The sequence below is a fragment of the Fistularia commersonii genome, chromosome 20 (assembly GCF_037954325.1).
Source record: "Fistularia commersonii isolate RoL2024-O1a breed Wild chromosome 20, RoL_Fcom_v1.0, whole genome shotgun sequence".
Lineage (NCBI taxonomy): Eukaryota > Metazoa > Chordata > Actinopteri > Syngnathiformes > Fistulariidae > Fistularia > Fistularia commersonii.
The window spans coordinates 10,266,780-10,337,764 of record NC_141303.1 but is presented as its reverse complement, the minus strand read 5'-3'; the positions used below and the strand labels follow the sequence as shown (position 1 = coordinate 10,337,764).

The 70,985-nt window shown below is 41.1% G+C and overlaps 5 protein-coding genes across 10 annotated transcripts; 1 reads left to right on the top strand and 4 right to left on the bottom strand.

Moving 5' to 3' along the window:
- The first annotated feature begins 2,030 nt into the window (after positions 1-2,030).
- LOC147222886 (voltage-gated potassium channel regulatory subunit KCNF1-like) lies at positions 2,031-5,378 on the top strand. The gene has a single exon (XM_086167425.1). It carries the CDS (start codon positions 2,347-2,349, stop codon positions 3,835-3,837), a length of 1,491 nt encoding a protein of 496 aa, XP_086023551.1. The 5' UTR covers positions 2,031-2,346; the 3' UTR covers positions 3,838-5,378.
- A 12,528-nt stretch (positions 5,379-17,906) lies between these two features.
- Positions 17,907-19,496, bottom strand: LOC147222885 (uncharacterized). Its single transcript, XM_086167324.1, has one exon. It carries the CDS (start codon positions 19,340-19,342, stop codon positions 18,335-18,337), a length of 1,008 nt encoding a protein of 335 aa, XP_086023450.1. The 5' UTR covers positions 19,343-19,496; the 3' UTR covers positions 17,907-18,334.
- Positions 19,497-19,985: 489 nt separating this feature from the next.
- Positions 19,986-21,365, bottom strand: LOC147222884 (uncharacterized). Its single transcript, XM_086167325.1, has 2 exons — positions 21,227-21,365; positions 19,986-21,106 (listed from the first exon to the last, which is right to left on the bottom strand). Exon 2 carries the CDS (start codon positions 21,101-21,103, stop codon positions 20,114-20,116), a length of 990 nt encoding a protein of 329 aa, XP_086023451.1. The 5' UTR covers positions 21,104-21,106; positions 21,227-21,365; the 3' UTR covers positions 19,986-20,113.
- Positions 21,366-23,125: 1,760 nt separating this feature from the next.
- Positions 23,126-56,376, bottom strand: LOC147222883 (rho-associated protein kinase 2-like). Of its 5 annotated transcripts, none has more exons than XM_086167319.1 (34): positions 55,868-56,376; positions 51,616-51,697; positions 50,760-50,860; positions 49,969-50,106; positions 46,921-47,181; positions 46,033-46,177; positions 45,695-45,833; positions 43,406-43,497; positions 40,974-41,133; positions 39,756-39,849; positions 39,498-39,577; positions 38,687-38,735; positions 38,462-38,597; positions 38,132-38,223; positions 36,217-36,463; positions 35,152-35,258; positions 34,823-34,982; positions 33,919-34,079; positions 32,744-32,928; positions 32,492-32,561; positions 32,184-32,287; positions 31,814-32,000; positions 30,847-30,940; positions 30,533-30,627; positions 30,064-30,252; positions 28,791-28,959; positions 28,324-28,536; positions 27,638-27,705; positions 27,438-27,526; positions 26,570-26,648; positions 26,172-26,439; positions 25,408-25,684; positions 24,152-24,253; positions 23,126-23,817 (listed from the first exon to the last, which is right to left on the bottom strand). In XM_086167319.1, exons 1-33 carry the CDS (start codon positions 55,961-55,963, stop codon positions 24,178-24,180), a joined length of 4,503 nt encoding a protein of 1,500 aa, XP_086023445.1. In that variant the 5' UTR covers positions 55,964-56,376; the 3' UTR covers positions 23,126-23,817; positions 24,152-24,177. The 5 variants fall into 5 exon arrangements, with proteins under 5 accessions (XP_086023445.1, XP_086023448.1, XP_086023446.1 ...); XM_086167320.1 differs by lacking the exon at positions 24,152-24,253 and adding an exon at positions 24,423-24,505 and having other exon boundaries at positions 23,582-23,817; XM_086167322.1 differs by lacking the exon at positions 28,324-28,536.
- A 2,878-nt stretch (positions 56,377-59,254) lies between these two features.
- LOC147222882 (sine oculis-binding protein homolog) lies at positions 59,255-69,741 on the bottom strand. 2 transcript variants are annotated; one of them, XM_086167221.1, is made up of 7 exons: positions 69,445-69,741; positions 66,702-66,831; positions 66,215-66,409; positions 65,033-65,184; positions 63,847-63,942; positions 61,703-63,643; positions 59,255-59,507 (listed from the first exon to the last, which is right to left on the bottom strand). In XM_086167221.1, the coding sequence occupies exons 1-6, from the start codon at positions 69,535-69,537 to the stop codon at positions 61,712-61,714; spliced, it is 2,598 nt and encodes an 865-aa protein (XP_086023347.1). In that variant the 5' UTR covers positions 69,538-69,741; the 3' UTR covers positions 59,255-59,507; positions 61,703-61,711. The 2 variants fall into 2 exon arrangements, with proteins under 2 accessions (XP_086023347.1, XP_086023348.1); XM_086167222.1 differs by having other exon boundaries at positions 61,703-63,622.
- Positions 69,742-70,985: the final 1,244 nt, after the last annotated feature.

Here is a 70,985-nt window from a genome sequence, read left to right as displayed (position 1 = left end):
AAAATAACAAAGAAGCTGAGATTTAATATGGTTTCACAGTATGCACATTCAGCGTATGTTTCTAATTGGACAAAAAGATGAATCAGACAAGATCAATGTTCAGTTACTGTTATATCCTGTATAAACATAAGACCCCTATGGACATTGAGATCACCTAGTATAGCTTTACGCAAACCTCCATATTTTATGACTAGGAATGGTTTTGGATCTCATCCCTGTGAGCTTCCTCGGTCTGTGGGGTGGTCTTCTCTCAGAGACAGACTTTTTATTTATACTGCTCTGCTGCGCCAATTAGATTCTGATCTCACCTCTTGCTTAAAAGCAAATCCCATCTGTCATCGAAGGAGCTGACAGTTTCTTATATTCCTTCCTTCGTACTGAGGGGTGTATGAAGCAGATGGAATACATTAGCTTTCAGTTTCTTTTGCTTCATATCAGTGACATAAAGTATTATTGAGATGAGGCAAATAAGTGGAATTAGATAACATTAATGATGTAGTTGTTGTATGTCAGCCACCCATTTGTTAATTCATCCATGAATGTGCCGTGTTTTCAATGTCATTTTTAAACTCATTTTCTTCTAATTATCTTTTCTTGATGACATTTATCCATTTCATTATTTTCGGTGCTAGACGTCCCCCTCTATCATCCAGGCTATTGCTCATTTTTACTATTGTTGCTGTTTTCAAGGTTGGTCTCACAAATAAAATGTTCAATTTTTTGATCATGAGAGATTTCATCTCAGGCCATATGAAAGAGCTCACTGTCCAAGTCTCCCTATATTTAGTCTAATAACCTAGAAAGCAGATCCAAAGTAGATCAAACTTCTATTACTAAATTTGCACATGAAAGTGAGCACTTGACAGCTCTATATTTCAGGGTCCTTATGGTAAGTTGCATGTAATTCTCCATTAGTTTGTGCCTTCGATTTCATACAGAGAACCTTATTTATTAATGTATTGTTGTCGAGTCACCACTGGGTGGAGACAAACAGTCAAATAAGGCGTTGTGCAGCGTTATTCAAGCACATATTTATTTTTTTTACCCCGCAAAAACACCGTGTTATATCGTAATATTTAGAAGAAAAAATTAAAAACAAGACGTAAAAGAATGAAAAAAACAACAAGTACAAACAAAAATGAATGGCACTTACAACAATTATGTATTAATCAGTAAATTACACTTTTAACTTTGGAAAATATGCACCCTGGTCATGTTTTGTTGTTTTCAGCACAGCTGGATTTAACTTCATATTTCTAAAAAGTGAATTTTCCCGACATTTAATCCCAGACCTTGAAATGGATCATAAAACTAGTACTGGCTCTTATTAAGAAAACAATCATTTTGCACCCCTCGATTTTTCTATCGCTTGTCAGTCATAAACTTATCTAGTTTTTCCCCTTAAAACCGAGAGGAGATTGTGTCCAACATCAATGGTGGACAACTACTTAATGTTCAGAATACATTCGACGTCGCGTAGATTTATGATCTGCTGCGCCATTCTCTGCGCTGCGTCATGGCAACTGCACATGGACGGAGCGCTACCGGAAAAAGACGTGAAATCCTACAAAATAAAAGCCGTACGGTTCATCGTCAGGCTCTCCGCTGGGGAAGAGAGCGATATGGAATAAAGAAAAAAATAACGTCATTGAATTATTATAGGGGAGAAGGAAAGACTTAGTATATGTCTAACGATTACATCGACTCTAATGTGATTCCTATTATTACTCATAATCCTGACGTTTCAAGCCTCGCTGTGCACACAGTTGTAGACAGTAAAATAAGAGATACGCTTCTACTGAATTTAATGTTATCTCTTGCCTATCATTTAAAATCTAATCTCTAATTTCACATTATTGCCCTTGTTTTAATCAACCTAGGCTTGGATTTTAAAACGAATAAGCAGAGGGCCACATATCTATGCAGAAGAACTCCTCGGGCCATAATAGAGAATATCATTTCTATTTTTTTTTTCTTTATTAGGACATAGTTGGATTTCCGTGGTTTGCGCCAGACCTCAACCGGGTTTATTATTTTGAAAATTGCAACCGGAAATAGAATGGTTTGATAAATTCAACTTTACAACGCGCACTTCACCGCCAACTTTCTCGGAGCGCACAGGCGCACTATTCACTGTCAAACACGACAGTAATGGACTAAGGAGACTTCACGGCGCGGTTTTCTCCCGGGGAAACATTTATCCCTTTTACAGTCAGGCAGATATTCGATATTCACAGCTTTACGGTGCGTCTGAATCCTCTTCTTTTTTCTTTTTTTTTTAACTTTGGTTATTTGGCTGTATTATAACCTAGATCGGCGTTCCTTGGAAGACTTGTTGCCGGCACAATGTGGGGGATCCACAGGGGTCGGTACGCGGACTGCAACGGCTCAGAATCCGGCGAGGACACGGAGATCGTGGTCAACATCGGCGGCATGAAACAAGTGCTTTGCGCAGACGTGTTGAAACGCTACCCGGACACTCGCTTGGCCGAACTGGTCAGCTGTTCGGTCAAATCTTCGGAAGAATTATCTTTGCTGTGCGATGACTACGACCCCGACATGGGGGAATTTTATTTTGACAGGGACCCAGACGCGTTCAAGTGCATCATCGAGCTGTACTATTACGGGGAGATACACGTGAAACGCGGTATTTGCCCGATTTGTTTCATGAAGGAGATGGAGTTTTGGAGAATCGGATCCGATTCGCTGGACGAGTGCTGCAAGCGCAACCTCAGGGAGGTGGAAGACGAACTTGCAGAGATTGCCGAGAAAGTGAAAACTATCCTGGTGGACCGAGAGGGAGATCCGTCCGCAGGGGGCTGGCAGCGCTTCCAGATGTGTCTCTGGAGGCTTATGGAGAAGCCGGAGTCCTCGCTACCGGCGCACATCATCGCGATAGTTTCGTTCATTTTCATCCTCGTCTCCTCCGTGGTGATGTGCGTCGGGACCATCCCCGATTTGCAGGTGGAGGATTCGGACGGGAACCTGATGGAGCACCCGACACTGGAGGTCATTGAGACGGTGTGCATCGGGTGGTTCACCATCGAGTACCTCCTCCGCCTGCTCTCCTCTCCGGCTAAAATCAAATTCATCCTGGCTTTCATGAACATCGTAGACTTCATGGCCATCATGCCGTTCTTCGTGGTGCTGATTCTGACCTCGCTCGGCGCAGGCGTGATGGAGCTCGCCAACGTGCAGCAAGCGGTGCAGGCTTTACGCATAATGCGCATTGCGCGCATTTTCAAGCTGGCACGCCATTCCTCCGGACTGCAAACCCTGACATCTGCCCTGAAGAGCAGCCTAAAAGAGCTGGGGCTTCTCCTCATGTACATGGGCGTGGGAGTCTTCCTGTTTTCGGCGCTGGGCTACACCATGGAGCAGAACCACCCGGAGACGTTGTTCACCAGCATCCCACAGTCTTTCTGGTGGGCTGTGATCACCATGACCACGGTCGGGTACGGAGACGTTTACCCCAAGACTACTTTAGGCCGGTGTAACGCCGCCATCAGCTTTCTGTGCGGGGTGATCGCCATCGCGCTTCCCATTCACCCCATCATCAACAATTTTGTCATGTTTTACAACAAGCAACAGGTGCTGGAGACTGCGGCCAAGCATGAGATTGAATTGATGGCTCTGCGCTCCGGCGATGACGGGTTTAAGATCGCACCCAGCCCCCAGAAACATGTGTGCGGCGCCGGGGTTTGGGACACCGCCATGCACTCCTGCCACAGCGACGCACACATCCCCTTGTTGAAGAATCCCAAGGCAGGGGCGAGTGTACAAACTCCCAGCGTAGACACAAGCTTTGAAAGCACAGCCGAGGCGGCCGAGCACTAAAAGACCCTCCCCTCAACCCCCAACACCTCTTCAGAGAAAAGATCAGAAACGTCAGAAAACAACAACACAAACAACAACAACAAAAAAAAAACAGACATCATTATTTTTAACGTTACCCACATGGTTTGAGAGTTAAAACAATGATGACAAGTGATTGTAAATAGCCTGTGAGAAAATGCCGGGGTCACAATAATTGTCCCGGAGCATCCTGGGAAAACTGCTCCCATTAAAGGGGACAAATGTGTTACATGCAGTCTGGGTTCCCCCATGTAGGCTTTTCATATAACACCCATCCCCAAGCATCACACTCACACTGTAGATTGTACCGGAGCTCATTCCCCTGTATATAATGTCCATTTTTTTTCATTTTTTTTTATTGATCATCGAAGAAAATATAGATGTTGTCGTCTCATGATAGGTTATTCGGCACTACAACAATACTGAGTTCTGCAGTGCGATAGGGATACAGTGCCATAAATCCAAGTCATGACAGTCATTAATGTTCACTGGAGCACAGACGGGGTCTGATCGGAATTGGAGAATAACATGAGCGCTCTGCTGTGTGTCCGTGATCTCATTGGCATCGGTGTCATCGTTGGAACTGACGCTGTATATTTGTGAGGTATAAAATGTCAGATATAAACCCCATCGCTGTGCTGGAATGTCAGAGGCCGAGACCAGGAGCTCGCAATCATGAAACATGAACCAAGAAGCTCCTTTGGCTGCAGGACAGGCTCTTATAATGGCTTTACGTTTTACAGCAGCTGTCACCACCCTGCTCCTCCTTAACTTACCAGCAATTTGTCCTTGAGGGGTGGGTGAGGAGCAACAGGAGATCCAACAAAAATAGATTATTCATTAAACTTTAGATCTAGTTATTCTTAGCCTAGGTTCGATGACATCTGAACTTAAAATATATGTTTAAAACCCCTCTCCCTGTACATTTCCAAAAAAAAAAAAAAAAGCATGATCAGGTCAGTATTTCCGTGAAAGCATCTGCCTGTAAAACATGCTTGATCGAGACATAATGCATTCTCACACTGTGTTTTAAATGAGGTGACGTAATGGGTGCTATTTTTGGTGGTTACATTTTCACCGTTTTGAAAGGTCTCTGCTCTTACAATAATTAGTCTGAGCGACGTAAAATGTGCTGCACAACCACAGCCGATCTTTAAAACACACTGTTTGTGGCAAATCTTCTGCATTCAAATGCAAGAGACTTAACTGAAGGCTCCCGTCCGGGGCGCCTCGACTTTATTACAGCTGTCCTTCCAGCTAAGACGTGTTTTTCTTCACAGTATCCAAAGATTTGAAAACACTTAAAAGGGATGCTTCTTCCCTTGAAAAGATCTGAACGGGGAGGGGGTGGGAATCCCACCAAGCTTTCTTGCACAGCATCACAATATATTGATCCCGCTGACATTTCAGTCCACCTTGACATTCTTCAGAAGTGCAGCAGTGATCAATCAGCGTCTTGATTACAATGGAAGTGTATATTTTGTCACATAAATAAGCTGTAATAAAGAAGTCTATTCATCACATCATGTGTATTAGACTAGAAAATCCCCGTGCTTTTATGATGTTTCTGGCATGATGAACATGATACACTTTAAATCTTGAAGGGGTGCAAAAAGTAAAGATCATAAATGTCATATTTGAAGTAGTGTGATTACTGTATCACTTTCATATTTCGATTGCATGAAGAAGGGTGACAAAGTCCACCACGCTGACTGAGAATCAGCTCCATTCATTGGGAACAAAATATCACGATGTCTGATGCATAAGAGGTTTCCGATTTCATGTTACCTGTTCGGGAATGATTGATTTTTCCGCTGGGCACCCGTCGAAGTTCCACCATCTAAAGGAAAGATCATGAAGGAGGTCAGGCAGGACTCCGCAGGCTGTCCACCCACACATGTCCTACACTCTGCTATCTCTTCTGGCCAGCAGCAGATTCACACACATGTCACATGTCAAAGCCTGGGAGGAAGGCCTTTGTACACACTGACAGGTGGAGCTGGACTGTCAGTAGACCGGCATTGTCTAACGGAACAATGTTTCTGCAGCAGACGTGCATGCAAATACACATCAACTTCATGTTCAAATATAGAATTTACAAGCACGCGCTTGCTGGTGCATACAAATACAAACACCCCCCCACCTACATGTGCACACAAATCATTGTGCACATGTTCACCCCTTCACCCATATAGCCACAGCCATGCGTAAGCAACTCCACAGTGACCCACTGTGCTCTGCTGGCTAATCACCAATTTTTACACCCACATGTTAGTCGTCTGTGGTGTTCAGTGGGCGTTCAAGATAAGAAGAACATTTGAGCATTTTCACAAATTGCACACATTATTCCTCTAAAATGGTCACAATTACTGAGAAAAATATTTTTTATTCTCACGATAGAATATATTTGATAGCATTATTCTTTATCTCTTGAATTTCATGATTCATTTTTAACACCTCTGAATGTAAATAAACTGCCAGAGGTTTTTGCTGCCTTGCGCATCCGTGGCGCGGATTTCTTCAAATTCTAAGACCAAATGATACACTGACAGACCATATATCATTTTTGCTCTGCGTGGCGATTTATTGATCACTCTGACTTTCCTTGGGAAAGAACACACCAAAACACCGCCATGCAAATGTGTTGAATACGCAGATGTTTTTATGTTTTTGTTTGGATCGGATCAAAAGTATGATTAACAGCTGGGGTTTAATACTGAACAAAACAGTGTGAACAGTTGGACATGTGGATTGTCAGAGAGTAAAAAACAATAACACAGTCGTGTCATTTATCACGACCCTCTGGGAACTTTCTGAGTCTATCTTTCTGTGTGGGAAGTCAACAAGCGATGGCAAATTTAAAAAGACCAGTCCCGCCAGTGTTTGTCTTGTTTTTTACTGTTGCTGTTGCTGCGCCTCACATGTCAGATCACCTGAGTGGCAGATGGCATATTGGTATTGAGTTACAACAACAACTATTTTAGTGAGCGCGCAGAGCCACAAGCTCTTTGATTCCCACCCCCAAATCTCCATCCCTACACCGCCTGGTCAGCCCCCCGATCCCATCCCCTCGCTCCGATCAAACTTCTGTCATATTGGATATTTGAACTTGAACTCAGCGGGCAGTCTGCCGGAACTACTTCGATATTATTTTACGAATACTTTATAGCCAGGAAATGGCTATATTAAAAGGGTCAAATTAATTATCAAGATGCTATGTTGAATGGCTATGATTTCACATTCTAGGAGTACAAAGAAAATAACATTTCAAGAGTAAAGTTGAGACGAACAAATACTCAGACATAATGGGTCTTGATTTTAGTATCAACAATGCATTGACTACTTTTGATGGGTAACCTTACAAATAAATAACTCAGACAAAATAACTCAGATATTTCCAGAACCCGGTTAAGCATATTCATTTGAATAAAAATGTTTGTATATAATGCTTTGGTTTAACAGCCCACCCCAAGCGCTGTCTATGTTTGGGGGATATTTTAAGCTGCAGGGGAGTGAAAAGGTAATCTCCCCAATGTCGCATTCTGAGGGAAAGAAAATAACATGTTCCGAGGGCACAAATGGCGTGCTGAATGAGTTTCATTTTACGCAAGAAATGTAAAGATGCTCCCTGCAGCTCTTTGATTTGATTTGCGTCACAATAATTACATTGATCAAATATGACCTTCTAGAAAAGAACAGAACAAGAAGATGCACTCAACCTGCTCTCCACAGCTCTGTGATCACATCTATTTCCTTTTGGTCTTTCTTCTTTTGTCTTGAAAATTGGTCTTTGGCAAATCATCACTGTCCTTACTGGATTATGAGAACAAGAATCAGAAATAGTTGGAATAATTTAAATCTGCAGGATATATGCTCATTTGAAAAATCCAATATCTCTGAATGGTCAAGCATTCGAAAAACTCGTTCAACATCTCATTGTAAAATCAATACAGTTATACATCTGAAACTCAGCGAATGTGGCTGATGAAGTCCAGCTTTCAACTCTTAAAAGGTGCATTACCCGCAGACTCATAAAAATTGAAATTGAAATACATTCGCGAATGTACATAAAAAAAGAGGAGAATTGCCTGTAAAATTGTTCTCACAAGTGCTCTTATTTTTTTATTTCTTCTTTTTTTTATTTGTCTTCAGGGTTAAAATGGATATTATCCACCTGAGGAGAATGATGCAAGTTCCTGCATGAATGCAGCTGCAGTGAGTGCTAAATGAGGTGAGTGTCTAGCACTGTTTAATATGAATTACTTATGAGTTTTCCAATAGATTACAGAGGTTGTTTTCTCTAACTGGAAAAAAAAGGGTTATGCTTTCAGCCTTTTGGGTGAAATTAAATCTCTATCTTGACATTCTGCTGGAAAGTTATTACCTAATTTTTTGTTGCCGTTATCTGAGGTGGCTTAAAGGTGTTTTTTTTATGTGTGATAAAGGCTGGCGCACTCGGGGTTGTCAGACTCTATGGCTGATCTACAAGGAGAGGATCTGGCCTCAACACAGTAAAACATGCGTGGTTGTTTCCTTTTACACGCTTAATGACAAACCTGCCCCCAACCCGTCCTCTGCTGCTCTGAGATGTAAACTCAGACAGTGCAGCGTCCCCGGAGAAACACATTATACGCTCTCCTTTGAAAAATACCTGCCTGATTACCTTCATCTGCAAAGCAAAGACAGGAGGCGATGATTTACAGTAAAGGAGGTTCATATTGGTTTTTATTGAAGCATCAGTTATTTTAACAAAAAAACATCTTGCTACTGTTTTATCAGGACGGCGCTTGTAAATGTGCTCTTTTATTATTTCTAATTATGTCACTATGGATCTCTCCCCACATCATAATGCCTTAAGGGGTTTTTAGAAATATCATTCATGCTGTTATTATGCACCACCTCACAACATCTCACGCTGTTACTGATGATCAGAAAAAGGTCCTGCCACAATATTGGCTCACAAAAAGAAGTGAGATCATAGACCTATAGCTCTATTTGTTTGTGGAGATTGTCAGCCATCCAGGTCATGGTCGATCTTATAGTTCTATTTATACAGCTTTTAACAAATGCTGCTTGACACAACTAACAGGTGATCAGCATGTCACTAGTTGTGACTAATTCCATCCACAGTGATGTTTTGCTATATCTTATTAAAGAGAGTAAATATATGCAAATTGAAAATGCATGAGTGTTTCATACATATGACTTTACAAACTTTTTCAGGGTCTTCATTGCTTTTGACTTAGTCAAAATGAATGCAAATATTCCAAAATTTTCCATTTGGTATCAGATGGCCCATCATCACAAGCACAACTACGACTAGTAAATTAAACATTTAATCTTGACTTTTGCATGTTACAACAACATTCTTGTATTCAAGTTAATCATCTAATATGCCAGAATTTCTTGATAATTAATTTGTCAATTAGAAAAACTAAATCGCCTGGGAATATTTCATCTGATATTTTGACTTTTCATAGTTATCAGAATTTTCTATCTGTTCAAGCCAATGTATCCACCACAATCTATTTAGACAAAGGCTATGTGTCACACATTTATAAATATTGCACTTTTAATCCGGCCCAATTAGGTCTTTTCTTCTTAGTCGTGCAGTGGATGGGGGGCTGCATCTTCAAGTTGCAGGGACATATTTTAAAAATGAAACAAAAAAGAAGCCTCTTCCACAGGGAGCAGCAAATGACAGCAGACCTGTGGCAAACACAGAGGAACTGATGCATTGTGGCCAGCATGGAAAATGCTGTATATACATTACTTATGTGAAGCAAATACAACCACAAAGTGCATTTAGAGGTGGGGGTAAGAATATTTTTGAGCAGTGGAAGGCTCCTGTCCAATGGGGCTCCTTCCTGCCTTTATGTTAAGCTCATCTGTGGGTCTCTTGACTAATCCGCGCACAAGGCGGGCAACCAATAACACACATTTCTTAAAAACGCCTGTATTTTGTGGAAAGTGGGAGATACATTTGAATTCCTTGAAGGAATTTACTTTTTTGAACAGAAGGTGGGTTTGCAAGCTCTGTTATGTTACTAACCTCCCCTACAGTGAGGAAAAATATTGCAACTCTTTTTATAGTCATCCAGCAAACCCTTATTTGTAAATAAGTCTCTCTAGGTACAATGATTAGTGTATCTGCTGAATAATAGTTAAAAGACTGGCAGATGTTATTTGAATTATTATTCAGTAGTAATATTCAATTTGAAGCTGGCGGCCTCAGTCAGGCCTTGATAGTCATCAATGACATTACTGCCAGGCAAAAATCTCCCGCTCCTCAACTTTGGCTTGGAAAGCTGTGTCCACTGTCCACCTCAAATAACTTCTTCCACATTAAAGTTTGTTAAAGCACACATGGTTTATTTAAGATGTTGGTTGTTTCGCAAATGAATTTCATTATAGCAACACAGATCTGCTCACCTTGGAGCAGAAGTTGTGTTTTTGCTCACTTTTGCGCTTTGCTCCGATGGCTCTGCTTAAAAAATTGCTTACAAAGTACACTCTTCCCCTGCATGGGCCATGTAACAGTGGCCCCGCATCACTTCTGCTCCTAATTGTATGGACATCTAATTAGGGAAAATTGGCCATGGGAGACCAAAGCAACGGGATGGATCTGACTCGCTTGCAGATGGCACTCCAGATAGTCTCACCCGGTGACAATGATTTTTTTATGGCATAGAAAATCCTTGTACAATGGCGCATTGAAAAATGATTAAAATTAATTTAGGTTGGCAGGTCATAAAAAACAATATTAAATGAGTGCATCATTAGTCTTACACCACCACTGGCACACAGAATTACTAAGCCAAGCATTTTCTACTCGACAACTCGGAATCGTTGTAATGTGCAGCTCTGGGGCTCAGTTCACTGACAATTTGGCTCCTTCAAGTGAATTTAAATTCAAAAGTGTGAGGCTTGAGGAAAATATAACAATAACACTAGAATGAATTGCTGCAATAAACCAAACTGGAATTAATTGACTCGCTGAAGTAATGAGGTCCACATTTATGTTATGATTAATACGGTATTTTATTCAGAGGACTAATGGAGCATTGAAAAGCGGGATTATGGCACAAGAAATAAAATTTTATTGAACAGTTGTATGTATGATATTCTGTATAAGCATATTCATAACTCAAAGTTTTTGAATGAGTGTGATTTTTTTAACTTCCCCTTTTTTCTTTTTTACTATTATTATTGGTTTTTCTCATCTTTGGTTATTCTCAAAACTAATTCAAGCTAATTTCTGCTGTGTGAGCTGCATGCATTAGCAAATATGAATCAGTTAACATAATACAAAATACAAATGTATCAGGGGTTATTTCCTTCAGTTTAGGCTCTCGTTTTGAGGGTCAAATTATATTCCACAACTGGATGGCACAAAAAATATCTTAGCCTGTTGCATGTGTTGTGTTTTAATTGGCGTTTGTGGGACCAGTTTTATCTGGTGCCTGTGATTCCCTGTGAAAAATGGACTTTTTAGATTTCTTAATGGATGGATCAACTCATATTACTTGGGGGTTGTGTGCTTTTTTGACATCCAAAAATGTGACCTGGTACAACTTTCCCCTGGACATAGGCAAGGAAAGGAAGAAGATGACCTGTTTGCTGATTTGCAGCCAGTTAGCAAGTTATTCTTGGTGACCGCAACTAGAACAGTCTGCAAACCAGCTAAAGTCTTTTTTCCAGCACACTTCGAATAAGTAATGGACAAAAAAATCAGAAAACATACTGTAGGAATGGTATTACAGCAAAGTTATGCTGAAACCAGTCTTATGAAGTTGTTGACCTTGATCTGGAGAAAGGCTTTTATTTCAAATCAACAACCTCCCTCCTCAGACACTCTACCCCCACAGTCACCGTGAACTGCAGCCTTGTTCACCACAGCGGTGGTTCAGCAGGCATCAGAAGAGTTATATCACAACAGGTATTAACGGAGAGTGTTTTATGGCCAAGCCCACATGTCTGCGTGCCACCCTCATGAGCTTGTGGATTACACAGTTATACCCAGGTATAATTTGAAGCAATGAATGGAAGATCCTCTATGGGCTCCTTTGCTCCAGCTGCTGTATTACCTAGAATCCATGAACCGATTACCAAAATTAAGCTCTTTGGTGAAAATCTCCAAATCAATAGGCGCTTAAATAATGGTTCTATCTAGCTCCGCCTTCTGAAAGGGTTGGCCCTCTGCCTTATCCATCCATCATTGGCACATGATCTTCCTCAGCCTCAACCTTCTTTCCACATGCGCAGAATGATGCTTAAATGCTGACTGCATTACAACCAGTGAAAGGTCTGTTATGGATCCAACATGGAGCCTGGTGACCATTCGTGTGTTAAAACACTGTACACTGTGCAACCCCAAGGTAAATGATGTAAAAGTCTTGGCGCGGATTTAGACGTCAAAAGGTGATGAAAGGCTGTGTCCTCGCCTTTGCGCTCGGTGGCAATTAAACTCCCTCAGCCCCATTTGTTCCCTGCGAGTAATTACAGGGAGATCACAACGCAAGGATCAATCCACCATCCCTGGGAAGAAAACAGAGAGCGCCGCTCAAAGAAAAATGGTGACAAAGGAATCTACTCTCTGTTTTATGACAGGCTCGGATCAAAGCTGCAGGGACAGAGCACTGCAGTGGAATATTTACAGACTCGTTAAAACGAATGAATATGCCTAGTCTGTGAAACGATATAAGTTGAGGGAGGAGTAGGATATTCTTTCTGATGTTATCTTTAAAGAGGCAAGGAGCATGACAGTGAGTGATCATCGTGCTTCATGAGCAGGAAAATGAACATGCAGAGAACACGCCTGAGACTCTGCTTGTGGATCAATGTTGATGTCAAAATCCTTACTCTTACTTCAATTAAACTGCAGCATCTTCTATGGCCAATCGGACATAAGGAAGGCTAATGGAATGCAGCTCAAAGAGATTGCGGGTTTTTAAAGCTGACATTTAAGGCATTTAAAAGCTATTGGTCTCCATTGGTGCATTAGTTTTAGCTGTTGAGAGGTTTTAATTTGGGGATGAATTCCCAAACATCATCCCCTCCTTGAAAAACATATAAGAAAGACTCCAGACTCCACATTATAAACACAAAATAGATTTGGCAAATTGGTTTCAACTTTTGCTTTCTGTACTGGACTATCAAACAGAAGAGGTTTGCATTACTATAAATGAGGTGTTTAAGCTATTCACATAAATGAAAAAACATTTCAAGTGTCTGCATTTTAACACACCTGGAAACATTTGAGATTCTATCCACCTAATATTAAATGTTAACGTACTATAGCTTTACTCTACCTTCAGGGTCCTTCTACTTCCGACGCTGTCTCGGGCGGCTGCCTGCTAGAGTTTCTCCAGAGTTTATAGCTTAACCCTTCTTAAAATAACTTCTTACCTTTAAAAATGCTGCCTGTTCCTTCGGAATATCTCAGCTGATTAAGATTGCGATACAAAATTGCTATTTTCTATATGTATTTTGTGAGGTACTTTAGAAAGATATCAATGGGTGTATTGCGAGTCAAAACACAACAGGAAAATCACTACAGCTTGGAAATCACAATTGCAATAAGCAAAATGATGACAAATCAAAAAAGTTATCTTTTGCTTGATTTGATACTGTCAACCCCTTGGGCAACTCTAAACATGTATAACAGAATTCATGTTAGAAAAAAAAACAAAATTTTTTTCCCTCATGGGTATATTTCAGAATTTTGCAACTTTTATGATATCGGTATCACAAGCAATAATAAGAATAAATGACAAACATTGTTAGGCTTTTAAATTGGTGCGATGCATGTTCACATTAGGGCTCTAGTCTGGCCTGACATTTCTCACAGAATATGCCATTCTAAGATGACACTATTTCTAGATCCCAAACAGTCTGGATTAGCTGAACCTGATAGGAAATGTGTTTGGTTAGATAATACATAATAGACGGCAAGTCCCTTGCTGTGAGTAAAAGTGTGAATTAGTTTTCTGTGACTTGACTTGGATATTTTGGCAACCCACCGTACTAATGTGCAGGCTCTGGTCCACTGACATCAATGAATAAAAATAATGCTGGTCCGATTTTATATGGCTTTATGTCACTTTAGCACTTATAAACAATACAATACATTTGCTGCCACTTTTGTATACTGCTTTATCTTTTTGTTTCCATTAAAATGCTATTTTGTTTCCTTGTCTTCTGAGGAGCTATTACCTCTGTTGCACTATTTCTCACAGCTTAAATTAATTCCATTATGCCTCTGTTTGGGATCGCTTCATTTGATTAAATACTTTCATGTTTCATCGAAAGTTAATGTTTCTTCATGTGACTTGTCTGTTTTTTTTCTCCATGTGATACAGCAGGAGCCTCTATCAAATCTTTTATTCATGTAGTAAAACTGCTGCAATATGCTGCGGAATATGAAACATCACCATCTTAAACAAACGGTGTCCATCTAGGAAGTGCCTCCTAATAGCCCATTTCCCAGGGGAGCATGGAAGGCCATATCCAACAACCAATCACACAGTCTGGCGACCTCAGCCCTCTTAGCCAATAATGAGATAATGCACAAAGGCAGCAGTACATTTATTCCCCAATGTTTATGTTGTCAACAGCAAGATTTATGAGGTGATGAATGAGATGAATAAAACACATGTATGGATTATGATTAATGGAGTTTAGGTTAATGCAAGGGATCATTTCCAGCTTTACCCCCTCAATTCTCATGGTTAACCTGGTTAAATATGGAAGATGTGGAAATGGAAAAACCTGGTTGTGAGTGTGCACAGGTTTGAGACACAAACCAAACGCTTTCACTCCTGAGTGAAAGTGTAGGATGGGTGATTATGGATTCAGCGGGGGTGTTTTACACTATAACTGTTTGCATGTTAATGGTCTTGAAATCCTGCATGAACCACAGTATGACTCCTGTCACCCACCTTCAGGTAAGGTTTTAATGAGTCCAACAGCCACTTTTTTGTGTTAGTTTCAGCTCAATTAATGTGTAGAGCACTAGCTCTTGCCACATCTCAAGGTCAAAGCCCAAAAATAAGGGTATAGCACCTTTGAAGACAAAGAGCAGATGCGCTTTTTGATGGATCTGTTTCTTGTTAAAGGGGAAACTTTTTCTTGGGGATTTTCTTCTTCGTGAGAAATTGCTCTGCAGCCTGTAGGTGTCTTAGAGCAGCGATAATTCAAATTTGGATAGGTTAATTAAGAATAACACATTTTAAACAGCTATTGTACATGGTCAGACAGTTATGTTATAAAAGAAGGCAGCTTGGACCAGCAAATATTTTTATATAGCGTAAAAGGCTATTGAGTGCACCTTAATTGAATAGAAGCAGCACCGGCTAAAAATTAACAAATAAATAAATAAATGATAATAATTATCATTATGTGTGTGTATGTAGGCCGCACTTGTCTATTATAACATAAGGTATTTATACAGAAAGATGTCACGCAGAAACTTTTTTTTTTAAACTTTTGATTAAATTCATACCAGTAACATCCAGAAATACGCACTGCAATTTTTGTGTTTTCGAACAGTTCCTGTAACACGGCTGATGAAAAAGGTTTAATAATAAATAACACAAGGAAAAGTCCATCCTTCCATCCAGGTTCTATCCCTGTTTTTTCGTACTCCAGCTGATCGCTATCTTTGTCTCCCTCTGCATACTAAAACCATTAAAGTCATCTTCTTCAGTGTCAGAGTTAACGAAATTTCACGGTCATTTCATCGGTCCGATATGAGGAGGCCAAATTTTGGTGGCATGAAGCTAACAAGCTTCATGCCGCCATAAATCCATAAATTAGCTACATCATTGTTTAAGACACAGTGTTCAAAGCTTGTGAAAAAAGTAGAGGTTTATTTTTAAATTAAGGCTGACACAAAAGGGTTAAGACAGTTACGAAAATAATGACTGAGTCCCTGGACCGCAAATCTGCTTATGATGTGCTCTATTTCCCATATGTGTATGTGGTTACACCACTTGCCCTAAAGCACCGTGTTTGCACCTTGTCGCAAATAAAAGTATCTGATATACACTTCTGAGAGACTAAAACTGGACCGCATTATTAAACCAGTCAATTTAGACCCCCAGAACACAAGAGGGCACTATAGGTTTGTAAGTTTTACCGGACCATCGGATTGATTGCTGTCCAAGAAAAGGGAAAACTGAAAGATGTGATTTGTTTTTATACTTGCCTCTGGTTTTTAGTGTATGGGACACAGCAACCTGTAAATACACTTTTATTAATAGTTTTTAGGTTATTGCCAATTTTACAGCATTTTAACTGTTTTGTTAGCATTTTCATGTTTATTTGTCTATATTTGATAAAGAGTGAAACTGTTGCATTGAAATAGCCTAACTGTGAAATACATGCAGCTAAGTGAGTAGTGGCTATAAAACTGTCAGAGTACTCACATGGGTATAAGGTGTGCATGTGATGTGTTGTTTTTGGGTCCCAGAGAAATATTGTCTTATTTTGCCTTCACTCCTTGATATGTAAGTAACACTAAAGCTTTTTGATTCTTGGAACAGCAAAGCACCATAGATCTATTTGTATAATACACATAAATATAATGAATGTAAATTTTCTTGAAAATGAAATTAAAAATTTAGGAGGTAACGAGCTATGATGAAACAGGTACAATGAATAACTGCAGAGTGAGATTGCACTGAAAGACATTAAATACAAAAATAGCGCGGTTTGAAAAATGAATCAATGCATTTGGCTTAATGGTTGATTTAAAGGAGCAGAGAGCCTCAGCAGACCTACAATTTTCCCCTCGTTTGGTCTGAAAATGGAATTTATAAAAAAGAACCTGTGGTTCTACATGGTTCATTGTAACTGTCAGGACAGAAAGCAGTCCTGAATTAGCATCATAAGTAGCCCTTAAACTGAATGTAACCCAGCAGAAAGAACATCAGTGCAAAGCTGTGAGGACTTGGGGACATGATCCACTCTGTTGGTGTTCATGAGAAACAAAACAGCAGCGATAAACAAGTCACTACATAATGATTAATCTAAAAAAAAAGTGTTAAATGGATGAAAGTCTGGAATAAGAAAGATATATACAAAATACTGTATGATCTGAACACTTGAGATTTTTAATGCCACTGTAAATGCCACCTGCTTATTCTTGCTCTATGTGCTAATTACTCCATCCATGATAATGAGATCTAAAAGGCCAAAATAATTATCAAATGTGGGAAAACCGTGTCTTTGACATTTGAGGTTTTACTGTCAGCAAGTCATTATTGTGTGTTTGCACTGGAGCAACCCAAACTCCATTCCCCACTCTGATCAGAGAAGACGGCTTCATCCTCAATTCTCCACCCTGAACACTACTGGACAGTGACAGATATGACAGCCTGCAGATTGTAACTGACTGAGATTACATTTGCTGATGAAAGGGTAGCAACATCTGCAGGGGGTGAAGGAGAACCCCCTGCGGATTTGCCCAGATTTGAGTGTAAATTCAAGTGACCTCTTACTCTAAAACCCACTTCTGCAACCTTTGATTGAGGACCCAAATCAGAATTGTGGAATAAAAGACACAGATCAAGGCAGCAAAGTTTTTTTCTCTGCTCTCTGGGGATCATTTATGAACAAGGTTTAATTTTCATAAGTAACAGCAACAAGACCAGGCAATGTTTTAGAAGAGTTATAAATCACGGACCAGCACACTCTCTGTGATCAAGATTTGAGGTGGGGTGTGTGGGCTTTGCAAAAATATAAACATGTATATTGTAAGGGAGAGAGAAGTGAAGGAGATAGAGTGTCTTAAAGAACGAGAGAGTGGTATTTAAACACATCCAGAAGGGGTCAGCTGGAAGACTCAGTCATAGCGCTGCCCACACACTCCCACATGCTCAACATCATTAAAAACAAGAGGCTATGAGTGAAACAATGCTGCAAACTATGATGCAACCGGCTACAAGTGAGAGATCTGCTGGATTCACCATGACAATCATCAACCAATGAGAAGGAAACACTGCTTTATACCTTTTTTTTTTTTTTTTAAGAGTGTTTGCATCTACAAATTTTTATTTCAAACAGTTTTTGGGGTATGTTTTTGTATTACACATTACAAATTATATTACAAATCTGTTGTCAATACATTCAATACAACTCCCACACCTTTAACATGAATCGGAGAATACTAAAATTGCCTTGCATGTTATATCGGCCTCTTTGGACCAGTTATTGGTTATTAAAATGAGATGTAGCGACTGTTGTGTTAACTGAACATGACCCCCCTCCCTCGCCCCACCTCTTCCCTGTGGGTCGGCCATTATCCAAACAATGGGAGAGCCCTGATCTTGTTGAGGCTTCAGCGCAAAGCGATGACTTTTACAAAGCTATAATGATGTATTTACTTTCAGAATTTGACATACAGTGTCTCGTCAACTCATTTTACGAATATACATTTGCCTTCGGATCCCCGAAATGCTAATTTAATTCTGTTTTTTCAATTCCCCGAAAGACCAAGTTCAGCAAACGTTACAGAAACCAGTTGTCTATCCTTGAGAGCCTCCGGCTTAGAACATGTAACTTCCTCTACAAATATTACACTCTGGACATGGAGAGTCAGCCACTGCCACAGGTACCCAAGTTTATCGTCACACACCCAAGGGTTTCCTAATAAAATCACCTGAAAATTATTTGCTTTGCCATCCAACAGGCCACGGGGCAGGTGCTGAAGCTGATTTTGATTTAGTAGAAGAAGCTCAAGGCTTTGGAGACCCTGGAGGAGGTTCTCCGGCAACGCTTGGAGCTGATTCTCCTGCAGAAACAACTGTGTGAGCCTCAAATTGTGAGCGAAGGTAGAAGGTTCCAGGGACCTGAGTCTGTTACCGGCGAGGTTAAGAGTCGACAGGTTGTTCAGGTTCTTCAGTGCGCTTGGTTGAATCCCTTGCAGGTGGTTATCACTCAAGTCTAAATACTCAAGGAGCTTTAGCTTCTGAAGTACAGCTGTTGTCACATTTGTTAAACGGTTGCCAGCCAAGTCCAGCCAAGTCAGACGGCTGTCGTCTGAAAACCACTCAGCATTGACTTTTTCAATCCGATTATTTTTGAGCACCAGCGACCGGAGTGAAGGATGGATGAAAATATTTGCGGGCAGACCAACCAACTGATTCCCCGTGAGATCCAATGAGCTCAGATGGGCGACATTCTTCAATAAATCTGATGGTAGACTGTCCAGTTTGTTGTGATACAGCTGGAGAGTCTTTAAAAGTGGCACAGCAGTCAGATGATTCGCTGTCACAGTGCTGAGGTTGGTGGAGAGGATAGAGAGTTGAACGGTGCTGGTAGGTAAACCATTGACTGGAAAAAAATCCATCGACTTTTCACTGCACTCAACCTCTGAGCCGGAGGGCAGAAAGGAACAAGCGCACACATCTGGACAAGAGCCGGCATCAGTTTTTTGGTGAAGGCCGTGAGCCAGTGCGAAGAATGTCAGGAGGCACAGGTTCATTTTTTATCAACTCCGAAATCGTAACAAATATCTGGAAAAGGGAAGGACTGACGAATAGGTGCTGAGGAATTATTAGAATTGTAAAAATTGCATATAAGCCTACCTTGAGAGAGACATCGGTGTAATGGCATGCCCTTCTGTTCCAAGGACTTTTATTCCCAGCAAGCAGTTGGGAACAAAGTGTTGCAAGAGACAAACACAACTAAGTACACAGACCTGTTTATGAGGGGGTTTGTTCCTCCTAATCAATGACATTTGACGGCATTTATGCAACAGAGACATAACATTTCAATTCTAAAGAACAAAAGCAATTCATTTCCATTTTTTTGCCTTTCTCCACAGAAGATTATACAATATTCCTTGTCACACAACAGGGCCTCTGTTATTTTAATTTAGCACAAGAAGCAGAGGGGGAACATCCATGGCTTGCTTGTTGAATTGATTTTTATACCCGCAAGCTATATTTTTGATGGGACTTGTGTGGATTTCATTGTCCGATATCTCTCACAGCCTACACGCTGAAAAAGAAAACCGGAATTGCGTGAAAACTACGAGAGGCACTGATTCTGTTATCTCTTAAGTGAATGTGCCACTGTTCCTTTCTCAACATAATTAATGATAATTTCAAAGTAATACAGAGTGCTTTGTGAGGGGTTTACTCTTTTAATGCTTCAATTGTACCAAAAAAAGAGTACATGATTTACAGCTTACACAGTAATGACAGGCTGAAGGTGGGTCCATCAGATCATAATCAATAGAAGGATAGGAAACTTAAGCTGTAAATTCACTCTCCCTCAGAGATGTCACTGAGCGTGTCATTAGAGACTCAGGTTTGGCACAAGTGATGGTCCCTGGAAGGAACACCTTCTCCTTGTGCTTTTGGATCCACCTCCACAGGTAGTTCATCTTACCATCGCAAAGCCATGGGTTGCCACTCAGGTCAAGCCCCTCATCATCCAGAGACTGCAGATGGTCAAGCACACCTGGAGGGATGTGGCTCAGCTGGTTGTTTTCTAGACTGAGGAGCTTGAGCTGAGTGAGCTCCTGGAAAACATTTTCGTGGAGCTCTTTGAGTTTATTCTGTGAGAGGAACAGGTAGGTGAGGTTTCTGGTATTTTCAAATACAGCTGCATCCAAGATCTCCAGCTTGTTTCTCTGCAGGTTCAGTCTCTCGAGTTTGGTCAGCGAGTCCAGAGATTTTACGGCGATCTTCTCTAGACGGTTGTTGGCAAGGTCCAGATTCTCCAGATGAGGCAGCTTCTGCAGTAGAGCTGCCGGGATGTTTGTCATCTGATTCCCCGATAAGTCCAACCATGTTATGTTGCTGTTGTCAGGAAGCCACTCAGGGTCTGCTTTTTCAAGCAAGTTGTTTTTAATCACTAAGCTGCGTAGCGGCGCATGGCTGAAAACATTGGCAGGCAGTTGAGTCAGTTTGTTGTCTGTGAGATCCAAAGTGTTGAGGTGCGGAACTCCCCTGAAGAGGTGAGCCGAAAGGCTTTGCAGTTTGTTGCTGTAGAGGTGGAGCTCTCGGAGTAGAGGTGTGACACTGAGGTGATGCTCGGAGATGGAGGTGATGTTGGTGAATTGGATAGTCAGCATTGTGGTGTTCTTAGGAAGACCCTCAGCGGGGTACTCTGTCAGAGGAACCTCGTTGCAGACAACCTCGGCTCTTCTCGGGTAGCATTTGCAAAGTTCTGGACAGGAGAGCGCGGCATGGCAGAAACATGCCAACCAGAGGACGAAACCAAATAATGCCGTCATGTCCTTAACACCAGAAAAGGTGGGACACAAGGAATTAAATACAAGGAAGAAGAAAAGTAAAATCACTGCAAAGTTTCTGACTGCAGAGTACAATTATGCATTCCAGGAATATCATTAACTTACTCTTCTGCTGCTAATGCTGGACGAGAATCAGCTGCAGTGCACTTTTAGTCAGTTCCACAAGCCCACATGTGCAAATGACTGACTCATTTGGGGGGCAAAGTTCCCCTCTCTAATCATTACTTATTGTGTAAACACAGACCAGTCACTCCACAATCATTCATCAAGGACAGACAGTGGTGACAGACAATGTGACTAACCTGCAGGGAAAGTACAAGAAATGGAAACTTTTCTGTTTGTTTGGTGGATTACATGCAAAATTTTAGATGTAGGAATCTTAAATATGTTACTTTGTAACTTTGGATTTTTTTAAAAAAGGAAAAGTGGGAGCAGTACAGGAGATAAAAGGAGATGTAGAAAATAAAAACTCATTTGAATATAAAAGTTAGTAGCTGTGAATTATATTTATCATTATAAAGAAATTTGTTCATGACCTTAACTGTTTGCTCAGCAGCATTAACAATTTATTCCTACACTGAAAATCCGAACAGAATTTATAATAAGGGCACTTGATTAAGAAATTGATCGTGAGCGACTTTAGTTACACTACCAATACTTAAATTATAAATTCATGAATAAATTTACTGCATTGTTTGCAATCACACTGTGAAAAGGATAGAACTAAATCAATAATACATTTCTGTGTGATTTTTTGAAAATAATTGGATGGCATGTTGCAATATCATTTAATATGCATGGAAAATTACTATCAATTTGAGATAGGATTAAATGCATGTATGTTTGTGTTAAATATTTCAATATATTTGGGGATAGTGTAAAAAGTATTTCCATAAATTTACACTTATATATTACAGTAATGATTCGTCGATCACTATGGAAAATGGCTGATTAAGGTGTTACATTACTTTTATTCATAATGTTTCTTTTAGCTGTGTGCAATAAGATGCAAGTGTTTATGTAGCAACACTAAACAAATAGCAGCCTGTTAAGGCATTATATGTGTTCGCACATTAGGGGATTGAATGAACAGAAAAGTTCAGAAGTCATCATTCAAGCCAAGTAGATAAGGAGGGTCTGCAGATCACTAATCAAAAATACCAGCTTCAGTATAATCCACCACAAAGGCTGAGGACTAAATGGATATATTAATGGAAAATCTGACCCTTTTGAAAAAGGGGAATAACAGCAGGGCCAAAACAAATACAATGCTTTGGATACATTAGCAGCATCACAGTGCATACGCACATGTTGCCTCTGTGCTGGTGAGGGGGAGAAACGGTGTGATGCCTGCTGCTACCTGAGGTGACAGCAAGCCTCCATGTAACAAAACCAGAGCGTACAGTCACACAGCTGATAGAGAATGGATCAGCGCTGCGGCATGAGGTATGATTTTAGCAGATGGGCCACATGATGAACCATTACATTATGTATGATGAGTGCCAGCTGGCTTTAGGCTGCTCTGAAAGATTTATTTCAGTCAAGCCCACTCACTCCAAATGTACCTCCTTGACCGAGGTGAAGCTATTCTGGTATAGTTCAGATAGTTTCCTAAAATACACAGTAATGTTTTCTATACATAAGACGCATTTGTAATCATTGTATTTTTATTGCATGTGGGCTGTCAACATAATAATTAAAAATAAAAAAAACACCCTAAAATCCATTATTCTCTGATAGTCTTGGTGAATAATATCTTTAAAATCTATCTGTAGATGTCATAAATCCCTCTCTAATCTGTCTGATGAAACCTCAAAACCACCTTGAAGGGGAAACCTAGCATTAAATCCCGTCTGACAGACATCAAGCCACAAAGTCCCTAATTGGGGCCACCATAAATCATTCTCTCTTTTGAATCCATTCTCACATATCATCCAAAATCCTTACCCACGGCACATTAAGAAAAATCCAATCGATACATTTAAAGGATGAAAATAAATTATTAATGTTAAGTGTAATGGAATTTATTTGTATTCCTCTTGAATGATTTGAGAAACTGTTCCTGTTCACAGTAGTCCAGTTATTGTCGTAAATGATAACGTTGGCGTTTTGTATTTAAAGAAATCTAGTTACACTGTAGAATGTGTTCAGTAACATTAAATCAGCAATGAATAATGTGCAACTCAGTTATATTTTGATACCCATAAAAATAAAAGTGATATACCATAACCTACACTTTTGTGTGTTACAAAAACAGATCTCTTTATCCTATATACAATAGACATTCTCTCTCACATTTGCACGCACACACACACACACACACACACACACACACACACACACACACACACACACACAGCTTGAACTTCACGTGCATGGAAAATGCAAGTAAATATCCATGTTTTTGTGGTTATGGTCATAACAGATATAGGTAGTTTCAACCACAAGAGCAAAGATTAATTTTCTTTTTGTTTAGATGAGATCTCTAATATGAAGACATGTGCTCATAATCCTCTGATTAAAATGACAGATCCCAATCCTTGTGATGACAGCCAGTCACTGTGAACGTTTCTGTCCATTAGTAGTGCTTTTTCAGTCTGTTTCCCTGAATAAATAACACATGTGGGCAGAGTGTCCAGACTGCGGCCATTAATTCACATGGATTTTAAGGCACGTCTTTGCTCAGCCAGGGTTAACTGTGAATTGAGAAAGAAAGAGAAAATGAACTTGGGATGCTTCCAAGAGAATGGCAAAACATCAGAAGAACGCCCACACAAAAACACACATCAAACAGGGAAGTTACTCAATAGCTGAACAATCCATGAGTAAAGGATGCACAAAAAAGCACAGTCTAAGAAAATACGTTGCATGTTTACCTGGAGTATAATTGTAATTGTAATGAAGCTCGGACAAAGGCATCGTGATTCAGACCCAGCAATAAATTTTGAAGTCACACAAAAATGTGCATCTAATCATATAAAGCGGTCCACTAAGCGCAAACACACGAGTCCCATGCAGAGGTCCAGTTACCCTCCATTCCCCATTTGTCTCTTCTCTCAGAAGACCATATCATCATCACTATCGATGTCATCCAATGACCAACTCCAATCTTCTAGGCCCAACTCAAGCAATCTGAAACGGTAAGTGTCCTGTTCACTGGAGCCGTTATCTGTTATGTGTTCGGTCAACACCTGCCACAGTCACCGGGGGGCAGTACTGCTCTTTATGATTAGAGAGGGTTACAAAGCACAGCTGCATGGCCATGCATTGGGCGGAAAGCACACCAAGCTCAGCTACTTACAGTCTCCCAGCATGAGAGACTTTAGAATGATGGGGTCAGATGTCAGATGTCAGTGGAGGATGATACGGAGTATAGGACCAGTGCTGGAGGATAAGAGCGAGTTAGGTTGCGGCTGAGACAAACTAAATTGCGGAAAACTGTGTAAATATAGTTAGCAACTCCCATAAGGATGCGGTAAAACTTCCTACTGCATTAGATAGCATAATTAAAAGACAGTATGCAAATGAAGGCTGCTTTAAGCACAAAAGCTGCATCAACAAAAGGGACCAATATCAACAGAACCTATTATTTCAAGGATTGGTTAACACATCTCATGAAATAATCCATTTGCAGCAGCTTTAACATTTCACACCACAATAGGATACTGTAGAGCTTTTACAGTGAATATGACTCCCCCTTGTGTCACAAACAAGCTTTATGTGACAGCATAGTATTACAGTTTATCCTTCAGGGAAATGATAGCCCTATTGCTAATAGAAATAGCGGTAAGAAATCCTTTGTCTTGGGTTTATGCAGTTAAGAAACACTATTTAAGGCCAATTGACTTATACAGCTTCTTTTGCAGCTTATTTGTTGGGGTCATGGGATATTCTGTGTGGGGCACAGCGGTACATTTTTCATGTTTATTTTTCTAATGCATATGCTGAGAAGCTGCTGTATTGCATCCTGCAATTTTTAGTAAATTTGTACAGTGAGAGGATATACAAATCCAAGTTTCAACTGTAAAATGTTTAGTCTTTGTATTAATAAATATGCACTACACTGGGTTCTTTCAGCGTTGTGTATTTTTCCATTTTTTTCTGCTCAAGCAGATGACGAACTGCTGATTCCTGAGTAGAATCACTATATATGTGGATCTATACACCAAAATATGTTCAACATAATGTGTTTATAGTCAACAAACCATGGTACATCATGGCAGGCAAGTTTGAAACCCAAGGAGGAATTACACTTTAACACAAACTCAGTTTGGGTATTTCCTCACCTGGCTTTCCCTGAAGACTGCTGCTGCCGGCTAGACGGCATTTTGATGGCTCCACGGTGGGGTGACATGTGTGGGGAGCCCCTCGGTGAAGGCCGTGGTGAAACCCGAGGAGAAGAACGTGATGCTGATTCGGGAGTGTGGGCTTGTGTGGCAGAAGGCGGGCTTGAGGGGGTCTTTCTTGGGATGCGTTTGAGGAGATGACTGACCCAGCGCTGCTGTTCCTCCCGACTGTGGGTCAGCAGAAGCAGCTCTTTGGCCGTGGACATGTCATAATTAACTGTTAAGGAGAGAGAACACATTAGTACTATACTTAACATTTAAGATAGTGGTGCTTTTGATTAATAATAATATTACTGTACTTTGCTGATATGCAAAGAAAATATACTTTGACAACTTTAAAAAAACAAGAATCCTCATGCAACAAAACAAAGTCAAACAGAAAACACACATATATACGTGTGTGTGTATATATATATAAAACTGAAGTATGCCAAAAAGTCTAACACATATATACGTGTGTGTGTGTGTATATATATATATATATATATATAAACTGAAGTATGCCAAGAAGTCTAATAAGGTTCTACCAAAGCAATTTTGTGTTTGAAACAATTGTTTGCTAACTATCATGAAATCTTTGGTAAACAAGTGATATGTAATATTATGAACCAAAAAGTATGTCCTATAAGCGAATTACTGAAAAATGTGTGTCTCTTCCTGAGCAATTTAAAATGGCAGGACTCTTTTTTGATGTATATACTGACCTTTGCAGGGCACAATAACCTCCTCCTTTCTGTCAAGGTGATCTTTGTGGCACTTTGTGTGGCAGCGGCGGCACTCGAGGGCAGGCGGGGGCTTGAAGAGGTGCCAGAGGGGGCGAGTGCAAGCCTCGCAGCTGGAGGGGAAGTGGTAGAGTGTGAGGATGAACTCGTGGCCCTTGTGGCTGATGTAGGATGGGCGATCGCCAAATGGAGTGGCCTCCACTATGACCTCTTGATCGCGTTTACTCTCGCCTTCATTGGCATACAGAAGCTGTGTATAAGGAAGAAAAGAACAATGTTAAGGTTCTGGAAGATCGAAAAACAACTTGACTATCTGATATATTGAGAAAAACATGCCTATGGAGAGCTACATGCATTGTCTGTGCAAAATAATGCGATACCTGGAATATCAGTGGGATTTCTTTGGCATCTGCACGATAGACATCAGTCTGAGTGACTGGTCGGACATGAAACAGCTTACTGAGGGAGGGAGAGAGAGAGAGAGAAAAGAGACAAATCCCACTCAGCGTCTGTCAAGTCATTTCATTTCATTCTAGGGAAGGGTGAAATGTTGATGTATGTCAAGTGTCTTCTACTCTTCACGTTTTATCATGTTTCTTTTTTTGGGATCAACTGTTTTATTGTCTATATCAGAACAGGCATAACTGCATGGCAACCACCCCGCCTTTCTTTTTTAGTAATTCTCTTTTAAATCGACTTGTTATATTTCAAGATCGAAGGTACCTCAATTCAAGTCAAGTGAGAAGAAGAAAAAAAATTGCCAGGAAATTGTTAGTCACTACACAGTGGGAAATCCTTGTTGTTTAGCAACAGTTTTATTGTATTGCATATTTCTGACTACTGTGACATGAATGTTCTCATACTAGCCAGCCCAACTGTTTTCTGTTTAACTCCTTTCTGCAATCTGTTTATATGTGTCTCTATCTATTTAATATTTTTTCCAATTGCCATTTTTATCTGATTTTTCACATATTCATGGATATAGATAGGATGTCTACTGAATATTGTTTGCCAAAAATGAAACGGGAAGGATGGCCTGCTGTGCAGGTAATTACAGCGTCAGATCAGATGACGTTCCCTATGGTGCCCTTATGAGGTCAACACTTGGGGATGTGAGGGGGATGTAGCCACAATACAACAATATCTTGTCTCATTACATTGTGAGGCATTGCGCACTTTAAAAAAGGTGCTATATATGTCAAATAATCCAGGATTCATATTTGGAATAACAGGCCTCGAATGACTCACTCGATGTCCAGGGTCATGAAAGGGTTGGCTTGCTCCCGGTCCTGCTCACTGTTGTAGAACAGGATCTTTTTACTGCTTACCACGACATACTGTAAGAGAAAAGGAAACAAGGGCTATATTGTTTGAAGGGATATTACTCGGTGTCTAATTACCAAAAAAAACAAACGTCTAGAGACGAGCAGTAGTCATGGCGGTATTACTTTTTTGTCCCAGCCAAACCGCTTCGTGTTCTTGGTCGGAAGTGAAATCCAGCCCTCCAGTCGGGATTCTAGAGAGAAAACCAGAGATGTTGACAACACAAGGAGAGAAGCTTTTAACCATGAGAAGCACTTAAACATAGACCAGCTTGACATTTTAAAACTTTGCTGGCATTTTACTTAAAGCACTCTTCACTTGGCTCCTTGCAAATACCAAAGGGCACATGGTTCTCTTTCTTTTGGATTAAATAAAATATAAAAAAAAAAAATTAAATAAAAAATCAAGTGGCAACCATCTGCAAAAAATGCGGCACATCACACTTGTTTTAATGTCTTTTGGAAAAATTCACACTGCAAATCTCACTACATGGTGAAGAGATTTTTCTAACATCTTTTAGTGGAAAAATTTTAATTAAGCAGGCTGATGTCAAACTGTGAGTATGCACGTGTCCAGTGAACATAAAAAAGGATTACAGCACAGCAGAGGCAGAGTCAACAGAGTTTAGGGATTAGGAGAAATCCTGCAGGGGCAAACCAAGGTTTAGGTTTTTCTCCCAGTCAACAGAATGAACTTAGGGAAAATGGACTTTCTTCAAAATTCAAAATGCAAAGGGCATGAAGCATTGCCAGGTCAACTGGAGTTTTAATTTAGATCCCCCTCTCAGGTCTAATCCACCATGCAGGGTCACCTGCAAGTTTGGGCTCAGGCTGCTCATAGGTGAGGGCGAGTTTCGGGCGGCCTCGATCCACCTGCCCATCATATTCTTCTTCATCCTCGGAGTCAGAGTCAAAAAGATGTTGAGATGCACCAAGGTTGGGGCGAGTGTCGATGCAGACTGATTTGTGTGTGCGCTGGTACGTGAAGGACATTGATTCGGAGGTGTGAGAGTGGGTTATGCGCACTGTTTCCAAACCCCAAAAAGAGAAATGGAGTCGAAATGAAGCGGAAAAATGGAAAAAGAAAAAGGTCAGTTACTCCGGGGGATAATAAGACACAAGTGAAAACAAAGGAAACAGAAAGAATAGAGGAAACTCCAGAAAGAAATGACTAGCAAGAGCATGTAGGTGAGTATCTACTTACAGAACTGGACCTGAACAGAATGTGGATATAAGTGCCAAACTATGGAAGTGTGAGATGGAGGCTCCAGATGTTTACCTGGATATCCCTCAGACACATCTAAGTCATTGCCACTGCTGATGCTGGTGGAGTCCATCGAGTGAACACTGAGGGACGTCAGCTGGCAGCGAAGCTGCTCAATGTCACTGTCTTTACTTGCCAGCGCCATCTGAAGCTCCAGGCGCACCTGGTTCTCCTCTGCTATCAGCTGAGTGACAAACAAACAGGTTCTTAATCAGTCTTTTGTCCAATATTCAAACACTGAAGGAAAACATTGACTTCACCTGTGTTTTGCATTATCCTCAAGAGGTCGTTTTCAGGCTGTGTGTTTGTTATTAAGGAGGATTACCAAAAACTACCTGGATGAGTTTTGAGTTTTGGACTCCTTTAGAAAAGTGTAATGGTTATCACTAAACAGAAGGGCATGTAAGCATTGCACATTCAGCGGCTCAACTTTGCGTGTTCATGTAACACATCATTAAAGATTTTTGTTTAATTATTGAATAAATATCAAATTCACATGATTTTTTTTTCCAAGTTTATTAATGTTAATGTATTTTTATCTACTGCATACCTGTCTGTCCACGTAAAGTAAAAACTTCCTTTTTTCTCTCCTGTTAAAACAATTATGTGGGCAATTTTTGTGTCGCTTGAGTGAAGGCTCTTGGGATAGATGATGTCTCACCATCACTGTTCATGGCGACATTTCCAATATTTAAAAATAATTGATTCTAACTGGTAGTTCGGTGGTCAGAGGAGAATGTTACTTAGAAGAACTAACTCTTGTATAATAGAAGCTGGTGTCACAGCAGAAAAACGGTCACTCAAAAGATATTAAGGACAGATTGTCGTCTAATTGTCCAAAACAGTGTTTTGCTGTTGACAAGGACGTGAGCTGGACTGTGTGATTGGATGCACCTAGAATATGGTTAAAATGATATATTGATGCTTTCTAGGAATCGGATGCATGTTATCTTCTTCAGAATAAATTAAACATTTATTTGACCCAGATTAACTGGTTTAGGGAGCTTCTTTGAGTATCTCTGGTCCTGAAACAATGGTTTCATTTATAGCCCTCAAGTTTCCATTTGACCTCCTATCAGTGTAAAGCCAGTGTTGCTGCTGTCATATATAATATGAAAACCTTAAGTCAGTCCAGAGGTGTTTTGGCTCTGCCTTTATCTCTGGGATACCTCAACTAATATTCCATGGAACTTTCTCACCACTACAACTAAAAGTTTGCTTTCATCGGTATCTCAGATAAAGTCAGGTTTCCAGTCTGCTAGCATGGTGGCTGTGTAGGCGTACTTACCGCCTGCATCTCTGTCATCTCTCTCTGGTATTTAATAATGGTGCTGTTGAGCTTCTCCTTCTCTGTTCTGAGCTCCAGCTGTAGCTTCCTGTTCTCCTTCTCCTTCCTGTGCACCTCGGTGTCGATGCTTCTGTGACCTCCCCTCACCGTCTCCCTCCTGTTCATCACCTCTGCGAGCTTGTTGACAGCCTGGGTGCAATGCAGCAGACTTGAGCCTTACAGATCTATTTATGCATTTTATATTTTAAAAAATATACATGGAGGCCCACAGGACAATCAATGATGCTGTAACATACATTTTCATATTTGTTTCAGATCTCAGGCTTTTTCCCCCCAGAGTTCAGCACAAGTCTGCAAGCTGAATGTTTTTTCTTGACAACCAATCATAAACTTGCTGACATAACAATGGCGTGGGTATAAATATGAAAGCCTGAAGGTGTCAGGCAAAGAGTTCTACATTTCTACACACCTGAAGTTTTAGTGTCCTTTCATTCTGCAGCTGCTTTTCAAAGGAAATTTTCAGGACGTTCATCTGTTTCTCCTCAGCCCTTGAGTTCAGCAGCTCTGGATGGAATGAAAAGCATAGACGATATTGACAAACATCTGCTGGGAGACATATTTTCATTCGAAACAATCTGTAGTTTCACAGAAATTATTCAACAGTATAATGAATTGTATAATGGGTGATATGTGAGAAAAAAAAATTGAAAGCTTTTTTGTAAAGGCAAGAGAATACAATTTGCACCTGCAGTACAGCAGTCTGCAGGTGAAAATGATACTCACGTTGCTGCATGTCTTTCAACTGGTTGTTGAGCTCCTCTTTCTCACTGGCCAGATTGGCCACATCAACTGTGAGTGTGCGATTGGACTCTTCCAGCTGTGAAAGAAGTTAGGAAAGAGTATACATGTTATCACACTTAGATGCACAACATTTAAGAACAAAACCTGGGAAAAAAAAAAAAAAAACATCAAGGGAGACATAAAACGCTTAATCGCATCATGTTACCAACTGACCAATCACGGTACATTTCCTCATTTGGGCGAGATTCTTCAAACACTAAAAATTAGTATTCAATAGGAATATGATGGAGAAATATCTTCCGAATTTGTTAGCGATTTCCTGTGCTGTCACAAGCATCCAAATAATCCCCGAGTCTCTGAAAGGCCCATGGACTGAATGTCAGATTGTGACTTTTTCCTTAAGATCTCCTTTTTTAACATATTCATAAACATTTTCTTATTCAGTAATACTGACTGGCATTCACAGATGCTGGTAACACAGTCAAAAATAAAGAGTGGTGGCTTCTTTGCAGCATGGAATTAAAATCTTCACTTAACAAGGAATGGTAAAAAAATCTGAGAAATCAGATTACAGAAATAGTTCCCAAGTGTTTAATTCATAAAAAAAAAATAAAGGAGGAAAATATTTTGCTGGACAAGTGTGGAAAGACACCATTATTTTATCTGTCAACAATTTATATACATGTATATGTAGTTTTTGTATTTCCTCATTAATTTTCTTCATTGACATGAAGCACGGCAACTGACCAGGGGTTGAAAATTTTGGAACTGAGCTGAAGAAAAAAGTGATCAAAAACAGAGAAAATTCAAAAAAGGCAAGTATCTAAGAATAATGTCTCAGCTCATCTATACTATCTATTAAAATGAAGTTGACATGTCAGTTCTTGGTATATCTGTGCGGGTCAATGTTGATAGAATTCATATAGAAAAGCCTAGGCTGTGATCTGACCGAGCTGATGGTGGCCTCCTTTTCACTGAGCTCCTGTTTGTGTCTCGCCATCATGTCCTGGATCTCCAACTCCTTCATGATCTTCTCCTTCTCCAGGTCGGAGTACTGTTCCTCTGCAATGGAGCGTGCCAGTTGCTCGGAGTCTGCCTTGGTCAGGCTGGCCTCCAGCTGCGCTGTGAGGGAATCCCTGCAAAGGAAGGGAGTGCATTATGTGCTAAATATGACCCCCCTTCAAAAAATCATGTAATCATGTAAATCTGCAATATCTGTGTAACTGCCACAATATGTTTAACAAGGATCAAGCATAATCTTTATTGTAGTGTTTTATTGTTTAATTGAAAGCTGTGGAGTACAGGGGTCATCCATTTACCTCTCCTCCTGGTATTCTGCCAATTGCTGCTGTGCTGCTTTGTACATCTTATTTCTTTCATCGCATTCATCCTTCAGCTCCCGAATCTGTGTCTTGTAAAGTGTCTTGGAGAAGAAAAAGGTTTTCAATTAGTGTCGCATCACAATTCAAATTAGAATTGAGAGGATAGGGGAATACGATTCACTGGCAAGACACACATTCATTTTTGGCCCTTGTAAATTTATTTCAATACTTTGCTGCCATTACATTACGATTTACACTAGGTAGATTTTCAGATATTTGCCAGCACCAACAGAGAGCAGACTCACTGTGAAATATTGCTCTGCCTCTAGATGGTCCTGTAATTCTGTCAGTTGGCCTTCAGCTTCCTGTTTCTCCCTGAAACAGGACAAAGCAAGCGCAAATTATTTCTCCCTCATTGAAGAACTGAAACTGAAATTACACAGGCCAACAATGTTCCCACGTTCTCAAGCTGCAGATGCTCTGCGTTGGTATTGTCTAACGGAATTGCGGGCAATACGCTCTTCAACAGCTTGTGCATCTCTGTGTGTCTTGCTGACCTGCATAGTTCCTGGTTCTGCTTCTCGAGGACCTGCTTCATGTCCAGCAGGTGGTTGAGCTCCTGTTTGAGTTGCTTCTCTGAGGTGCGGAGAACCATCACCTGCTGGCTCTGCATCTTCAGGTCATTCTGACTTAGACTCCGCTTATGGACCTCCTGCTCCAGACGCAAACTCAGGCTCTTCACCTGCACAAACACAAAAACCGTATTTTCAGAGCATACGATAAATCATTTTCCGACAAAAAACAAATATGTGATAGATAAGCACTGTGCTGCTTTGAGGCAGTATACCTTTGCCAAATACTTCTCACACTCTTGTAGAGAAGAGGTTAAAAAAAAATGAAACTGAAATGTTTTTGCATCTCATTATAATAACAAATGAAGTCAACTACTGACATTATTAATGAATTTATCACGATCTCTTAAACACTGGTGTGAAATTTTGTCATGCAAAGAGTATGAATATTGACTTGAACAAAAAATGTATTGGAAGACCGTCATGATATGAAGGTAATAAGTATTGATAAAATTTGTCCTGAACATAATCCCTCTCTCTCAAGTGTTCCCGATATACCACACTTAAGGGAATGTGCCTCTTGTCAAGGATCCCACCAGAGGTAACAGTTAAACACTGAAGATGATTTCAATCATAACTCAAAATCAATCACAGAGCTAAAAAACAAAATCACTAGATGCATTGATCATACAAACATAATACACTGCAAGTCACTACATTATAGTACTTTATGTTCTGCAATTGATTCACTGCTAGTTAGTACTCCAAAAATGAAATTTGTTATTGATGAACAGTCCCATGATCTGCTATAGTACATATTCATCAATGAATGATTAATGCTTTACAGAGAAGGGTCAGATAAGCACCTGCTACTTTATATGATACAATATTCTTAGTTGTAACTGGGTTGAAGTGTTTTTACTGTGAATGGCGAGTGTGGGGACTAATGAAAGTTTCAGGCATTCTGATTTAGCCAGCGGGACAGAACTTCCTTTTTTGTTTATACAGGTAGTTTCGCGTCTGACAGTTTGGGAGATTGGAGTCGGAGTTGGAGTTGAGAATGGACAGCTAGGGATGGGTATTTCACAAACAGAACAAACAGAACTAAAAAAAGCTACGATGGGAAATAACATCTGCTTTTAAAAAGATGCAAGCCCCACCTCGTCGAAGAATTTATCCTTTTGTTTCTGCAGCTCCTCCAGTCTGTGCAGTGCCTGCTTGTAGTCGCAGTCTAGCATGGACTGATCCTTCTCCAACTGCAGCAGTTTCCCCTCCATCTGCAGCTTCAGACCACGCTCATCCTGGAGGGTGGCCTCCATCTCTGGACCGAAGGACAGCGCCAGTAAATCCATCAACATGGAGAACCGGGCTCTATTCCAAGCTACAGTGTTTACAAAACAACCTTTGCCTTTTGCTGAACCTGAGCGATGCCTGGGATCGCACGGAGGATAAACAGTTTCGATAATTTGAAGGCGCTCTCGTGACACAACCCATATTGTGTAAATTCAGTTAGTCCATCCATCCGTTATCTACCGCTTATCCTACTTAGGGTCATGGTGGATGCTGGAGCCTATCTCAGCTGGCATCGGGTGACAGGCAAGGCACACCCTGGACTGTTGTCCTACGAGTCTACTGTGGCCGCATAAAGAGGACAACCATTCACCCCGTCATTCACACATCTGGGCAATTTTCCCAATTTACCTGCTGCATGTCTTTGGACTGTGGGAGGAAAACGGAGAACCCAGAAACCCAAACTGACAACATGCAAACTCCACACAGAATGGTCCCCTTTCGGAATTGAACCATGCTCCTCCGTGCTGTGAGGCAGAAACGCTAACCATTGCGTCACCGTGCTGCACTAAATTCAGTCAGTCCTCACCACTATTCTCATTAACAACTTTCACTGTCAAGATACATTGCATATCTGCTCACGCCAATTTCCTCACTCTCCACGTCCAGATCCCCTCGTTTTATCGCTTTGGCGAGTTATTTATTTTCCGATTAATGTCCAACTCTGGCCTGTTTTCTCTCATCCACTCGCACTTTGCTCGGCCACTGCCTTACCTTTTAAGGCCTCAGACTTGGCCTCCTCGATTGACTGATAGATGGTGTTTTTGTCTGCAAGCTTGGCCTTGGTCGCTTTGTGTTCGGCCTCCTCCTGCTCCAGGTTCTGCTGCACTGCTTTCAGCTTGAACGTCAGGTCTATCTCTTGGTTGCTCTTTTCCTGAAGAGTGAATTTTTACTTACTGATGAATGTAACTATTAGTAATATCGCATGAGGATGGAGCATCAGATACAGCTAGAGAAATGCTTTAAAATGGTGGAAAAATATTTTACTATGAGAAAACCAATTCCCACCTGAAGATGAGCCCAAAAAAATAATGGGGACCAACCTTCTCAAGGTCATTGAGCTTCTCATGCAGCTGCTTCTTCTCTGACTGGGCCTTCGAGAGAGATGACTTCATCTCCTTCACCTCTTTTTCCAGGCCAGATATGTGTCCTGTAGTAGATTAATGGGGTTATTGTTAATAAGTCATTAACAGAAACAGATTGAGGATTTATGGGATTTCTCAGATTTATCATTGCCCCAAGTCACAGAAATACTATATGATGCAACAGACTTGGTGAAAACAAAGACTGATAAACCATAAAATAGATGGAAAACAACCTGAACAGTTGAGTTTTGTTCTCTGGAGAGTAACTTTATAATTCTTCTACATGTTTGCTGAACATACATTGAAAAAAGGTAACAGGAAAGTATTTATTTTCTCCTTACTCAACTCTACACTCACGGAGATTTTTAACAGTAGGGAAAAAAGACATAACTGCAAACAGGCGACACTTTTGTTAGAGTATATCCCCTCTGACCTCAGTGGCTGGCCTCTCTGCATGGAGAGACTGTTAGCAAAGTTTCCAAACAGCATCTCTCAAGAGCTGCTGGCTCTGGTCGGCCTTTGGCTTTAGCAGCCTGTTGCTTCAGTCTCGGGCTTTTGGACAGATGTTTCCACCCGTGATCTGATATTTCCCAAGTCTTGCTCCAAAACACAATTCACATCTAATACCCTGTCCAGCTCGCAGCTCCAAGCTGTATGAGGCCTTTTTTCCGGCTACTGAGATGTTTATTGTAGAAGCTTCTAAGTATCCAAGCGAGGAGCAATGTTTCACCACCTGAAGTTACAGCGGTGAATTACCCTTTTTGGGCATGTGGATGCAAAAATTCTCAAATCTTTTAATCCAAAATACCCACACACATTAAAATTTGGAAAATAAAAAAATATGCCATTAATACTGCCTGACTGGCATCCAGGTTTGGTGAACACTGTTGTTAAATTTAACATTCAACATTTCACACTCATTTGCAATCTCAATTAAGCTTAGAAGTTAAGCGTTAACATGTAATAAACATTGCATGCAATGTGACTTCTTTCCTATATCCCCAAGGCCAGACAACTTCTCACCCTGCAGGTCGCCAATGATTTCTGTTCCGAGAACGCGTTCTCGTTTTTCTGTCTCCAACTCGGCCCGCAGCCCCATCAGTTGCTTCTCCAGTTCCATCTTGCTGTTTTCCAGCTTGTTGCACTTTTCCTGCGTGTCCCTGAGGCTCGTCTCCAGGCTCTGGGCCTGTCTCTGCATCTCCGCCTGACTCTTCCTCATCCTGGTTGCTGCCTCCTGCTCTGCCTGAAGCAAAGTAGTGGCATCCTCCAGCTGCCAATTAGAGAGTCTCAATGAAACTTTCACCCTGCAGGCTTAAAGTGGGTCAGCTCAGTAGCATAAATAAAAATGTTCAAATTAGCCAAAAATGGAAATTATGATTAGAAAGTCAGACATTGTTGCCTGTTTATACGTGGAATATTGAAGTACAATGTTTGGCTCACTCGCAGCTAAAACAATGAAATCCAGGTTTTCTTTTTTCATACTTTCTTTGAAGTACATTTAAACATTTTCAGTGAATATTCTTCAGAGCACACATCCTCTTATAAGCTTTTACTTCAAAGAAATCATGGTGTATACCCTGTGGGTTAAATGCTGTAGATCAGAAGTGAGAATAAGTTTTGTCTATTTAACATGTTTCCACTGACATTTCTTTATTCTTTCAACAAGTTGTGGAACATTCAGATCATTGTATTCACTTCTTGTTCATATCTAAATTTCTTCTCTCCTTCTGCTGGTTGTTATATAGACTTCAGATCCAACATTTGCTGTTTGGCTTGTCATCCGTTTTGTTTTCTAATAGTCGCTTTCTACGTCGCTTTCTATTAGTACATTATTTGGATGCTTTCAATTAGTGCTGTCAATTAAGTAGCACTTCACATTTTATACTAAAAAGCTAAAGCTTTTTTTTTTTTTTAAACAAAAATTAGGTTGGCTATGATTTGAAAGGAAGACTGCACTTTTGATAAGAAAAATCTAGAAGTATGTGGCATCACATTCAGAGTGAATAAAGACATTGAAACTGCACGCAGATGGGTACACTTTGTGTTTCTTTGTGAAACAATGACCTTCACTGACTCGCTTCGGCCACTCCAAAATGTTTTTTCAAAGAGATCACCAAGGGCTGGAGTTGATTCTGACCAAATTATAAGGTCAAACCTTCAACCTGCTGGGAGCAATAAATCAGAATCTACAGCATATAATTTTCTCTTGAGGCCATTTTCACAAACCCATATATGAGATCTATCATAATGCATAAAACCCATGTGCAGTATTTTCTATGAATTGCTAAGCATATTCAGGCTCTCTGAAAAGGATTTAATTTCTGAGATGAGGAGGTGGACTTTTTCCAGTACTGAAAGGCTTTTAAACTTTTCTTTCCATAAAGAAACAATCAAGGATGTGTGTGGTTTGATATTTTGATTAAGTCACCCCAATTAATGCAAAAGAAGAACAAATAAATCCATTTTGGATGATTATTGACAACATAGGCACTGAATTGTTAAGAGCTGCATCATAAGAGAGGTGCGACTTCCCAAAAAAACAAACATGAAAATGTGTGTCTCCTGACATTTGTAATTCTACAAATATTTAAAAGTTATGTAAGCATTGTTTTAACAAAGTTGAAACAAAGACTGCAGGAAAATTTACAAAATATCTCAGCTTTTTATGTTCAAACAGTTCATTACTTATGAAGGTCAAAAATGTCCCCCTTCAAAATAAAATGGTGCATCTTGAGTGATTTTTCTTTTTTTTTTGAACAACTATAACTTTGGGAATGTAGATTTTCAAAGAATAATAGATAATATATTTGTCCCTTTCTGTCTATCTGTGGCCAACAGTATTTTACTTGAAACTGGAAAATTTTGCATATGAGACGCAGATGTACAACATGTATCACATGCAACACATATGGAGTGAAGAGAAAGAGCTCCCCCTCACTTGTCTCTGCAGTTGGATGTTCTTCTCACTGGAGATCTGTGAGTTCTGGTTCCTCTTCCTCAGATCCTCAAGCTGGTCTCTCAAGTTGTTCACTGATGAATTAATGCAGAGGAGTGTGAAAAGAGATGTAGAATCTCATTTCAAATTTTCAGTGCAGTCTGGAAATCCTGGTATGGTGTAATAAACCATGACTACTAAATGCATTAGACTTCTAATATGGATAACAGGACTCAAACACATTTCCCCTCACGACTACAAAAATTTGTTTAATGAAAAACCTGAGCCATCAGGGCTTTTTTCCACATTTTGTATTAGAACGCGTTTGCTCACATTCATTCTCCAGGCCACGTTTTCTGTCCGTCTCAAAATCAACCTTGCGCTGGTTCTCGGCGCTCTGATGCTGCAGCAGAGCTCGCTCTCTCTCCATCTGCCTCAGCGAGGCTTCCACCCTCTGCCGGCTGTTCATCTGACCACCAGTCAATTTGGAAAATAACGTTAAATGGCATGAACACTTCTCAGCTTCATCTTTAATCGTCCTGCGTAGAAAGACTTTACCTCCTTGTCCAATTCTTTGACCAACTTGTCTAAGCGGTTGGTGACATTTCTGGGGAGAAAAGGCAGTTCATAAAAATGTACTTTTCAGAGAATCTATGAAATGAAACACTTCAAGTGCTTTTTGACCTGTTATAACCTCTATGGTCACGGCTTTGAGGATATTCCAGCTTCATTTAAATGCAATTTTATAGTGACTAGTGCATTTTAATTTTCCAAAACCATGGCCATGGCTTACTGTTAATAATACACAGGCCTTTTATTTGTACAGTCCAGGAAGTTATTTTCCTCTGTCATTACCAGAACACATTTGTTTCCCATCATGTAAAGCAATCCAGCTGATTTCCTGCCATATATAACTAGTCCTACACATCCACAAGCCAACTTATAAACGCTAATGCAGTTTAATGTAACAGTCCTGTAATGACATCCACCTTTCAGGAGGATTAAAAGTTTAGCTTTACTTGAATTTATTTGACTGAAGTAGATTTATTTGCTATGTTTTGAGCCATGATGCTGTTTAACCTGAACTGTTCTGCATTGAGAATTGTTTCCAATATTTTGTTCATCTCATTTATATGAATTAGGGTTGACCAAGAATCAGAAGTGCCTCTCCTCTTGATTCAACAGCCGCACAAATTACAGCCTCAAAGCAGGCCCTTACAATTTCAAGCATCTCTTGAAAAAGGTAATGGTTTTAATCTTCTCAAAAGCGCGACGTATTGCAAGGATGAGAACTATTTTCCTCCCTGAAAAACTAAACAAGCAACATTTGAAAAATCCATTACAAAACAGGCTGTGTGCCAATTCATACTTGCACTTGTGTTCCAGCTCATCTTTGGCCTGCATCTGATGGTCAAGCTTCTCCTCCAGTTCATGAAGCTTTTTCTGGAGCTAGTCAGACAGATGATGAGAAAATAGAGCTATTTCAGCTAATAATAAATGTTATTTCATAATGTCTTTGTGACGATGATACTTGTGCAACCATAATTTTTAGATCAGCATCAGCTGTACATCATCATGGAATTTTTGCCTGTAAATATTTTTCTTTTCAATGTCGACAGACACCTACATCTTTCTTGCTTTCAGAGAACTGCTCCTTCTCATCAGATTTATCCTTGCCTTCTGACTCCTCCACAGAGCAGCTTTTATTTCCCCTCAGCAGCCTGTCAAAGAATAAGGGACAAAAGAAAGCCATAAATGAGTGCAAAAGAGTTTAAATGAGGTCGTGTATATATGTATATATATATGTATATATATATACACACACACACACACAATCACATATATACATACATGTGTATATATATATATATATACACACACACACACACACACACACATATATATATATAGAGAGAGAGAGAGATAGATAGATACATGTAGATCTATCTATCTATCTATCAATATATAAATATATATTTAAACACGTTTGCAGGAATTCAAATAGATTGTTCCAGCCCATACTTTTTTCAAAGGCTGATGATATGCAAGCAAAACTATCCCTTGGAATCATTCCGTCTCCCATGAATCATGGGGAATAATGTGATGTGAATAATGTGAATAAGAAATGTGACGTCCCAACACTCAACAGTTGAGAATGCCACTCCTAATGAGAGTGGCCCCGAGAGAGAGGCTTGCCTAAAGCCATGTTGTTTGATGGTTTCTTACCCACATTAATGCACTGTCTCATGATTGAGGATATTTTCTTCTCCATCATCACATTATTCTGATGAGATAAAGTGAGCGAACTGTAAATTGCTCCCCTCTCTCTGAAACACAATGCAAATTCTTCCAATCTCTTTCCTCCTCACTCCAGCATAGCTCAACCCTGATTGTAAGCCCCATTTAGTCTTTTTTTTTTTTTTTTTTACAAAAAACACTTCATATACAAGTTCAGAATGAAATATTTATGATTGAAAAACAAAGGCTTCAAATAAAAGCACTGTGTGTGCCTAGATCCAAAATTTATTTATTTTTTTTCAAAAAAGTATTTTTCACACAAATTGAGACCCCGGTTTGGGATCTTGGTTTGAACAGAAGTTTAGCAAAGAAGTTGAAGGGCTTGTCAGAACAAGGCAGCAGTGTAGAGCCTGAACAGGCCTACAGTGTCTCAACGATTGACGAGTTATATCTTTTTCTACCTCTCAAGTTTAAGGCTCAGTGCTTGTGTTTGTCAAGATGAATGCCTATTGTCAGACAGAATGTGAGTGATGATTCTGAAAACAGGTCAAAATACACAAATGGTCGGTTTATGCCAAAATCCCAAGTATCACGGTAAAAAGCTTACTGGTCTTCCTTGAAGTAGGTGAAGCCAATGAACGGTAGCTGGTTTCCAACAAAGGCTTTGGGCGGAGGGAAGGTCTCAGCTTTTCCTTTATCATCCTCTATGTCATCGAAGTTACTGGTGTCTATGTCACTGTCCAACTCCGGCACAACTGGAGCAACAGCTGGATGAAATGAGGCATGGTGAAGTAAAGTAAAAACAAAATGAAAGGGTTTAAAGGAGGAAGGAGGACAAAGTTTGCAACTCAGTGATTTAAATCTTTTGGAGCTCACAAATAAAGATACAGGTTTTTAAACTTTGAACACCTTTTTTTGGTGAATACGATGACAACTTTACACTGTTTATAAGAGTGCATTTTCGACAGGCTGACGTGAGGCTGACGCCACCGCCTCCTTTTCAGGTACAGTGCTCACTTTGTGCCCCACACACAGTGTCTTTCACAGCCCATAACATGGCAGGAAAGAGAGGTCCTTCTGCTCTCCCTTCAGAAGTGTAGGCACGTTTTCTAAAAAGTCTGTGCACAACTGCACAAAAGTGCGTCAGGCCAATCGGATAAAACTAAAGTAGTCCCTTGGCATATAAATAGCTCGTAATTACAAAAAGCAGCTGTAATGGATCCAATTACTTCGATCGGTGTGATTCTTTCTCCTTGAAAAGAGTTCATTACATAGCTTTCGATGTGATAAATATGACTCAGAGACTGGAGAAGAATACAGCGATCAAGAGGAGGAATGAAACAAATCAGTGCACCAATAAAAAAGACGAAGCAGAAAAAGAAAGCCAGAATGTGGTGAGACAGAAAGAGAAACAGGCAGCTCGATGGAGGCCCTTGTGGCACGACTTCCCAGAATGCTCTCTGATAGCGGGCGGCTAATGACAGGCAACAGTGGCCACAGTGAGAGTCAGAGAGCGGGGAGCAACCCTCCAACTGCGGCGCCCTTCTCATTAGATCCATCCACACCAGCCGCACAGCTTGCCCCACCCGCTCCTGCAGGGGGTACTGCCTCCTCCTGGCCCTTCATCCACTCATCAATTGTACACACTTAGTAAATATGAATGCTGAACAAAATCTATGTTTGGAGCATACCTAATAGAGCCTTAACAGGAACAAACTCACAGCCACGCACAGCAGGGAGTCACATGAATTTCGGAGAGGTCCATACAGAAGATGCCCTAGGGGATTGCTGGCCTCTGTGTATGTGTGCGCTCGCCCGTGTGTGTATGTGTTTCAGACAGGGCATGCATGTGCAAACATGAAGAAAGCTGGGCAGCACTGCAGTGGCACAGCAGTGGTTTCGTGTTCCAGACTGCCAGGCTCTGATCAGAAGCTCCGTCTGTTGTCATAATCATATGCAGGTGAAGCAGAGACAGAGTGGCAAGGAGAGAGAGCCTGCATGTAATTATATAGAGACACAGAGGTCCTGTTCATATTGCTAATATGAGCCCTTTCCTTTGGTATCCATCTTCTTTTTCTCTTCCCTTCCTATATCATTGATGATATAGTTATAGTTATATATAGTTATAGTTTCAGTTAGTTAAGGTAAAGCTGATCTTGCAAAATGCATTATATTACACACATTTTGTAGCTGAAGTGGGAATCATAGCATTTTCATTATTAGGTAGCTTGTTTTATTTATTATCTTTTTAAACCAAAAACATGCAAAATCTTTCTTCTAAATATAAATAGAATCAAAACGTGGGACAAGTAAAGTTTTAATTGAACACAAAGTTTATGGTTACAGTTCGTTTGACCAGCATGGATAATTCTGAAATGACAAAGAATGAAACAGTCCAAAAACAATTTACAATCCAAACTTGATCAGTAACTATTTAACAAAACAAGTAATTCTTATGTTTGGACATACACTTTTGCTTGAAAAGAATTTGTTATAATGTCAGTGTGTAAATAGTCTAACAATGGCTGTTAAGAAAAACTGTTCTTTATCATACAAATTATAAAAACTTGTGTAATTTTCCATGCCAAGCTTGATTGCCATTTCCATGCCATGCCTATATGCCAAGTTTAAACCTGCATATTTAAAAGATATTCAGGTATTGATCTCCCAATGTGTTGGCGGTGTCACTACAACTAATAAAAGAGCAGATTTATCCTCATCTCTGTTCAGGTACTCTCCCTTAATTTGTAGACAGTTATTCTGTGAGTTCTGTGCATCATGTTCTTGGCTTCTCTGCACAATATCCAATCATATAAGGCAATATATGAGCACCAAGCATATGGAGGACATGTGTATAGGGATTAATGGATCAGGAGATGCAAGTAAAGTATGACCTATGGCTAAAGGGAATCTGATCAGTGGAGGATAGGGGTAAGAAAGGTGATAAGAAATGTGAGTAAAAAGTAAGGAATGGTCACAAGAAGGTGCAGCAGAAGTAAGCAAAGATGGAAACGATTTTAAAATTGGTGGCACACTTACTCTCTCTGATGTTGTCAAAGGTCCACTGATCGTTCTTGAAGAAAGGGTGACATTTGATCTCATCCACTCCAGTGCGGCCAAGACGAACCTTCCTGCACACAGCAACAGGTCCAAGCAATCAGACTGAGTGGAGCCTCCTCAGCACGAACATCACCCCACCATCACCAGCATGTCATCCAAGATGCACAGCCCAGTGGACTGACCACTAGACACAGACCACAGCATCTCCACTGACCAGCATGGAGAGCCACATTACCATTGTTGGACACTGGACACGCCTGAGAGCCCCGTCTAACCAAAAAGATAATAGAGACCCAATCAAGAGACAACATCAACAATGGTAACCGATTGAAACGCCACTGCCACCACCACTGCCTCTCTTTCCCTCTCTCTGAAACTCCACACACTTTCACTCTCTCCCTTGCTCTCTCCCCCCTTCCCTTCCTTCTCCACCACTGGGTACAGGCCTGGAGGGGTGCGGTATGTCGGGCTTGCCACGTGTGGGACATTCCAGGCGCAGCCAAGAGGAAGAGAGCAGGGGCGGAAAGGAAGAAAGAGGGTGAGTTTTTAAACCAGCTCAGATGAAAAACAAACAAAAAAACAAATACATGGCCATTTCTTCATGCCCAAAAAAATGCTACAAAGAAAGGAATTCCATCCAATAAAAAAAAAAAAAAAGGACGCGGGTGTAGAAAGTCTAAAAGAAGAAGACGGTATTCAGGTGATTGAGTAAGACAGAAAGAGGGTGCTGTGTGTGGATGGATGAATGCACTGGTCACTTTGTGCATGTGTTTGTGTTTGTGTGTGTGTGTGTTTGTGTGTGTTTTGCTGGGCAAAACATGAGCATGTGAGATTCTGTCTGTGGTGAGAGAATAGTGAGTGAGAAGGTAAATAAACTGAGTTTAGGAAAATGAAAGACTGCTCTGTATTTGAAGCAGAAAGAGCCTGTGTTTGAGCCTATTTGAGGGGTGGGGTTACTAATGTAAATAGGAAGTGGTCTCGCCTTGGCGGATAGGCCACAAACCAAGGACATGACGCACCCACATACTGCATGTATCTTTAATACTATTAATGTACCCTTTTTAAAAAATCCCACTTTCAATAGTGGCTTGAATCAATGCTTTCTATGTGTCAAACAGATTTTTATTTTTTTCATTGGGGGGAAAATGATCTTGTATTTTCAGCATTTTTCCAATTAACAATTAGAATTAAAAATGACGTATACTACAGTAATCATCATGTCCGGGGATGTTAATGAAAAATGGAATGTTTTACGAATAACTTGTTACCTCTCTAAAGTAAGGTGACTTAACTGCTCACTCTGGAAAGAAATTAGCCACAGTGTGCATTACATAACCTGTGTTGCATGTGTCTCTTGAACATACTATTATCCTAAATTACATTTTAAAGATTCGACAATACTGTCAACTCTAATTTTGCCCTAAACAAAGGGGACATTTCAATGATACTTCCTTTGTGCTATTTCGCTTTTTGCTATTTAATTTAGTAATAAGGCCAAATGCAAATTTAGTTAATGAGTAATAAATGCATACAAAACAAAGCTAGAAAACAGCCCAAATCTCGTGCACACACACACACATGTGCACACACGCACGCGCGCGCGCGCACACACACACACACACACGAGGAGTGGCACTTATATCCAACTGTAATTAACAAAATAGAATATGAAAAATAACCATATAAGTAGCCACTGGAATACATTCTTAAAAAAATGATCGACATGCACATGCATAAAAGAAAGAAATATGAAAATACCCCCGAGTCTAATTAATCTCTGGTCACATTAGGCAGGTGATCTGCATATCGTTTTGTCCTATTGTTATTCTTCACATACAGAGCGATGGCTGTTTACCATGCAGTGTGGTCATAGCATATCATAATTCCAACTAAGTAGTGAATGATTTTAAAAAATAATATTCTAAAGTAATTTAAAACTCAAACGTAGCAGCACAATGAGCAAGAAGACTAAAGAAAAATCCAACTTTTTCATGCTACTGAGGAGTCATCTTAGTGTTTTCTCTTCATCTACTAAAAAAACATTGTGTCTATAATCATTCAAATTGATAATGATAAGTCACTTCTTGCTATCCTAAAAGGTGGAACCTCATGTGGGTGGTAAATGTTCATAGGGCCATAATTTAAGATTCATTAAAATTTTGAAATACTGATAGAATAAATAATTATATGAAAAATTCATAATTCTTTCAAAAGAACAACATGAATGGAAGTGTTGCTTTATCATGATTTATAGGTAGATGTGCAAACCTGTCAGTCAGAAAGGCACAGATGAGGTCTTTGGCATTCTGAGACATCTGGATATCATCTGGAAACGTGAGGGAGTTTTGGTGGTTCATGATCTTCCCATAGGTTCCCACCAAGGATTCAGCATAGAAGGGAGTTTCACCTGTGGAATAAAACATTATCTTCAATAAAGAATGAGGTTTGTGTAAATTCTTAACCGACAAAATAAATCAATACAATAGATATTTTGGCCTGTCGATAATCAGAAGTGTAACTCATATCAGGATTTTACACACCTCAGCATCCTCATCTTATGCTGTGAATGTATGGATGAATTAAATGTCACACCCAAGGTCACTTACCTACAAACAATTCATATATAAAGACGCCCACAGACCACCAGTCACACTCCCGACCATAGTAGCCATCACCACCCTGAGACTGGAGCACCTCAGGAGAGATATAATCTGGTGTGCCTACAGCTGTATCACAGCGCACCATGCCTGTCTTCAAAAATATAGAGGATTTGAAAAATAAAAAAAACACTGAAAAAAAATTAAACAACAATACCATCAATGACAACAGAAGGTCGTGAGTTTTGGATTTGAAATTGAAATATGTCCTGCAGGGTTCATGGTTCCCCTGACAAGCCTAAAACTCTTCAGGCAGTTATAATTTATTAAATTAAATTCACAATAATAATCAGACGAATGCTCATGCGCACATACACACACAGCTTTGCTTTGACATTATTATATGTGTTCTTTTTTTTAAAATTCCCCAATGATCAACATTAGTGATCCAAGAAAGATACAAACAATATTCACAATATTTTGAGATGTTTAGTATAAGTTAAATTTAGTGCAGCCCTATTTAGAGCACAGGCATGTAGAGGGTGTTTAACATGTTTAACGGTATGTAACACACTGTCTGCAGTTAGGGTGAACCACTTGTGAAGCAACTATTTTGAATGGACTGTGGTGAAATAATTGTTGCACCGCAGTGGGCGGGATCTGTGCTCTACTTTAAATTGACGGTTTAGCACAATGGCATTTTAGGCTTTTCAAAACATCCCTATCCTGTATGCCATGTTGTGGCACAATCAGAACACTTGGTGGTGCTATAGAACTCTGGGAAAATTACACACTCCTTGATAGGTATTCCTTCACAATTTAGTCATGATACTCTTGTGTTGACATGAATAGCAACATGTTAACTTAAAAAGCAGTGGCACAACAGAATCAACTTACTGAGTCCATCTTCATGCAGGTGCCAAAGTCTGCTATCTTAAGGTGTCCGTGTTGATCCAACAGCAAGTTGTCAGGCTTCACGTCGCGGTGGATGAAGCCCATGGAGTGAATGGCGTCAAGCGCCAGCACAACTTCGGCGGTGTAGAAGCGAGCCCACTTTTCAGGTATGTCATAATTCATGGTGAGTGTGACAAGATCACCGCCTGGCATGAACTCCATCACCATGTAGAGGTGGCGGTCATCTTGGAAAGCGCAGCACAGCTGAAAGACCGCAACCACAGCCAAGGCAAGATGTCATGACACTGCATTAATTCAAATTTAGACTGTGTGTGTAACCTTTGCATGCTCAAAATCACTATTCAGAAATTTTGATAGCATTTGAGATTTTGTAATGGCAATATTTTCTACAGGTATGAATAATGTCACAAAGAACTAAATGTGCTTTATTGTGGTTTTCCTACCACTGCAACCCCACTACACCTAGCCTCCTGGTCAGGCAAAAACCGAGGGCAAACTTTGTAGAGAAGTGGGAAATAATAGCACTTTAAAAAGTTGGACTTCTGAAATAAATGAAAAATATTGCATTTTATTAGGTTCTAGAATTGTCTGCAAATGACTGCAAGTATATCAAAATTTAAATGTTTCCCATATTCCTTCTGTGATTTCTGTAAAACAGTCATTATAGTGTTGAGTTTACTCTGTTTGTATACCTCAACACATATATTAAAGGGATTAGTGAGTTCCAGAACAAACCGAAAAAGTGCTAACATATTTCATTTTAACTGTGAGACAGCCCCCCCCCCAAATAAATAAATAAATAAATAAAAATAGAAATTCCCTTCTTAGGTTTTGTCACCTTGTGGCTTCAGTTCACTCACCTTGTGGCTAGTCTGACTTACAACCTATTTGTAATTTCACAAAACGTATAAATGGAAGCGCTTTAAAGATTTATGCTTCCCTAAACAATGTGATAATATCCTTCTTGAGTCCAACTCTGGACATATATCTTTCCATAAAGCATTCCAGCATTCCACAGTTTCCGTTTCTATCCATTTAAAATGATTTGTAACACAGATTATGAGGTTGCAAGCTCACATAGGAATGTTAGAGGGAATTTAGATGTAGGCTATACATCTGTGACCAGATTGGGCTATTGACGTCATTTGGAGAGGAACTTTTAAGTAGGCTTCTTATTTCTCTCAATATAAACTTCCATAGGTGAACAAAATATACCTAGTTTTCAAAGGAAAATGTCTTCACAAGGCAGTATAGCGATAGTAGGATTTACAGACACTTTCACATTCAACTTCGATTATTTGGCTCCCAGGGAGATGAGGATTTTGAAAAAGGTCCTTCTGTGTGAGTTAGCTGTGAAAGCAAAGGAGCCAAGACCAGAGAAGCCAAGAGATAGCAAATGCTGGTTCAGCACCAGATGATAGATCCATACTCGATCAATTTTAAGTAGAACAAAAACAATTGACTGACAATTAAAAAGCTTAAGCCATTACAACAAATGTCTTACTAAATTTTCAGAGACTTACAAATGATTGTAAAAAGCTATTCTTACATTACAAAAAATATATTTCTGGAATGCATTGTCACTTAAGAGCGTTTCCTCAATTGCGGTACTTTGCCACACCTTTATCTCAGCTGCCTTAAATTACTTTTTGTTTGTGGTCTTTACGCCCTTTTTGTCTTCAGAAACAAAGAAAGCATTCTCTACTAGGTTGAGATCAGGTGAGTGACTTAATCATAGAAGAGCCTCCTACTGTTTTGTCTCCTGAAAATAAAAAAGAATCTTGGGGTCATTACTCAGCACTACAAGGTTGTTCGCTGTTTTGCAGCATTCTGCTAAGTCCAAGCGGAAAGTACAGTCAAAATCATCAAAAAACACTAATAATGCAGATCCACTGGCAATCATATACAGCCATGTTACACCTCCTCCACCATATTTGACACATAACCGGGGACTCTTAGGACAAAGAGCCAATCTTTCCTTCAGTGCGCTATTCTCTTACAATTATTCTGCTCCAATTTTGTCTTGATGTCTTATGCCAATCGGAAATTCTTCAAGAATAAGACGCTCTTAAGACATTGTCTTCAAGTTTCTGGTCTGTCTCACTCCTCTTACGTGTTACAATTGTTTTCTACCCAGTTCAAAACAACCACCAGTGAACAGTAAATTCAAATAAAAATGCACAATTTGAATCAACACCAGTGTTTTTTGTATCTGCTTAATTCATCATAGACAGAACAGAGACCAGCTGGCAGAGAACCAGATGGTCTGTCAAGTATCTGACTAATTTTCAGCCACAGAAAATGATGTTTGTGAGCAACGCTGGGTTTGATATTTGGATCTTCTTGTGAAAAAAATATTAATGGCTTTTTTTCCCAAAACTGGTGGCATACAGAGGCAAAATCACAAAAACTATCACCACATGCATACTTGATATTTAAACATCTGACAGCATGTTAAAGATGCAATACGAGTATTTGTCTATGTTGTGGGTGAGTATTACATACATGCCCAAATAATGATTTTGCACAATTAATAACACAAAACAAATAGGAATTGGTTTACTGATATGTTATAACTAAAATTTTAAAGTTTTTTTCATTATTCACCTGGTTTATTTGAACTACCCCATTGTTGATCTTACAGGTGGTACACTGTAAGTACCCATCTACTGCTGTTTATTTCAATACTTCAATTTTGGGTGTATTTTCCAGACAATATGTGCAAGATTTGGAACACCCTCAGGTGAAGTATTTCAACAACTATAACCTCTGCAACTTTTACTTACAAAGTTAAACTAAATCATTATTAATATGTTAAAGGGCATACTACCCTTGATGCTCGTGTGGGGTAAACAAGAGTGGGATCATGGTATAATTCTAATCAATATAGCAAAATCATAACTTCTTTTGATTTCTTCTGCTGAAACAGCAAAAAGTCAGTCATTTCAGTGGAATGATGGACCAACTGTCAGAGAGCCACCTCCACTACCCAACAATAACCTGTGAGTGCTGAATAAAACCTGCACACACCTGGACAACCCAAGGGCTGTTGGAGAAGGCCATGATATGTCTCTCCTCCCAGAAGAAAGCAGAGTCTGATCGCTTGATCATCTCAAATTTGTTCAGCTGCTTCATGGCATAAACCTTCTGAGAGGCCTTATGGCGGACCTAAGACAGGAAGCAAGAAAGAACGACTCAGAAGCTGCTCTTGCGTTACCTTGAGACAACTGGGCAAGAGAACACAAGAGGAAAAGAGTGAAACAGTGAGGGGAACCTGTGATTTCAGGCACTCACCCACAGAGAAGCATGCTTACACAAGATTTAGCACAGACACCGTAACTCCCCGCCCCACCCCCATTACACACACACACACACGCACACACATGCACACACACGCACACACACGCACACACACGCACACACACCCACACACACCCACACACACACACACAGCATCATACTCAGCATCAATGCTCTTGCGCCTGTCCAAACAAGTTCCTACCACAAGAGCAGACACTGAATTCAAGCTTGTGGGAGTTTGTAAGAAAGCATGTGGGAAAACTAGGAGTGTGAGGGAGGTTACTCTGGCTTGCAGTCATCAGATATTGTACTCAAAAGAGTGTATGGTCAATTAAGTTATTTGTAATGCATGCAAAACAAAAATAATGAAATTAGTAATTTGGTAGATTAGAGATTGTTGATATTTCTAGCTTTAGTGGTTTACATTTTCTCCCGTAATAAATACCTGTAAGGCGTACATCATCTTCCCTCTACAAAGCTTTTTACACTGACTGCATTGCTTTTTTTTACTCTGGACTTACCAGCTGAACTTCTCCATAGGCTCCTCTCCCGATAAGCTTCACTCTTTCAAAGTCTTCGAGCTTGACCTGCAGCTCTCGCAGCTTGCTCACCGCCTTTTCATCTGCAGTACAGACATACATATTACCTTGGTGACACAAAGTTCAAACTGCAGTTATCTAACTTGAAAGCAGAGCTGTAAACCAAATCAAGGGAAGTCCATGTTGTTTGTCCTTTGGGCAAGAGTGGTTTGAGTGGTTGTTCTCGGAACCCAACATTCCTGGTCTGATTCCCATGTTCCTCAAAGCCGTCGAAGTGTTGTTGAGCAGGACACTGAACCCCTAACCGCTGCCCTGTGGCACAGCTAAATGGCTACTAACTGCTCATGGTTCATCCATAATGGATTAAATGCAGAGAAATAATTATCCTCAAGGGATAGATAAAGTATAATAACATTTCAAAAAAAAAAATGTCTCTGTTCTATATGGCTTCTAGCATCTCTCATCAAACATTTTAGCATAGAAACAGCTAAATTTACATAATAAACATTTAGCTCTATTTTACCAAATACAACAGCCAGATGACGTTTCATTTCAAAATTAATCATTCTTATAATCATTACCTATGTATTTGTAGAAATAGGTGTTTATACTGGGAGTAATCTTGTATGTAGGAGGGGGGAGGGAGGATTCTGTCCAGATATGATGCTTTTCTTTGTCTTAGCGTAAACACAAGTTTGTTTGTGTGTTGAGATAAGCACATTTCTTACACAATTGCTGATTAACCATGGTAGTCCTTTTTTCAATTTTAAATGAATCATGGCCCACACACAAACACACACACACACACACACACACACACACACACAGAGGTTCTTACATCTGTTGAGAAATGCCTCAATGTTTTTGTTCTTCCGCAGGGCAGGATAGTTCAGATCATAAGCCAAGGCATTTACTGAGTCCTGAAAGATTAAGGAAGAAAAGGATCACACATTTCAAATGAAAATTGCAAAGACAAGACAAAGCATGGGGGTTCCTTTAACTTTAACCCTGAATGCATCCAAGGGGGTGATATGAGGACAAAAAGTGCTGCTGAAACCCCTTAGACAGGATGCATACAAATGTCTTTGACCAGTTTCAGTTCAAACTTTGCTGATGAAGTGATGGATCAATATCATCTTCCTCAGTGAGTCTAAAACTAAACAGGCCCTAACAAAGGTGCCAGACAATTGTGAAATGGTTATCCTTAGAACTGGTTGGAAAGTAAAAATGTTGCTTGACAAAGTAATAAGGTGATCCAAAGTGCAAATATATCTATTTATGCTTGTAATCAATGAATTATTTTCACTAAGTCAACAGCAGGGAATTTGTAATTATGCATACATACGTAAATTACAAGTAAGGTTTTCCTTTTTTCTTTTGGTCACTTCTTGTCAAATTCTCCTGTGGCAGTTTATCTCTGGATCTTATTTATATGTAGGGAGAAACTGTAACCCCAACAGCAAAGAGCCTTAAAATTATCATTTGATTTCTAAAAATTATCATTCTGATCCTCAGCCTGTCTCGTGATCTTGTGGAAGATCATATCAAAACAAAAGCAGATAAAATAAAAAACAGGATAAATATGAGTCTTCGTTAACAAATTAAAAAACGCTTAATTAAAAAGAAAAATATTTTTTACAGTTTTCATAAATCTGCCTTGACCTTGTCCTGTATGATGGGGAAAAATCAAGTGAAATCACACATGAAGGACTAAATGACTGTATAGGTTTGCGTCTGGACCCTAGATGATAGCATCAAAAAACAGGACTGATGAGGTATAGCAGCATTCAGCCCTGGATAGAAGACAGTGGAGATTGGATAGAATGACCAAGTCTTGCAATAACATAAATGGGTCACATGATCTTGCTACAGCCCCCTGCACAAATAGGCACCATGGACGAGACCCGCAAACACCCACTGCATCCTAAAACACACAGATCCCCTCCATGTTAAAGCTGTGGCCTCAGTGGGGTACTTTAATCGGAGGTGTTGGGACTTCTCATTGAAATTAAATGTCTCTGGGGTCCAAACACATGAGGGGGGAGGGGGTTCAATGAGCTGCTGGTCCAAAAAAACAGGAGTCATCCTGTATGTGTTCAGGGACATGTCAGTTTGTGGGGAGGGGGGCTCTTGGAACCGTTCTCCACCTTTAAATAGCAGCAGTGAAGAGAGATCCCCCCAACACACACACACACACACACACACACACACACACACACACACACACACACACACACACACACACACACACACACACACACACACACAGCGGACAGGTGGAAATAAACCTAATCCTCAGAAGTTATTGTGGGACAAACAGCTTTACAGGTTGGGTTTCAAGCAGCCCGGAGCTGTCGTCATTTTATGCTGTCTGTATCATGGACACATACACCAGAATAGTGTTTTGGGCCATCTGTGAGCCATGCTCCATAACGTTTTTGATAACTCATCGTCTAATTTTAGCAGGTTGAAATAAAGGCTTGGAATGTGTGTATGGAAAGATGTAACAGCTGTATCTCTTTTTAAAACCTGTACTTCTCAATCAAAGTCACTAAGTTATAACCACAAAAATTTACTAAACACACACTACTCACACTGTCACCCTTGGGTTGACTCTTGAGCAACTCGCAGCTTCACACCGAGATGTGATAGATTATGAAATTGACAGATAAAAACAATAATGATAATAATAACAATGATGATGCTGGTGCTAATTATAAAAAATGTCTCTCCTTCCAAGTCTGAGCACTTGGTCATCTAAAACTTGTTCAGCTGCTTCATAGAGTAAACCTTCTGAGAGGGCTAATTATAAAAATGTGAAAATTCTGGGCAGTTATCATAATCATTTTAGAAGTTTATGAATGACCATAATGATTTTCTCCACTCTTGATTTTCTCCACTCTTGATTGACATGTTTTTGGATACATTTCATGTATCAAGATAAAGGTTACACGTGTCGAGATGTTAACCCGCCAGACAGAACTTGCCCTATGTTCACTCCTGGAATCTGGACAAATCTCAACATGAACGTATTAGCTTGGGCTTGGTTATGTCTTCATCACATGCCAAAAAAGACCAACCTAGACCACCGTGTGCTGGAACTTTCAAAAGCCACACGCAGCAACGGTGGAGACTCCTGCATCTTCAGCTTCCGTAAAACCTCAACTTGATCCTGCTTGGAAGAATTCCATCGTAGTCACACACAGTGACGAAAAAGCAGGCAGCTCTGATAAAGGGGGTTTTCCCTTATTTAAATGAAGCAGCCATTTCTTTCCTTATGTGTTTCCTTGTATATTTCTGAGGGCATGGCGTCTCTACATTACTTGCTGTATTTTCTCCCCAAATTGCCATTTTTCCGGCTTCTGATTTTAGTCTAAAAGAAAAATTTGCAAAGGTTTTGACTTGTATGTGCATGTTCTGTTTCATGTTAGCAATTAAGAATCAGAATACAAAATAAAGACTGATATAGGTGACCATTCTAAATGCGTGTTTACACCATTTGGTGGCCAAGTGAACTTTTTACATACTCTCGTTTTTGGTTCTCCTCACAAAGCTTGTTATTTTAAATGTGATTGAATCTGATATGATACCTATAATAGATCACGAATGTACATCAAACAAAAATCCCCTTGAGCATAGCTATAAATTGTGTGTGAGAATTTCATTTGTGGTTATTCAATTGACACAAAACATAAAGTACTACAGTAACTACAATCATTGCCTTTTCAGAATTTTATACACATATGATATATAGAAAATCACAACACATTATCATCTCAAAAGCTTTTGTTATGCAGATTTTATTTTTTCGAAATCAATCTAATCAAACAAACTTCCATGTGAATAAAAAAAAACAAAACAAAAAAAACCTGTGTAAACAGGAAAGAGTGCTGTGAGGTCATACTGATTATCCACATCTCAATTCCAGGAAGTGACTTGAGCTTCCTGTGTGTGAGCTCCCGGCTTTAGGCAGCATGGTGCTCATTGTTACCTCCAACGCTGAAGCAGACACAGCTGTCTGCACGAACACAACAGAAACCGTGTCGGTATTCTCTCAGTATACCCACATATGAGGGTAAAGATGAACTTGAGTTGTGACTCATCACGACTAAACACCAAACAACACAGGGAGTACTGTGAGAAAGGAAGGGCGGGACGAGATAGAGAGCTGCACATGTAACTTTACATAAATTAATCTAAATGACACCAGAGGTGACCGAGAGAAAAAAGGCCTGTATCAAAGTATATCTAAGCTCGTCAGAGCAGTTGATCAGGAACTTTCTTAACATGTTGTTGGGATATTTCTGCAAATCTGAAAAGGCAGCACCGCATTGCTCTGAATGCCAGGGAAGGGCAGAAATGTGTATTGTTGCCAGAGCCCAGGTGATAATACTCTTGAAGGGAGACGTTTTTTTTTTTTTATCATTGTTGGTTGAGTACACTGTTGCGACAGGTCAGACGGGACATAAACAGACTGAACAAGTTATCCAAGACATTCAATCAAAGTCCTCAATGAAACCATAAGAACGGATGAAAAAAAATCACCTCCGGGGAGGCAGCAGTATTAGCTCTTTCTCTCAATTCTTTGAGTGCTAGTGGACTCAGTGTCCATACCTTTTCAGCATTTCACTATTAAACTACTTATTGGTCTAAATCATCATAGGTTACAGTTCTCCTCTCTGCTGAATATGGACTGAAAGGCATACTTATTTCAGATATCGTTCCAGACTGGGTGTGGGGAGTCACCGAGGTAAAGAAAAAACACATAGGACGTTTGACTTTAACATGGATATTAAAAGTTGTATGACAGAACACTGTGATCTGGTGACCTGTGCCTAACAACTAGTCAACTCAAAGAAACTTTTCTGTGTATCATTACTGGTTGGGCTGAGAACGCCAGTATTTGGGGTTAACACACACACACACACGCACACACACGCACACACACACACACGCACACACACACACACACACACACACACACACACACACACACACACACACACACACACACACACACACACACACACACACACACACACACACACACACACACACACACACACACACACACACACACACACACTCACCAGTAGGGTTTCCAAGTTTAATGCCGACTGCGGGTTTCTCATCAGAGATTCCAGCGTGTTCAGCCGGCTTTCCACTCTGCTCTCCGCACCGAGCATGGTGCACTTCACTGGGAATCCACTTCAAAAGTTGCGGGGAATAACAAACTCCAGGCTTGCGTTCGGTTTCTGAGCTCCCTACTGCTCGTCTCGGTTCTACATGTCAGCACTTCGGCAGGTTTTACTTGTCTGGTCAATTATTTATCCACTGTCAAAGTTCGAAGTCTCACCGCCCCTTACTTTTCTTCTTCACCCCCACCCTATTGATTTCTGCAAAGGGGGGGGGAAAAAAAGCTTCAGTCGGACTTCTCGAAGTCGGCTGAAGTTACGCGTCTCTCTCAGGTGTGTCCGGCAGGTACACAACAAAATACTAGCACCGCAATGCGAGCGACCTGTGGGACGCAGGTCCGTCAGACTAGACGGGACGACGACGGGCGACTTCCGGGTTCCGCAATCAAACTAAAAGCGTGACTGAAGCGGTGACATTTAACGAGTAGACGAGGACGGATGAATGACGCAACTGTTTTCATACGAAATAAATTCGATCCCCATTCCAAAAGTCATGCGATTGGCGATACTGTCCCTCTTAACTATCTGAATATGTATTCGTTATCTGCACTTCATCTCAACAATATTACCGGTCTGGTTTATCTATATGGTTTAAATGTACTTTATCTAATTGGAAACTTACTGGCTATGGGTAAATTCGATTGAAAAAAAAAAATCACTCGGTGCGAAAAAAAAAAAAAATGTTATTTTGAAGGCAACGCCAACATCCGGAATCACTGTATCTTAATAATAAAAAAAAACTTGATGACCGGTTATTTACTGCATTTGCCCTTCACTACTACCAATCTATTATTTAAGGACTTCTGCTCACCGGGTTTGGAGTCTAGTTGCCTCACAAAGGGCGACCACCGTGCCCAGAAAAAGCGCCCAATCACCGGCTCCTACGAGCTCCCACTAAGCCGGAATTCCTGCTCACTTATCTCATTCATCTGATTTACCGGCTGTGCGCAGAGTCTCGACCAACTCGCAGTATTTTAGGAATGCTGATGCGCTGCCTTGCAGACACGCTGTCACTAAAAATAGGCGTTTCTACGGGGCTACGGAGTGCGATGCCCTGATCTAATAAGCTGCGCAAACTTAAAAGTGGGAATATATTAGAGCTGAATTGATGTTGACACTTGCTCTGCAGTAAAAAGAAACCAACCAAAAAAATACAATACATCACATTTTCTTGCTCTTAGAATAACTTTTATTTATTTCAATTTACAAAGAGGTCTCCACCAATGCTCTTGGTTACTGAATAGGCCGACAAACAATTTGTGAACAATCTATTCAGGCTGCAGGTTAAATGTGTGACAATGGTGGTCATAAAATACCAATGGTGCTTTTGTTGATAGTTTTTTTTTTTGTTTGTTTTCTAGGCAAGAACAGCAACAAAATCTCTGGCACAAAATTATTTCCCGTCCAAAATCTGATTAAAACACACACCATATCAGGTCAGAAATGGCAATGATAAAAATGTGCAATAAAAACCAATAATGGCAGTCTTATTAGTGTCTCTTTTGGCTTCTGGCGTCAGTGGACGCCTCATTTATTTGCATGAAGTGATGTCATCACTGACTCACAAGAGCTGTCGACAAAAGTCCCCTGGCCAGCCGAGGATGACATGGACATAATCACATGACCTGTATTGAGGATGTAGGCTGGAATGAGTGGGGGGAAACACACACACACACACACACACAAACACACACACGGGTGGGCATGTAGTTTTGGAATGATGGCAGGGGCGGGTGACGTTTAAAGGGATAGGTCATGGCGGCAACATAGTTTAGGTGTCTCTTCATTCAGAAGAGGCCTTCAATGATAGCTGTCATACGTCCCCTGGCCAGCCGAGGATGTCTGTGCACCCTCTGTCCTCTTGGCCTGACACTGCCCTGGATGTTGGGCTCAAACAATGGCGGCAAGATGTAGAGCAACAGAATTTTACTTGGCATTTAATATCTGTCAGCTGGCACTGAGTTTGCAGCATTGTGTCTGTGTCATAGGTTTTCAGCAGACTGCCTCTGTGCCTCCTGGTGTGTTCTTGTCAGAATCAGGCAGGTGCAATGTTGCACAGGCAAATACTGCACTCTAGTGGGGGGACACAGTATATGAACATGAGAGCGAGCGGAATTGCAGAGCTTTAGTACTCAACAATAACAATCATCAAAAACAAATGAAGAAATAAAGCATTTTGTGAATATCTACAGATACGTCATCCATAAGTTAATATAACAAACATCAAATAGTATGTGTGTGATGTCCAACTAGGAAAACTAAAATCTTACTATGGGACAAGAGTTTACAAGGCCTTAAAGTGATCTAGTTGGATCAAAGAGTTCCCAATAAAGGGAACAATAATACTGATGGCCGCAAATTGCAGCATTCAATAGTTGAGTATAATACCACATTTGGTAATATTACAAGTCTGTTTTCTAGAACCATCTGACCAGAGCCAGTATCGAAAATGGCAAGCCGTGATGTGCCGTGAATATTCAAGATGATCGACGGCAACGAACGCGAATCGCTTTTGCAGCAATGGCAAATCAGGTGAGAGGAAAGAAAGGGTCTTTCAAATCACACATTTATGGACTACAAACATCCGGATGACTACATTTCATAGGCCACCTCAGCTATCAGCAGCATCTCATCTTAAGTTCTGTGTCGCTGAACGATGTTTTCATGAAGTCAGAGTGGCCACATTCACTCTCTAAATCATCTGTCTTAACAGTGTAAAGTGCCCGGGGATACACTTTTAATCTCAGCAGAGTTTCTGTCTTCCCTTGAAGGAAAGTGAAAGGCCTGTTAGCTGAGGAGGAAATCACAGGCAGTCAGTTTTGAGGAACCAAACCTCAGAACTAGTGTGTTACTGTGTACTGTATTTAGATTGGGCAGAGAGGTGGAAGAGAGAGGGGTATACTATATTCCTGGCTGTCGCTCAAAAAAATAAAAATGCTCCTGAAGTCTGAGCCCCCGTCGGCCAGGTAACCCAAAACCTGTAGTGGGGAGTCAGCGTGGTATATTGGGAGAGGAACAATGTGGCTCTTTGTGCAAGCCGGGCAGAGAAAACAAACCGTTTCCCCTGGAAAGAGATCATGTTCGAGCTCCATCTGAGGAGACCACACAAGGCTGATCAGTGCCCTGTCTGCCGAGCGGAGCAAAGAGGGGAGGAGGAGTTGGAGGAGGAAGAGCTCATCTGGGCAGCCGCACTGACTCAAACAAGAGCACATTTAAGGGCATTGTCCAAGAGGGAAAAGATCTGATATGGTCCATATTAAGCACTCACCAAACACAACATAATGCACAAGCATTTAATACTTTTTGGTCCAAGACAAAATGTGTGACTGTGTTGTGCCCTTCCTCTGTGGTGACTTGCGATAATATGGCCATCTGGACTGCTTCCTGGGTTGGCACCCTGCTGGTCTATCAGGCAAAGGACCACTCTGGTGGGCTGACAGGCTGAGGAGCAGGCTGGAGGGTGTTAGCACTGGTGTTATCCACAAGAGGGCGTGGCACTGGATCTGGCACCATCACTCAGTGTTAAACAGGGATCCTGTTCATGAGCCAGAGAAGGAAAAAAATGAGAGAGAGAAAGACAGAGAGAGAGAGAGAGAGAGAAGGAGGTTAAATGGTATAGATTCTGAGCTTATTCCGTGTTATTTCCATTTCTAACATATCTTGTATCAACCTCTCTTGCTCTGGACACTCAGCCCTTAATCCGCCCATTCTACATAAACACAGAGAATGAGGCTTTTAGTCATGTCAACATTACACTCAGATAACTGTCACACAGGGCACAATCAAACTAAGAACATCTGGCCTCTTTCTCTCTGACTTGCTAACAGAGAGTTTCATTTAAACACGCATATTAAACGTAAACAGACGCGCGCACACACTCACGTAAGGGCCAAACCAGGATTCTATACTCCCTCCATCCCCTTGTGTTTTAGTTTCAAAAGCTCAGCGAATACCCATGTGGCAGGATCGAATTACACAGGCCTATAAAATATCCCAAATAAACTCAAGGAAAACTAGGAGAGAAAAAAAGTGACGTTTCCTGAGGTGAAGTCCTCCAGTTGGCCGTTGATTCTGTCAGAAAGATATTTTTAAGATGTTTAGCAACAGACACAATAGACCGGGACAGCGATATTGAGCTCAGAGCACAGAGGTGGCAAGCTAAAGCCATTCACATACAGCAGCCAGCTCCCATTACACACAACGCAAGGCCATAAATCCGTCTGCACGACACAGGCAGCATGCTGTGATTTCATATGTATTGGTTACTAAGGGGACGCTAGAAACCACAACAAATGACAAAGAGAGGAGTGGGAATTCATCCTGTGAAAGGGAATCCTGTAATACTTGGGCACAAAACATTTGAGGTATAAAGTGATGGATTATATTGTATTTTTTGTATCAATGGCCATATTTTATATTCCTTTATTTATGGTGTCTTTCAGCCTTTGGAGGAGAAAATGGCGACAAAAGTAGGCCAGCTGAAATCTAAGCCATCTCTATAATATTGGCGATTATTTTCAGGGCATACAGTAAAATGGTAACAGGATCTCATTATGGCAAGACACCAGTGGGCAAGGACACCCCAGTCGTGCTACAGACATTTGGACTACAAGTCAGGCAAGTGAACTCGAGAGAGCTTTTGATTGGTCCAAACTAGGGAGATTTCTCCGTTACACTTGAACATCTGGTTGGCAGGGGACAACACTGGTGAGTGAAGGCAAGGAAAAGGAGGGGAAGGGGAGAGGAGAGCGCCAAAGTCATACATGGGAGACAGACAGGCCGAAGCCAGAGTAGGGTGTCACTGTGACAGGCGATATTGAATCGCTCTGGTTTTGTCCATTTGTTTTCTCATGAAGCCCCAGAGCTCTATCACAGCTGTGGGCTGAGTCTCATATTAACAGCACTTTGTAGTAAGTCTGACAATCATCTCGGTCGGTACAATGACGTCGGAAGACGTCTGCTCTCTTTCACTTTTCATACAATTTCAGGGTCACGCAACCTCGCTCTATCTGTCTCTTGTAACGGCCGTCAGATTGGACCCCCAGAGTCACAATTTTCCCAAAGAAGCAGTCAGATGTGTTCCCTAAGACAGTGATACCATAAGCTATTTGCATGACTTCAAATGTTTGGAACAAACGCAGCGGGTAAAAATGGAACAATTCTGAGCCTATATAATAGGCAGCCGTGCAAATAGAGAATTTTAACAGTCAGGCTGTGACAAAGTAATCACCTTTCACAGTGACTCTCAGTGCTCATGCCCTTCACCTTTTTCCTCTGTTGTAACCTTAGAGCCCTGAGGAGTGCCAGGTTACAAGGATTCTGTGTTTGGCGCCATGCTGTTTAGAGACCGTGTGCACACTGTGAGATCTGTGATTATGCTTCCCCCACCTGAATCTGTGCATGCATTCCTTGTTCAAATTCCTAGCAAAAACATTATTTTAAAAAAAATCACAGGGGATATAATCTGACACATTTTATGACTGATGTTTGCCACACATGGGAATGCAGTGGAATTCAGAAATAGTGAAACTTAACATTATTTGCAACTCTGAATTGTTCTAACAGATAAAATTGCTCTTCCGAAGTGCGTTGAGCAAGTCTGCTTAAATGCATTTATGTAATAAGACGATACTCTTGTTCTCTTTCCTCTTCTAACATGAAATCATGATAACAGCTTCTGTAGCACTATAGCTATACAATCTCAAGTTGTGCTAATACTGTATCTCTTACCTTCATCCTCTATTTATTCTGATCACGGATTCGCAAGCATCGCCTCTTCAGAGCTGGCTCCATGTCTCCAGGACTGGGTATACTGGCTGGAGTCCGAAGACTGCCCTTGTCCCTAAGTTTGGGCAAGAGCAGCGGGGTGGTTGTCCCACCTGTCTTTGGCGCTGTGGGTAGGGCATAGGCATGGTCCTCGTCAGGAAAATGGGGATCCTCTCCTACATCCCCGACTACTGCTAAGGGCTCCTCTGACTGATTGACTGGGCTCTCAACCCGCACTGGGCCAACGACAGAACACTTGTTCTCTTTGATGGCCTCCAGCTCACTGAGAGCAGGATCCAATGGTGGCGCTGATACTCTCTGGGGCAGGGGGGAATCCAGATTGGCGGGTGTGGATAACATTGAGGACATCCCGTTTGGACCGTGATTTTGGGACTTCAGAGAAGAAGATACGCCATCATATGGATGGTTGCAACTAGAGGGGCTCGGCGGAGCATGAGAAGGTGAGGTGTCGGGGTCCTGTTGATGATACACGTCATCATGAGAAGGTGACTTTGGAAGAGGAGGCGTGGGTCTGATAACGTCATGAAACCCAGATTTATTACTCTGCCCGTTGCATGGCTCTCCCGGCCCTGATATTTCTATCACCGTGTTAGCGCTGGGCTCAAGCTTTACTTGGGTCCTTTGAAGCACCCTCTGTATGACTTGTCGCTCTGAATGCTGCTGCTTATAGTCTGCCGGGCCCTCTGACCCCTGAGCAGAGCCGGGAGATGTGTTGTGCTGCGCTCTGGGGGACAGTGCTCCGCTGTGGGGTGTGGATGATGGGGACGGGAATGACCTCTCTGATTTAACCCAGTCTGTGTTCCTGGAGTTGGGGTCACCAGGTGATAAAAGACCCTGAGTCAAGGTTCCACCCAATTTCTCTGCTACCAATGAGCCACCGCCCACTGGGATCCCTGATGACTGGCCCATGGTAGCTGTGGATCTACACCTGTCTACTCCCTCTGGCACAGGCTGTATAACCCCACTGTGACTCTGGGCTTCTGGGGTTGCCTTAGGAGATACTGGAATAGGGACAGGAATGGGTATGGGCACAGGTAGGGGGACAATTATTGGGTAAGGCACCAGGACAGTGGGCTGGGGTAGGAGTGGACTAAAGGACGGAATACCAAAGTTCATTAAAGAGGGCATTGGGACAGGGCCTCTGGGCATCAAAGGTGGGGAGTGCAAACCGGGAAAGTATGCCCCTGGAAAGGGATGCATCAGTCCAGGGGGATTCATGGCGGAGGAGGAGATGGGCGGCTGCAGGTGAGGAGAGTGAGGAGGTCTGTGGATAGGACTGGAAGAGGACCCTGGATGTCTGGGATGGTTGGCCAGGGGGCTTCGAAGGCCTTGGGCATGAAGAGGGGGTCTGATGAAAGGGATGGGGATTTGAGGTACCGGTTGATGTTCCAGAGGGGGACGTGGAGGAGGGGGAGGTAAGGGAGCAGGGTGGGATGAAACCTCTATAGTAGGAGGAGGTGGAGGCGGGTGAATAGGCCTTTCCAAGGTTCTCAGCCCGGAGACAGGGAGTTTGGAAGAAGATGATGACTCTGACGGGGAGATGGAGGTGGACTCTGTTGCTCCGTGGATTAGACTGGGCCGTTTGGGGGAAACATTTCTATGACGAGTTTCCCCTGTGCTGGTGCTGCTGTTCCAAGACTCTGGAGTGAGAAGCTTCTGTCCTGCCACGTTGCTATCCGGCCTCCCATCCTGCGTGGTTCTGCCGGGGCTGGAGCTGGTGAGAGCTGCCCGAGCTTCTCTGTAGAACACGTCCATCTTATACTGATTCAGACATTTGGTGCTGCAGAACTGGAGCCTCTCTTCACCAGATCCAAAGTCCAGGTATTCTTTAGTGTGGCGAACATGCTTACACCAGTCACATACCTGCAGAACAGGAGATTGAGGCTGTGGGGGGTCACCAAGATGACAGTTGAAGCTGTAATCTTTGTAGGAATTTACATAAATAATAGACGGTCGACTGATTAAACCTACAATCAAAAGGCAAACTAACTGCATGAAGATGTTTCAGTTTGAAAATTTCATTCAACGGTTTACTAAAATTAGATTTTAATGGTTTTAAAAATGATACGTGAGAAGTATCCTCTTACTCTAACATTGCTGTTTATCTTCATCACCAGTCTGGATGAGTCCTCTGTATGGGGGTGCTGGGGGGATCTCTCGCCGTGGACATCCTCATCTCTGGCCTGTTAAGGAAGAACCAGTTTGGAAAAATATTAACCCTGTGAGGCACTTGGTCGGACTCATTTTAAATCATTAATGCCAAAGTCCATATAGAAGTAACAGCAGTTGCTCTAAACCCAAATGTTATACTGGAGGCAATCTGGTCATTAACCCAAATTTGCGCATCTCAAATAACAAATGCAAAAAATAGCATCAAATGAATTGCCCCGTCATGCATTGTATCAAACCCCAAAGGTCAGTACAGTAAAGGGAAATCACTCTGTCGTGAAAGACTCAATTGTATAAATCGGCACAGAAATGATACGGCTGACGTATTGTTGTGATATGATCTTGTTTATGATCCTGTCATTATTAATATGGGAAATTCCTCTTGATTTATGCAAGCTGATATGCTGTGGTCCTAAGTGATCCCCCATCCCATTGAGTCGTGTTGGGTAACGACACATGAGGCAGCTGAAGGTAAGGTATGCGCTGAAAGTGGACACCTAGCCCCAGGCCTCCTGGCCTTCCTCTCAGACAAGCAGCGACAGGCCAACGGCGTTGCTTTCCTCCATGCCTCTGAAAAACTAGAGTGCTTGTAACACACAGTCTGTTCAGCCCTCCTTTTTTGTCTCTGTTATTGTGTGAATAAACCTATCGCAGTATAAACAACAACGAAGGAGATAGTCGATATAGCCGTATGTCAACCTGCACCCTTGAAGAGGGTGTATCGGTGTCGTAACCGAAGGTGAAAAATGACTGCAGTGGACCATAAGAGCTGTTCTTCGCATTAGCTGTTTTTCTGTCTCCGAGACCAAACCCGCCGTAATGGCTCGTCCTTCGTCCATTAACGCGAAACTGATACCGAGTGTCCTCTACAAACTTTGACCTCTGTCTCACCATTTCTATGCCCATCCTTCCATAATACCGAGAAAGTAAGCTCTAAAGCATTCTAATACACTTCAGTTGTTACCACATAAGCTTAACCTTAAGGCCTTGAAGCCTTTGGTGATCTGCCTTCGTGTGTGTGCGTGTGTGTCCATGTGTATGTTCAGCAATTAACTGATGTGGTCTCCAACATCCTTAAAATTCTGTGGCTGCATCTCTACGAACCTTATTGCGCTTAAAGTAGGCTCTTCTGCAGGCAGCAAAACACTTTTCACTGCAGAAGCTCTTCAGCTCCGATCCCATACACAGCGAATAGCGTTTCACTCCTTCCTTCTGGCACCAAACGCACACTATTTGCACATTCTGTACATCCTCCACTGTAGAGAAGAAAAAAAAAAGAGGAAAAGATTAATTGACTGTTACAAGCTATTAATTTTCTATTAATTCCTACTTTTTCCATAACTGTTCGGTTAATGGAGCATGTAGTTGATGGGCTTAAAGTATCAGACTTCAATGGGATGGGTAAAGAAAGTAATGTGAAGTACTTGTAAAGAAATTAAAAACATTACACTTCATTTAGTAACTTTAAGCTGCTCTATATAAGCAACTACCACTGGACAATGTTTCAATGTTTCTGAAAACAAATGACTGATCATGTACAGAGAACAATACCGAGTAGTTCAATGAGAGTATTGTTTTCTTCTAAATAATCGGGGTAATACTTTATGAAAAGGGACAGTTTCTTGTTTATTTTGTACACTCACCATGCACAACACAAGCGAAAGTGACAAGTGAGTTTTTCAGCACTGAAACGAATATAAATCACAAGTGGGGGAAATTACTTTGTTTATTCAGTACAAACGTAATTACCCCGTATAATGAGAACAATTAGTGTTTCATCTCCAATCTAATCTGTCGTAATACTTTACTATGCTGCAAACTACGGTGCTGTGTGCTCTTGTTCATGCTGACTGAAGTGTGGGAGAAATGAAATTTGCGAATAAATTTATCTCAGTCTGTTATATGAGCCGTGGCATTTACTGCATAAATAAATCCGTCTATACTTATCACACAACTTCTCCCAATCACTATTACATTTTTTTCAAGGTTTGTACATGTATCTTCATTATCAAACAAAAAAGCACTGTTTATAAAGCCTTAAATTACTTAGGTTGATAAACTCAAAATGAGTGAGTGACCAAACTTATCGAAGGGTCGGCCGAATAATTACTGCGTACAGGCATTTTTTGAGACATCTGGAGCTGTTGGATCACACCTGCTCATGAGCATCTGTATCTGCCCTCTTTTCAAACATACGATAACGTGCCAAGGCAATGAACGGCACAACAAAACCTGCATAGAACTACAAAAAAATAGCTCTTTATGCGTTCTTTTATAATCCGCTACCTGCCGATGGCTTTATGAGTGGAACAATGACAGGTGCACTCTGGTGCTCCTTAGGTGATGTCAGGGATGTACTTGTTGACGAAGAAGAAGGTGAAGAGGAGGGGACGCTGGAGGATTCTCTCTCTCCACTCTTCATGGCTAAGACTGAGTGATTGGCTTTGGTGTCCAGGCTCTTGGGTTTCGGCAACGAGTTTTCTGAAAGAAATGACAGAAATGAACTGTTGCTACTGGACCGGAATGTAAAAGAAAATAAATGACATATGGTCTAAAATGATACAGTGTTTCAATAAAGTTGTACAATGACTAAAATTATGAAGAGAAAACAATAAGAAGTAAATCACTGAATGAAACATGAGAGGTTGTAATACTTCTTAGGAATGCATACAGTGACTCCATGCCTGAATGAAAAACCTAGTAAACCTGTTAGATATCATTTTTTTTTCTCGCATTAATTCCAAGAGTGAGCTGTGACTTCCCCTGCCCTCACCTTTTAAAACAGACACATGCTGACGCCTTTCTCTGTAGTTTCGGATCTCATTGGCCTCCGAGTCTCTGAGATCTACTTTGTCATAACCATACCACCCGAGGAGCTCGTTCATGGTGCTTTCTGCAAACGTCTGCATGACAAAAAGAGGAAAAGAAACCACTGATTAACATTCTATGTAAAGGGATATGGTAACTGAGCCATAAGCAGCCTGCGAATGGGAAATTGTGACTGTACATCTTAGGGATGTTGGTGGAACTTTTTATCCTATGTTAAACATAATCAGCCTTAGTACTCTGAATCAATGAGAGGGATTCTTTCGTAGCCCCAGCCCTGTTAGAGAAATGAATACGGGCACAGTGGAGTACATTATGACGATTTTTCCATGATGTATTCATGTTGTTTACTCTTGCTAAATCTGAGACGGAAAGGTTTAAAACCTAACACCAGTGTGAGATCTATGAATCATCCTTTGTTTATCTCCTCTAATTGGAAAAAAAGGAGAAAAGAAAACTGTTCTCCGCAGATGTGTGGTCCCAATTTTTTTTTAATTTTTTTATTATGACCAGATGAAAAAAAAAAAAACTAAACACAAAGGTCTCTCTCTTTATCCACCCACCTCTCTCTGTGGCTTTGGAAGCACTGGATTGGAGGAGAAACCTGATCTGGAACGGGCAGAAATCAGAGCGGGACACCCTACACCACAGCGAGGTCCCACGGTTCTCGGAAATGCCCCGCTCCTCTCCCTTCTTCTCTCTCCAGTGTCCACCACTCTCTCTATCCAACTTTCCCTGTCTCTCCCCTTACCTCTCTTTCTCCCTGCTACCCCCCCCCCTCCCCCGTCCATCCTCCACGGCCTCCCCTCCTCTCCCCTCCACCCCAACACCTTCCAGGCCTGACACCCGACACAGCGCAGCCTCTCAGGTTTCACCCTTTTCCAGCACAGCCACTCTGCTGTGGTGGTGTTGTAGCGCTCTAGTACTGACTGCACATTCTTTCCCTTGCTTTCCTCACTCCGACCTCTGCTCTGCACTAGGGCCTCAAAGAAATGGATCTCTCCCTTGCTTGCTCACTTTCTGCTGTGTGTGTGCGCCTGGGAGAGTGTGTGGGTGAGTGCAAGCAGTGGTATCATATCCAGCTAAATATGCCTAACGATGATTAAAGTTAAGTATCCGGTGTCTGGTGCTGTGCTCGGGTCTGACGTGGAGGGAGTAGGTCCGAATCTGGTGTTGAAACAGATGTATTACAGAGACAACACTGGACTAGACCTCAGCTGAGTAAGAAATCAAATTGCCTGCACTTCCAATTTGTCTTCCTCCTCCCGACTTTTTCTGCCCCATCACCTTTTAATTGATTTCAAAAGGCGGACACCTCCGGAATTTCTCTTTGGAATTTAAAATTCTGTTTTGCCGGATTACTCTATGTTTCACCTCGCTTCCAATTTGGGCATTGTGGTGTGTTGCAGAATTATTACATTGATGGCAACAATCCTATGTGCATACGGCTCAGTGTCAGTTTCTTTCGCATTTTTTTTCACCCACCCCTCCACTTCCCACAATGTTGTTTTTGTTTCTTTTTGGCAGTTCAGACAAACATCTGCTTTGTGAGAGTGACAAGCCATATCCTAAACCACAGAGAGAGTTGCAGCCAAAGGCAACAAATCTGGGCCGACCCTGAGAATCAACCCAGGCAGGCTTACATCAAGTGGGGATAGCATTTCAAATGTTTTGATTAAAATTAGTTAAGTTGTAACTCTACACCTCCCCTGGATATCAAAAACTCTGCAAGCCAAACCACTTACACAAAAAAAGCACATTTCCTCCCTCGCAAAAAGGCCAGAATCTTTCCCCCAAAACTAAAGATTTCTCAGGTCCTGCTTGAAGGAGCCTCAGATATCAGCTAACCACCACAGACAACCATCTCAAATAGCCGCTCCAAACCCAAACAAAGCACACACAATCCGGGGATACATTTCTATGCAGTAATTGGCTCATAACAGTGGGAGGAAATCACGTCTGTTACTTTGATTTCATGTGGAATTGCAAGAAACATTCTTGAGAACAAGTGAACAGTTCTATTATATTGTTGTGAGTTTTAAAGCTGGACATTTTTTTTTTTTTTTTTTTGTGAGGGCACGGCGTGGTATTTAGAGGATAGATGTCCTTTCTCTTTTTGGAAGACGTAAGGGCAAACCTCTGCGGTACAGCAAGTGTGCGCGCAGCGGGAGCGGGGAAGAAGTGACGCACATCTGGATCTCCGCTGGACATTACAGTGCGCGCGTCCAGCCACAGCTGGCCTGATATGGCGTCACTAGACAGACGAGGCCAACCTTCTGGTAACATCTATACTCGTATTAGCATTCCCAGAATCCCGACTCATCGCAAAGGATTTGCGCTGACATTGTCCTGTACAGAAAACTCTAAATGTTTCTTATTACGCGTGGAATGCTTCCCACGAGGAGGGCATTGAAAAAAGGGGTTGCTCTCGGTGGGAACATGCCTTTTTAAGACACGGGCATTTATCCAAACTTTTAATCAAAGACACGGGGGGGGGGGGGGGGGGGGGGTGCTGACATAAAACAAGCGGGGTTTGATCCGGTTGTCCCCGGCATTGATTTATGCGCATTTGAATCGCCACCCCCGAATAGGAGGACGGCGTGAGCGTTAAAAAAAAAAAAAAGTTATAGCCCTCATCAACGATAAATGTGTTTGTCGGAATAACAGCAATAGCGAAAACATGGTCTTACCTTCATCTCCTGATTAATCTCCCTCTTGACGGGATGCGCGGGTTTTCTGCTGCGTTTATTTTCTGGTGGTCTTCCTTTCTCCATCTCTGGCATAGTCCCTATTTTGCTGGATCCGGTTCGGATCGCGTATAGGGTTTCAGCCTGGGTGTGTTTAGCGGAGAAATTCAGAGTGAAAGCTGTCACTCCCGGTGACAGCGGCTGTCATTCCCCGGACGTCTGAGAGGCTCATCTGAGGCTTCGCACATTGGAGTCCTCTGGACATGAGTGCGCTCCGGGCTGGAGGCTCCGCCGTGGAACAATCCCACTCTCTTTTCTTTACTCGTCAAGTGTCTGAACGCACGGGAGTTACTATTTCCGGTCTGAGCGTGCAAATAAAGTCAACGCAATCACTCAGTGTCTCATTCAATAACAACAACAATAACAATAATAATAATAATTCATTATTACCATTATTCATCTAGCACTACCTCCAGCTCTAGTCTCTCTACTTATAGCTACTCCAAGTGTTAATAATGTAATTATCTGGTGTGCATCCTTGTGATGCAAAAAAAAAAAAAAAAGTTAATGTTACCATTTCATCAACACAAACGCTATGTCACCAATTATTCTTTCATACACAAATTTTTAAATCACGATTTTGATTACCCACCTAAAAGATGGACACTGAAAAGAGTAGATGAGGTGTAAGAGTCGGAAGTCGTGTCAGCCAGGACACTGAAGCCCAATCTTCTCGACTTTTCTGAACAATTTTTTCTATAAGTAATAATCTTCAAGTGGAAACACAAGTCACAATAAGTTTACTGGGCACGTTGAAATACTCGACGTAGACTTGAGAGAAAAAAAAAAATCGGCTTGTAAATGGGGAAATCAAAATGAGCCAGTTTTATTATCCTGCCGACAAAAGTGTCAATCCGTGACGGATAAATACCTTTATTTTGAAATCCACACCACTGCCCTCTTCTTTTTCTGCGCTTGACGGTTCTCCTCCTGTCTGGAGGAGGGAGGGCCCTCAGAGTTGATGTAACCCAACACCTGGCGCCCACCCCTCCCAAATCTCAACAGATACATTTCATAAGGAATGTAAAGACTGTGTTTTATCTAGGGGGACACAGTACAAACACTGTCTGTATAGTCGCGTCTTAAAATAAGGAGATGAAACGGCTGCTCCCGGTCAAATGATACCGTGATTGTTTGGGCTTTCTCAAATTGCACCCGTTTGATCAGGAGATGTTTGTGGTGCGCACTGGAAAAACACCTGAAATGCCTTTGCTTGCCCACCCCTTTGCCTTGGGGGGGAAAGTACCACATGCTCGAAGGCAGGCCTGCATTTACATAAAGGACGTTTTGTGTCATGTGTCTGTGCGCAAATGAAGACTTGGAGGATAAACATTTGGCTGGTGCTTATTATGGATGGTAAAGGCCAGAGGACATATGAATAGCCTATCTAGTTTCTCAGCTGTTGATGACAAGATGGAGATGATCGGGTTTCATTGGCAACATAAACAAATTTGTCTCAAACTTGTTGCACTGATTTTATGTAA

What these genes read in the sequence shown, in the direction of transcription:
- LOC147222883 (XM_086167319.1), bottom strand. Translation starts at nt 55,963, where the DNA reads ATGCTCGGTGCGGAGAGCAGAGTGGAAAGCCGGCTGAACACGCTGGAA. An exon ending in ACATCCAACTGCAGAGACAA is followed by an intron (nt 36,464 to 38,131) that starts GTGAGGGGGAGC and finishes TCTAATTGGCAG; the next exon opens with CTGGAGGATGCCACTACTTT. An exon ending in GGTTATTGTGCCCTGCAAAG is followed by an intron (nt 25,685 to 26,171) that starts GTCAGTATATAC and finishes TCTCCTTAACAG; the next exon opens with TTAATTATGACATGTCCACG.
- LOC147222886 (XM_086167425.1), top strand. Translation starts at nt 2,347, where the DNA reads ATGTGGGGGATCCACAGGGGTCGGTACGCGGACTGCAACGGCTCAGAA.
- LOC147222884 (XM_086167325.1), bottom strand. Translation starts at nt 21,103, where the DNA reads ATGACGGCATTATTTGGTTTCGTCCTCTGGTTGGCATGTTTCTGCCAT.
- LOC147222882 (XM_086167221.1), bottom strand. Translation starts at nt 69,537, where the DNA reads ATGCCAGAGATGGAGAAAGGAAGACCACCAGAAAATAAACGCAGCAGA. An exon ending in AGATTAATCAGGAGATGAAG is followed by an intron (nt 66,832 to 69,444) that starts GTAAGACCATGT and finishes TTTGTCATGCAG; the next exon opens with ACGTTTGCAGAAAGCACCAT. An exon ending in CCTACTTTAAGCGCAATAAG is followed by an intron (nt 63,943 to 65,032) that starts GTTCGTAGAGAT and finishes CTTCCTTAACAG; the next exon opens with GCCAGAGATGAGGATGTCCA.
- LOC147222885 (XM_086167324.1), bottom strand. Translation starts at nt 19,342, where the DNA reads ATGAACCTGTGCCTCCTGACATTCTTCGCACTGGCTCACGGCCTTCAC.